This window comes from Myxocyprinus asiaticus, chromosome 2, assembly GCF_019703515.2.
Source record: "Myxocyprinus asiaticus isolate MX2 ecotype Aquarium Trade chromosome 2, UBuf_Myxa_2, whole genome shotgun sequence".
Lineage (NCBI taxonomy): Eukaryota > Metazoa > Chordata > Actinopteri > Cypriniformes > Catostomidae > Myxocyprinus > Myxocyprinus asiaticus.
Window position 1 is genome coordinate 58,255,137 of NC_059345.1, and position 72,089 is coordinate 58,327,225.

The 72,089-nt window shown below is 36.8% G+C and overlaps 1 protein-coding gene and 1 long non-coding RNA gene across 2 annotated transcripts in view; both read right to left on the bottom strand.

Moving 5' to 3' along the window:
• Nucleotides 1-4,983: 4,983 nt before the first annotated feature.
• On the bottom strand, nucleotides 4,984-30,858 carry LOC127455709 (uncharacterized). The gene is made up of 5 exons (XR_007899729.1): nucleotides 30,836-30,858; nucleotides 12,953-12,985; nucleotides 12,784-12,819; nucleotides 11,205-11,249; nucleotides 4,984-5,047 (listed from the first exon to the last, which is right to left on the bottom strand). It is a non-coding gene; the product is annotated as an uncharacterized LOC127455709 (long non-coding RNA).
• Nucleotides 30,859-36,218: 5,360 nt separating this feature from the next.
• The window catches only part of LOC127449921 (collagen alpha-1(XXV) chain-like), a 40,609-nt gene continuing 4,738 nt past the window's right edge, over nucleotides 36,219-72,089 (bottom strand). The window contains exons 3-8 of the mRNA XM_051713551.1: nucleotides 71,460-71,486; nucleotides 60,407-60,466; nucleotides 56,691-56,807; nucleotides 55,654-55,689; nucleotides 39,054-39,080; nucleotides 36,219-36,272 (exon numbers count right to left, since the gene is read on the bottom strand). Of these exons, the coding sequence (XP_051569511.1) occupies nucleotides 36,219-36,272; nucleotides 39,054-39,080; nucleotides 55,654-55,689; nucleotides 56,691-56,807; nucleotides 60,407-60,466; nucleotides 71,460-71,486 (321 nt within the window). The remainder of the gene's footprint in view (nucleotides 36,273-39,053; nucleotides 39,081-55,653; nucleotides 55,690-56,690; nucleotides 56,808-60,406; nucleotides 60,467-71,459; nucleotides 71,487-72,089) is intronic.

Genomic DNA, 72,089 nt, shown 5'->3' on the forward strand with positions numbered 1-72,089 from the left:
TGTTCTCACCCAAAACCAACTGGATCACTTCAGAAGACATTGATAAAACTACTGGAGTCAAACTGATTATTTTTATGTTGACTTTATCACATTTTTGGAGCTTCAAAGGCCTGGTCACCATTCACTTGCATTGTATGGACCTACAGGGCAGAGATATTCTTCTAAAAATCTTTGTTTGTGCTCAGCAGAAGAAAGTTATACACATCTGGGATGGCATGAGTGTGAGTAAAAGATAATTTTCATTTTTGGATGAACTATCCCTATATCCACTCTCTTGTTGTTCCAAACAGAAATGACTGTCTATATTCAGTGGAACACAAAAGGAGATGGCAGGATATGGCCTCAGTCACTATTCACTTTCACTGCATCTTTTTTCCACACACTAAAAAATTACTGGTGAATGAGGCTAGCATTGTTACCTTACCATACATCTCCTTTTGAGTTACATTGAATAAAATAAAATAAAATAATGCCAGTTTGGATCAACCTGAGAGTGATAAAATGACGACAGAATTTTCATTTTGGGGGGAAATGTCCTTTTGAGATCACAAGTCCATTAATTTCCACAGCAGCTAATTTTACAAATGGAAATAAAAAACTACTTATAACTGAACAATATAGTCTGGAAATTTTTGCTCATTGTGACTGCCTGCTCATTGTTGAATGCAAGTTCACAAGTCTCGCCAAAAGGGTGAATCTTCCCATGTCCTCAGTTGACCACAGCAAATTCACCCATTGTCAGCTCATCTTACCTTCTGCCCTGCTGGGCCTGTTTCTCCACGTTCACCCTTGCCTGGCAGCCCTGATTCTCCTCTCTCTCCCTGCAAAGATGAAATTTGACAACTGTTTATATAAGTCTAACAAAGTAAATATTTTATGTCTGTCTCTTGCTCCTTTTTTGTCAAACTTGCATTCTTTATCATAAATTCTTACAACAGGCATAAAATGGCTGTATGAGTTGGTGACACACTTTGATAAGATAAGATTTTATTTAGGACCCCCCCCCCCCCCCATGTGTATTGATCTCTTTGAAATGACCTGTAGAGGGCAGTATGGTAGCACTTGACATTTCTTGAGATGGCACTTGAGTCTGGTGCTTATTTAATGACATAGGTGCCTCAGTACACTCTCATCAAACACCTATTTAAGATGTACATTTTCTTAATAAACTTATTTATCAGAAAAAAAATATTTACCTGCCTCACTTTTTACAACTGGTTGAAAAATTATTTTCTATTCATTATAAAAAAAAAATAATAATAATTAAAAAATAATTAAAAAAAGCAGATGTTAGGCAGAATGTTAGTCTCAGTTACCATTCACCTTCATGGCATCTTTATTCTATTCAATGAAAGTGAATAGTGACTGAGGCTGTGTTTCTGCTTAACATCTCTTTTGTTTTCCACAGAAATTCATATAGGATTGGAACAACATGAGGGTGAGTACAGAAGTTTAATTTTTGGGTGAATTATACCATTAAATAACATTCGTATTGTTTAAGGGGTATATCAGAGTAGTATTTTGTCTAATAAACTCAGCAAAAAAGAAACCTCCCTTTTTCAGGGATTTTAAAGATAATTTTGTAAAAATCCAAATAACTTTACAGATCTTTATTGTAAAGGGTTTAAACAAAGTTTTCCATACTTGTTCAATGAACCATAAACAATTATTGAACATGCACCTGTGGAACAGTTGTTAAGACACTAACAGCTTACAGACAGTAGGCAATTAAGGTCACAGTTATAAAAACTTAAGACACTAAAGAGACCTTTCTACTGACTCTGAAAAACACCAAAAGAAAGATGCCCAGGGTCCCTGCTCATCTGCGTGAACGTGCCTTCGGCATGCTGCATGGAGGCATGAGGACTGCAGATGTGGCTAGGGCAATAAATTGCAATGTCCGTACTGTGAGATGCACTACAGGGAGACATGAAGGACAGCTGATCGTCCTTGCAGTGGCAGACCACGTGTAAGTGTAAAAACACCTGCACAGGATCGGTACATCCGAATATCACACCTGCGGGACAGGTAAAGGATGGCAACAACAACTGCCCGAGTTACACCAGGAACGCGCAATCCCTCCATCAGTGCTCAGACTGTCCGCAATAGGCTGAGAGAGGCTGGACTGAGGGCTTGTAGGCCTGTTGTACGGCAGGTCCTTACCAGACATCACCGGCAACAACATCGCCTATGGGCACAAACCCACATTCGCTGGACCAGACAGGACTGGCAAAAAGTGCTCTTCACTGATGAGTCACGGTTTTGTCTCACCAGGGATGATGGTCGGACTCACGTTTATCGTCGAAGGAATGATAAACGTGAGTAAAATTTACTCTCGGTTACACCGAGGCCTGTACTCTGGAGCGGGATCGATTTGGAAGTGGAGGGTCCGTCATGGTCTGGGGCGGTGTGTCACAGCATCATCGGCTTGAGCTTGTTGTCATTGCAGGCAATCTCAATGCTGTGTGTTACAGGGAAGACATCCTCCTCCCTCATGTGGTACTCATCCTGACATGACCCTCCAGCATGACAATACCACCAGCCATACTGCTCGTTCTGTGTGTGATTTCCTGCAAGACAGGAATGTCAGTGTTCTGCCATGGCCAGTGAAGAGCCCAAATCTCAATCCCATTGAGCACGTCTGAGACCTGCTGGATCGGAGGGTGAGAGCTAGTGCCATTCCCCCCAGAAATGTCCGGGAACTTGCAAGTGCCAAATCTGGCAAATCTGGTGCAGTCCATGAGGAGGAGATGCACTGCAGTACTTAATGCAGCTGGTGGCCACACCAGATACTGACTGTTATTTTGACCCCCCCCCTTTGTTCAGGGACTCATTATTCCATTTCTGTTTGTCACATGTCTGTGAAACTTGTTCAGTTTATGTCTTAGTTGTTGAATCTTTTTATGTTCATTCAAATATTTACACATGTTAAGTTTGCTGAAAATAAAAGCAGTTGTTGAGTTTATGTTGTTTTGGTGGTTTCTATCTTGTCAGTTCACTTTAATTCATTGAACCATTTAAGCTTGGAGAGAAAAATTATCAAATAATTATCAAAATATTAATAACTACAGTCTTGACCAACACAAAATAGGTATCATTTTAAAGTTTAGAAGCTTAACTGTACAATGCATGTAGGCATTATGACCAAAACTGAACAAGTGCTTTGAAATTTACAGAGAGATCAGAAGTGTTCCGTTTTGATCTTTTATTAATGATTTTGCACTGTACATATTATTGTAATCTTTAAAAACATCAAACTGATCAAATATCCATGTGTCATTTCTCATTGGAAAGCTCTCAAAGAGTAGAATACAAACAGTCTATTTGTTTTAGAAACAGACAAAAATATAGCGAGCAATAGCTAAGTACAGTGCATGTCTTTGACATACCTGTTACATGTAAACAGGTGTTGCTTATAAGCTGCGTTTTCACTTGTAACTTCACGAAAAAAAAAAAAAAACTATGCTAAACCAATCGTCTTAGGATTCAGATCGCAGTAACCAGAGGTGGAAGTCATCCAAATATGGGCAGAGAGGATCGTTCATTCTATTTACATATGGCCACCAGGAGGTGGCGCCAAGTACATGACACAGACTCAGTGATGGCACAAATGACACAGAATGGAACTGAATGAGATCTCAATACTCAAGCCACCATGCTTTAGTGAGAGAGCATACCTTTAGTAATTGTTGTATTTGCATGTGTAATTAGTTCTTATGTACAATTATTATGCTTTCTTTTTTTGGAGAGGCTTTTGGACACTTGGGCTGTGTCCAAAATCGTTCACTCATTAACTATTTCCTATATAGTGAATGGCAGTGAGTGCACTATATCTCAGCAGTGAGTGAACGAAATGAGTGAGTGAATTCAGATGCTGATGTATACACTGGACGCAGGAGCTCTGGGGCTGTCGCAGCAACAATTTCACATATGAACTTTTAAAATACTTGGGCCTTACTTGTTATTCTTATTAAATAATATATTAATACAATACATCTTCATTCTGTTTGTCATTTTTAATATATATATTAATATTGTATTTATTTGTTATACTTTCGTATCTTTAAACTCCAATACAAGCTGGGTAGTGTTTCTGGGCACATAGCGCCCTCATCTGACCATAAACAGCACCAAAGTTATCGAAATTAGAGTGCATTGTGGGTAAGAATGAGTGAACAAAAGTAGGGAAGGAGAGGCTCACTCAGAATTCAGACACTCCTACAAAATTGCAGACACCCGAAATAGTGCACTATATAGTGGATAGGGGGTGGTTTCAGACACAGCGTTGAAGACATTTTTGGACACAAGAATAAATTATGTTTGTAATGCTATCATTTTTTTTTTTTTTTTTGTCATATCAACACAACATTTTACTCAGAGGTGACATGATTGGGTACAAAAGTCAAGCAGTTTTTGGAGCTATCTTTTATATACATGGCAGATATATAATGTTCAATCAGAAAAATAAGAAAAAAAGCAAATTGTTGTCTCAAGTTTTTTTTATGTGATTTGTCAGCAGTTTCTTAGACTGAGAGTCTCATAATTTATCATAATCTAGATCATTAAAAAACATGAAAAGTTTTCTTTACAATGATACTAACAATTGATCCTTTTTTAATTTTTTATATAGAGTTATTAGCCTTTAATTTTGGGCATGCCACTGAAACAGGAAATCTTTAAAAACATCTTCAGAGCTTAAAGGTTTAATTTGTTTAATCTAATCAATCTCCAGTGATTGAAACTGAAACTGCACATATCCCAACATATACATGGCAAAAGCAACAAGGTATGGCCAGTGAATACAACTGCAAGGGTTCTTGATTAATTAACCCACCCAACTGATTCCTTGATCTATCCAAAATATTGATCATTGCGGCTCTTGATCAAAGGAATAGGTGAATAAAGAATTTTTGTAAGACATCCGGATGAATCCATAAAATACAATTAGAAAAGCTCACTGGCTGTGTGTTACATAAAAACTCACCTTTGTTCCTGGCAGGCCTGGTAGCCCAGGCTCACCTTGAGGGCCAAAAAAACCAGGTTCACCCTGCATAAAAACATTGAAGAAAAACACTGAGGCAAGACTTTCCAACTGAACATGCATCTCTGAGTAGAAGCAACACATGGAACTGTCAATCAATGTGATTCAAGCAAAGAATTCACATTCTAAATCAGCATGTACATCAAAAATACAGAGCAATCCACACAGTAGACATGACAGCCTTCCAAAACTTCACTTTGAAGTCCTATACATTATTAAGCCTACTTACACCGATAAGTAGGTCCTGATCATTTTACAAATTTTCCGCAGACAATTTCTGATGGATTATTTGTTCAAAAGCAGAAGCTTTAAAGTCTCATTGTTTTCCCCGCTGAAAAGACCAGCTATGTTGGTCATCAACGTATGTTGTGTTTTGTATGCTGGTGTCCAGTGTTGGGGAAGCTACTTCGAATCTGTAGTTTGACAAGCTACAAGCTACTCATAATTTTAAGTAGTTAAGCTACAGTCAAGCTACTCTTTAGAAAAAGTAGTTAGCTACACTACAAGTTACTATCAAAAAGTAGCTAGCTACATTGAAGCAACTTAATGAGGCAATATATTTTTTTATGTTACTATCAAACCAATAATATTAATAACAAAATGTACACTAATGACAGTTATTGATTAATGTATTAATTAAATACATTTAATGTGTTTCATTAAATATATTAAATGTATTTAATACATTTAATGAATAGTAACATTAATACAGTTAATAATGGCCAGAAAATAAAATCAGATGACATAAAAAAATAATTTTTATACTATACTTCACATTTTTCAGTCCTGCTGTGGCCATGTGTAGCCTACTTCCCTAAAGATCACATTTTTATGACAAACTCTCCTTGGGCTGGCATTTTTTGTTCATGTCACATAATATTTAATGTGGATAAAATGTGAATAAAGACTCAGGGCTTGTTTCTCCCCTCACCTGAGTTCATGCTCATTGTATTTTCTTACTTTTTTGCCATTGACATGCAAGTGCCAGCTTTACAGGTCACATACAGAGGTTACTCTACAACTATTTGTTCGCTTTGTTCAGGTCCAAAAAAAAGTGGACGGATGGTCATCCTAGATCAGGGGTCGGAACCTATGGGTCGCGAGCCAGACGAAAGAAAAGCTGCCGATACGCGTCTGATTTTATATGTGTGTGCGGTGAGCTCTGCTATTCACGAGTGCAATGAAAGTGCTTCTCCTAAACACGCACATGCATAGAGTTCTGGGCCTCATTTGCCAACAACTACTGATCTTAGTTGTTAAGAGCATTTTCTACAAGCGATTTAATGAACGTTCGTTATTTTTATGTGCACCCAGGGTGTGAAACTAGCACCGGCAAATGCGACGAGGCTCAATCCAGTTTGCATGCTCCTTGTCCAAATATATTTCATGCGCGAGAATTTTGCTCATCTACCCGCAACAGGGGAGTGACCTGTAAGACATCTCGGAGTGACACATGACAAGAAATGCTGTTAGTCAAAAAGACGCGCTTGAAGAAACACACTTTATTATATTTTTAAGAACAGACAAAAGAAAAGAAGTCATTGCTCGTGTCTGATTCTGTTTGTTCAGAGGCGTGCAACGGGACCCTGTCTCGTGGAACAAGCGCATGTCAAGAGTTATCACTCCTTTTGCTCTGTTTCATTCGACTGAAAACTGTTTGGAAGAATAATGTAATCTATGAGAATGCTGCAAATGATCTCCGATCATCTTGTAAGGTACTGTGAGTTTCGCTTTATTTCGGAGCAGTTCGCTCTTACACATTGTGAACGCAACTCTGCAGATTCAGTAATATATACAGGTGTCTTTGTATTAAAGAAACAAAGATGAAAGTGATTCAGTAATAAAGTAATACAAGACATTTATAATTGTCTTTAGTTCTTAATTTGCACCTGTTGCCGCATACTGATACTTGCGTGATGGCAAATGTGGTCGCTGGATTTGGGGAGGTGGTTATATATAATATTTTTTTAATCACTTAATTATTTTAATAGCTTTTTTCGTTTCGTTTAAAGTGCAATTTGAATTTAGAAATGTCTTTTAAGTTTTTCGTGTTTCAATAAATTAATGTCATTTTTAAAGCAAAATCAATTAAGCAAAAAATATTCACCGACCTTGGGGGTTGACCATATAATCGGATATCGCGATATTTTAAATGCGATTATTATTAAAACATTTTTACATGTCACTCAGCCCAAAAGCGAAGTTACATTTTTCATGAACAATTGTAAAATGAAGTAATTTTATGGAGACCCGCACAAACGCGTGTACTCAGTTCCATATTGCAACATGTTACCTATTAATTTTTGCATATTTGTTTGTTTTTGAGTAGTCTATGAACAATATAAAAATGTTATTTGATTGAAAAACTTTGTTTTTGAAAATAGTAAATTATTCGTTTGTGGTATGGCTCTTTCGAAAAAATGCATCAACCAAAAATAAAAAAAATGGCTCCTTTGAAAAATTGTTGCATAATAATACATAGCCTAACATAAATGATTTCTTTTGCCAATCATTTTATTTATTTTACATGAAAATAATAGTTAATTAAATGCTAAGCAATTGAGAAATCAAATAGTTCTACATGATAGTAATTATTATAATAATATATACTGTATATTTATAAATAATAAAATAATAATTCACTCGCTGCTCCCAATAACGCACTGATGATGAGAAGTGAAATAAACATATTTAGAACAGAAACAAAATCCCTCAAAAGGCAATAATAACTTTTTGAATTATTTTATTTAAAATAGTAAAGGTAAATATGCTGCTGTGTGATCTATTAAGAACAAAGTGTCTGAAACATTTTGTTACATAGAAGAATAAAATGGTGTTCTTTTATAATTTTCAGATTTACCTGCCCCTGTATGTCTTGTAAATGTAAACAAACTGTGGTTGCTCACTTTACATAACCATCAGACAATCTCTTCTTATCCAAGTGAGCTGTAATAAGCTCTCAGTAGATGATGGTAGTTCACTATTTTTGTTTGTGATCTGCCATTACAAAAGAAGAAGAGAGGCTGCCTGATTCTGATCAGCAGACAGAAATATGCTGCCAGATCGTCGGACGTTTTGCCAGTAAAAATTTGGCTTCTATGCAGTAAGGAAGGCTATTAGTTATAATCTGACCAACATGAAGTAGCGTTTCGTCAGGCTACACCGTTACTTGCTGGAAAAAGTAGTTCGCTACTGGAAAAGCTACTCTGTTTTAAAAGCAGCTGAGCTACTGTCAAGCTACTGAAAAATGTAGTTAAGTTAGTAGCGTTGCTACATGTAGTTAGCTACTCTCCAACACTGCTGGTGTCACCATAAGGCTCCTTAACTAGCTTAACAAACAACCTTGGTCAACCAGCTTTACCAGCAAAGTTTTGCTCGAGAACAACATGGCTATTGCTGGTCCACCACCAGCTAGACCAGAACCTAACCAACACAAACCAACCTAGAACAGCATGGAAATTCAAGCTGATCAAAGCTGGTCTTTGCTGCAATGTCTTTGCTGCAATGCTAATCAAATCATAAAAGATCTGTTTTCTGTACTGGTCAAGTATTTTCTGTTCAGCTAATATGCTCTAATCTCTCTTATTAGGACTGAATGAGTATTGTGAGCACATGTGAGGGTCAAAATCTCAGAATCCTTTAAAAGTACTTGAGAGCATCACATTAGTACAATGTTAGCATCCAAAGCATTCAGCCTCTAAGTAAAACCAGGGTTATAGAAAGGGAGGGATTTTAACAAGGCCAACAGGTTGCAAGCAAACAAAAGAATACAGGCAAACATACCAAAACAGCAATAAGTATTAGCTCATGCCTGTTTGAACATTCTTTGCATTGCAAACTATGCAACTTTTGGACAGAGGACAGAAGGATTACTGCTCCAAAGATTTACCACTCATTTTCTTTTATATTAGAAAAATGTATTTTGCCCGTTTAGAACACATGTACATTTGCAATCAACCATTTCATTTTTCAGTTTTCATAGGAAAAAAGTTCCAAACACAAAACCAAGTGGTCGAATAACCTTTGATTACTCTGGAAAAGTATGATCTGTATGGCTGCTTAATCATAATCCAAGTCCAGTGACACCATCAATTTTTATACAAAGAATTCAGTTGAAGTATGAAAATATCATGTATAACCATCAATAACAGTCAAACACCTCATTTCTAAAGTAAAGTAAAGCCATACTCTGAAGTGTTATAATGAGCTGATTTATGGGCCAAGTAATAGTCTTACAACATCATTAAAAAACTATTAAATGGTCCACTATTGAACATGAATACATTATGCATTAATGAATCAATCTTGATTGAATAGCCCTATACAGCACAGTCCATCCAAAATCAGTATCTAATTGAAGCCATGTCAAACGAGGGATGCACTGATACCACTTTTTCTTCCCCAATTCGATTCCAAAACGATACCATCACTTTATCTATACCTCACTGTGTGGAACTAATTGGGGAACTCTTTTATTTTAAAAGAAGGACAAACCTCTAACTACACATTATTTATAAAGAAAAACTTTATTGTTAACCATGCTACAGGATAATGCAGCAACAAAATTAACAGCAATTCCAGTGAAAGTCTTCAGTAGAAAAGAAGCCAGTTCTATTTGCACTTTTTTTCAACTTGTATCTTGATTTAAAAGGATTCAGGGCCCAGTTGCAAGAAACCCCTTAAGCTAAGAAAACCCTTAGTTAGGGCCCAAGCACTGAAAGTGTGAGGCAGAAGGAAGTGTGTCACTTTTAACAGACTTTTAAATATCCCTATTATGTTAACCTGAATTGCTTCAAAATTTTTAAGAATAATGTCAAGACAGTGCAGATTTAAAATTCTGAAGGGATTTGTGATATCTTAAATAGTGTTGCCATGGCTTAACGTATTAAATGTCATTATTCCTTTTTATGTATATTCACGCTTTTGAGGAACTTGGCATGCTTGAATTTTCATTATATTTTGCACACACATCAGAGCTGTCAGCCATTAGGCCTGGGAAAAAGTTAACACATGGGCGTGGCTGGGGAGCTCTGTAGCACCACCTTTTGACAAAAGTTGTGTGGGTCAGTTTCTTCTACGATCACCAGACTTGCTACATGTATTGTTCTCATCAAGCCGGACAACTTTCAAAATTACAGTCATTTGCTCCGCCCAACAGAAAGTCGGCCATTTTGGATTGAATGTGCATTTTCTTTTTAAATTGTAGGCCCTGAACTTTTGAATACTCCTCCTAGGGGCATCATGTGACTGTCACCAAATTTAGGCAATATTATGCCAAGACATTGAAGATGCTAAATTGCGAACGGAGTTTTGATATATCGAACAGTTTTGCCATGGTGATGCAATTAATTAAGGGTAAAAATGTGAAATAGGAATTTCCTTATATCTTCTGTGTCCATTGTATGATTTTGATGAAAATTCAGCTGTATGTTTGGTAATGGGGGCTGATCACATTTATATGGCTATTATGGGTCACGGCCATAGCACCACCAACTGACAACAGGAAGTGTGACACTTTGTGTGACTTTGAAAAAGTCCTCTTATATTTACCCTCTCAAATGCATGCGGCCACCATGCTTTGTTTTCCTAGAGCCACCAGGTGGTGATGGCGGCGTAGTGCTTGGATCCGTCATCGCTGCTTGCAGCTATATGTATAATTGTAAGTGTATGGTCACTAAGGGGTTTCTTGCAACTGGGCGCAGACCTCTTTTTTGTTCAGAGAGCTAAAAACAGCAGCGCATCATAATAGCCACTGCAACGCACTGCGCATGCAGACTATATATTTTCTTATTAAATGCAGCCTTTTGCAATTCACAAAGCTATTGTTTGTCTTAAAGAGACTTTAAATAAAATGCACGAGTCATATGGACTACTTTAATGGTCCTTATTTGTTCTTTTATGTCATTTTTGGAGCTTGACAGTAACGGCCATGACTAACACACAGTATCAGATTTGGATGGGGCTCGTCAGACCGATACCTGATCTGGTTAAAAACATCGGTATTGGAGCCAAAACCATTCAAAGTATTGGATCGGTGCATCCCTATGTTAAACTGGTTAATGCAAAATATACATGGACAGAATACAGTTGCATGTCAGCAACTGTTGACACATGTTTTTGGCTGGATAATGGGTATGGGTGGGACTTGGGATTGAACATTTACCTTAATCCCGGGAAGTCCAGGCAGCCCTGGAAGTCCTGGCTCTCCCTACATAGGAAAAGTGCAACAAATTACAGCCAAACCAAGCCACCACCACTGGCCATGAGCCTGGAAACCCAGCTCAACCACAATAGGTTTCCCCTTAGCCCACTATATCAAAAGATTGGCCCTGTTTCACCAAGTAAAGTGAAAATCGTCAAGATTCTGTCAAGCAAAGAAGTACTGGCCATCTAATGGTGTTGAAGTTGGATGGTTTCCAACAAACTTGTATTATGTTCTTGTTGCATTGTAATAAAAATGGTATTGCCATGTTTGATAGGCTATTTTTCAGCATTCAAGTTTAAGCATAGTAAAATTGGTAGCTGGATTACAACTGTAGCTCTCTCATGCTATAAGTGAGTATGGATCCCTTTAGAACTTAATGGGACAGTTCCCACAATAAAGAACAGTTTGTCATAATTTACTCAGGCAGCATGACAGCCTGTCATCCTTCTTTTTGGTTGTATGGAAAAAGATGGAATAAAAGTGAATGGTGACTGAGAGTAACATCTTTCCTTTTGTGTTCCCTGTTATAAAGAAAGTCATATGGGTTTGAAACAACATGAGGGTGAAAATAATTACAGAATTTTCATTTTTGGTTGTACTACTGTATGACTTTAAGATGTATGATTATTGTACTGTGGGCTCAGTAAATCTTGAGAAAAGTGGAAGAAAAGCCAAAACCTCAGAAGCACTAACATACCATGTCACAGATAAAATTTGATTGTTAGTGAGTCATTCATGCTCTGTTAAAATCAATACACATGTGGAATGTGAGTAGGAACATTGCTCAAAATGACTGCATTAAATAGATCCCGGAGAGCAGTTTGAGCATTTTCACAACACTTCTGATGAACAATTCTGTAAGAGTAGAACTAGCTGTTCTCTTGGGTTTCGCACTGAATTCTGAGCAGATTAATTATTCAGTGAAGCCTAACAGTATTTTAATGGGAAACCTGCAGTTATGGAGCACAATGTAAAAATGGATAAAGCAAAAAGTTAAAGTAGGCAAAGCTATAATGCCATGGTGTAAAATTATCCCTTTGTATCAGGTGGAGATAAAGTTTTTTTTTTTTTTTTTTTATTTTTTTTTTGCGTGGTCAGGAAAGGAGTAAATTAATGGATTCTGAGGCACAAACTGAATGGAAACTTGACAACATCAAGCCAAAATTTTATTATTCATAGGTTGTCTTGTGAAAAGATAAGAAGTTTTTATCGAATGAAAACGGGCAGGAAATTAAGTAGACTGCTCACAAAAGCATTTAATTTTTTGGGGGTGGAGCTCCACTGTGGCAGATATGTGCCCTATTTTTACATGCTTATTAGAGTTGCAAGCAAATATTTTCAAGCTTTATTTAGTCACACATACATGAACGTTAGTACAATATCAATGACTTTTTGCTTTAAGATTAATCAGTAATGACTATATGTTTTGTTAAAATAAGTTGTTCTGTTTAGATAAACAGATGTAATTTGGGCTCATGTGCAGTAAATATATATTTGTATATCTTTCCAAACTGTTCCAAACCATATTGAGCTTTACCTTTTGTCCACCACGTCCTGGCTGGCCTGGCTCACCCTATGATAAGAAGAATTTTTATAATTATGATGAACACAACCAGATGATGAAAAAACAAACAAAAAAAACAAAACAATGAAAATTCACTAAAAACATGTCCATGAAGAAAAATTATTCTGAGATCATGTCTTACCTTGATGCCAGCGGCAGAGGACCCTGAATCACCCTGTGAGAGATAACAAAACAACAGTCACAGTAAAAATATTTTTCTGTTCTATGTATTTGTTAAAACTACTGTGCTATCAGGAAATATCCATTTCTGAAGGATGAGCCCATTCTGAGTGTAATGTTGACAGTGTAGTACCTCAAATATTCAACTATGGGGTGTTTTTGGAAATAGTCTAAGCACAATGCCGCGGAGCATGCCAAAGCCTCTGGTTAAACTGGCAAACATAGAAGCTTTGCGAGATAGATCCACCAGATTTTGTGAGTGCAAAACAAAGCAGATTAACTTGAGTGAAAGAAATTATTAGAGCTGAGCATCAATTGGCTTAAGCTTCACCCTCTGTTTACCAAAAGGAAAGTAACAGAAAAGGTGGAAAAACTCAAAGATTTATGAACTAGAGTTGGTTGGATATAATCCACAATAGTTGTGTATGTCTTGTAATTCACTTCAGTTTGTCACTACATTGTGCTAATTTGACAGTTTTATTATGATCTAACTTTACATTTTCCACATTCACTTGCAATAAGGAGATTAAATCAAAGTAAGTCAACATAAAAACTAATTGCAACCCATTTTATTTACATAATCTCACATAAAAGGAAAGGAAAAGTTCACCTACAAATGAAAGTTCTCTCATCATTTTCTCACCCTCATGCCATCCAAGAAGTGTGACATTCTTTCTTCTGCTGAACACTGACTCTGATTTTTAGAATACCATTTCAGTTCTGTGGCTCCTCACAATGCAAGTGAATGGTGACCAGACCTTTCAATCTCCAAAAATCACATAAAGGCAGCACAGAAGTAACCCATAAGCCTCCAGTGGTTTAATCTGTCTTCTGAAGCGATGTAATCAATTTGGGTGGGAAACAAATCAAGTTTTCAATCTTTTTTACTATAAATCTCAACTTTCATTTTCAGAATGTGAAAGTGAAAGTGGAGATTTATGGTAAAAAAAAAGGACTTAAATATTGAACTGCTTCTCACCCACACCTACTATATCGCTTCAGAAGACCACTGGAGTCATATGGATTACTTTTATGCTGTATTTATGTGATTTTTGAAGCTTGAAAGGTGTGGTCACCATTCACTTGCTTTGAAAGAACCTACAGAGGTGAATTATTCTTCTAAACATCTTCGTTTGTGTTCTGCAGAAAAAAGAAAGTCATACACATCTGGAATGGCATGAGGGTGAGGGTTTTTGGGTAAACTCGCTTTAAACAGGTTGAATTCAATGAGAGAGTTAATTCAATGAGAAACACTGTAGGGTGGGACTTAGTTTTATCCATAGAGAATTGACTGGATCAAGAAAAGTAGTCATTATTACATTCTAGAATGGAGTCGTGTGGTGGGAGAGGAGGGGCTGAAACTTAAGAGGGATCGATGATTGGTCAACCAAAAAGGAAAGTCCTTTCAGAGGCAGAGCAAATGGTTATATTTTGATTAAAGATATAAATGACTGCAAATTACTTTTTAACTGTTATGACCCTATAATCATTAACCCATTGTATATTATACAACAGCCTTAAAAGAAACTTGTAAAAAAAAAAAAAAATATGAATATCAGTGCATCAGATAACAAAATACCAAACCAATTAACATGTAGTATTTGAAAGAAATATAGCACATTTCACAAACAGAAGTTTGTTTGGTTTCAACTTATAAATAGATGCAGAGATATTCTGTTTGGGTGAAATGTCCACAGAGGGTGCAGTTTTTAAAGCGAGATGTTTTTTAGCTATACAGGATGTTATACAGTAAAAAAGGAATGCATATTTTATAAACAATAAAGTATAGTAAAAATTTTATGTTAGAGGGGAAAACGCAACCTCCGGATAGCCCTGATCACTGATTATGCGAACGTGATTACTTCCTGGTTTTTATTGCAGGATTGAAACCGGGTCTCCTAAGCTGCTGAATCAACGTGCTTCCAGTCACACCACAAGGGAAGATAAACATACCTGAGCTGATGCAAAAATGTCAGTAAAACTTTATATTAAGTTTACATGAATAATCATGAATTAATACCTGAATTAATACTTACTTCAGCATGAATTAATGATGAGTTAAGGGATGGACTAATCAAGAACTACTGTAATGAAGCGCTAACCTTAACTACAACTGGAGTCATATGGATTTATGCATGAATAACGGCCACCTTAATTACATGTTAGTACATGTTTGATAGTAAATGTATTAATTAACATTTAAGGAAAAGACTAAATCATACAGGCTTTATAAGAAAGAACGTGAAGTACTTTAACCTTAAATTAAACAATTTAATATTGTCATAATTGAAGTATTTTATACATTTTGCAGTCTGCAGTTTCACAACAAACATCATTTGGTGACGCAGGATTATTCCGCCATCATGGACGTAACAATTTTTGAATAACACACTAATAATTACCACCAATAATTTAATCTCAACCCGTTTTGCATGATTCTCCATCCCTTTTCCTTCATACTCACCATACCACTCTAACTCATCACCCAGACCATAGAAATAGTAAAGAGTGTCCTTGTGTTGCTGGATCAATATTTTATTTTATTTTATAAATATTTCTCATTATTTCTTATGGCTACTTTGGGAGCTTCATCAAAATCAAAATTTTCATCATCATTATCATTGTTAATAATAATTATTTTTTTTGTTAATTTTTTTTTAATGAAATGACTGAAGTCAGAGTGTGCATAATATTAATTTTTTTGACGATGTTATCTGAAGTATTTAAATTAATTTAGTTATTTGAACATATTAAATGCTAACATTAGCCTATTAGCATTTCTGATTTGACATCAAGAGAGATAGGGAAAGACGAAACGAATCATATTATCATCTAAAAGTATCTTATATATCTTTACAGGTATGTTTGGTGGGGGGGGGGGGGGTGGTTGTATATGTTTCAAAAGAGATATCATGCAATTAACCTTACATAGATTTCATATTTGTTTTAAAAGAACATCTTGATGGATGATGGACACTTGTCTTTCAGTACTGTTTTGTCACAGCAAAGGTGTTTTTTCCCTTTGAATTTTGTATTTTTAAATGTCATATATGCAGGTGGTTTTGTATTTTCAAATCAGCATATCTTAAAAGAATCTTTGTATTTGGTTACTTTACTGGTGCAAAAGGATAAGGATCACCTTCTTAGTGCATGTGTATTAAATTATTTGTTAATGCAGCATCATGTCATGACTACTTGGAGGGGCACATTATTAACTCAATGTTAACTACTCATAAACTATCATCAACTGATGATATGTTAATGCATCAATTTGCCATGACTATACTTGAAGGGGCACATCATTATAAACATACTATAAACTACACGTTGTACAATTTGTATTCATCCCTTTTAAATCACATGTCGTTTAGCGTCATTTGGTGGTTTGTCCAAAAGAGCAGTGATGCGGACACAGCCTGCACTGGATGACGAGTTAATTAGATGGTAGGACCTACAGTGGTAGAGTGAATATGAAGGGAAAGTTATGGAGAATCACACAAAATGGGTTGAGATAAAATTACTGGTGGCAATTATTAATGTGTTTTTCTACGTCTGATAAGGAAGATTCATGTAAATAATGTGGCATAATCCTGCATCATCTAATGATGTTTGTGGCAAAACTGCAGATAGCAAAAGTAGAGTTTTAAAAAAAAAAAAAAATGACAACATTAAAATATGTACATTTAATTCAAGGTTAAAGTACTTAATATTATTTCTTATAGCGCCTGTTTGATTTAGTTTACGCCCAAATGTTAATTAATGCATTAACTATCAAACATGAACTAGCATGTAATTAAGGTGGCCGTTATTCATGCATGAATCATGTGACTCCAGTCGTAGTTAAAAGAATATTCCAGGTTCAACACAAGTTAAGCACAGTTGACAACATTAGTGGCATAATGCTGATTACTACAAAAATTAATTTAGACTTGTACCTTCTTTTCTCTGAAAATTGTCAAACACAAGGTTATAGTAAGGCACTTAAAATGGAACAGGGAATTTATTTTAAAAGGGTTTAAAGGGTATAAATGTAAAACTTGTAATTTTATAAAAGCGCTTCCATAAATTCTTCTGTTAAAACTTGTGTATTATTTGAGCAGTAAAATTGTTTAAAATGTAATTTTTGCTGGATTACAAGGTTGCGGCATTACGTCGGCATGGCAACAAAGTTGTAAAATTGGATTTAACTTTTCACAAGGTTAGTAAGTGATTTTATCACACTTAAATCATGTTAATATGCATATTGTTTACGTCTTGTGGCTTTACTTTTGAAACAGTGAGTATTTTATTGTTTACTGATTGGCCCCATTCACTTCCATTATATTTGCCTCACTGTAACCCAGATTTTTGCTTCTTTTAAAGAAAAGGAGGGAATTCTAAATTATTTTTTTAGTAATCAACATTATGCCAGAGATGGTGTCAGTTGAGTCTAACTTCTGAATATTCCTTTAAGGTTAGCCCTTCATTAGTTCTTGATTAGTCCATTCCTTAACTCATCATTAATTCATGCTAAAGTAAGTATTAATTCAGGAATTAATTCATGATTATTCATGTACCCTTATTATAAAGTGTTACTAAAATGTCTGATGAGAGATGGGGCATGTCAGTAAGTCTGCATAATGTGGCTGATAGGGTACTGGAACTCTCAGAAACAACATGCTGACTTCCTGTGTGTCTTTGTGATGGAATGGAAGATTGGGGCCCTTTTCACATGGCAGCCATCAGAAAACAGCCACTAATGACCATTGCTTTTGCTACATTTATGTCTTTAAGCCCCTTTAATGCCTTTGTTCTACTATTTAGCACCAAAGAATGAAACAAATTGGTTTTTTTCTGCAACAACAGAAATAAAATGCAAGCCAAATTCCATAAATTTTTAGAGTAGCTGAACGTCTTGGGGACGTGATGTGCAGCGAGGACCAGAGGGCAGAGGATCATTAGAGCTTGTGGGAAATGATGGCTGGGCCCTCTGCCTGCTGCTGAATCTGCGGTTCCACTTCACATGCGTCTTGTACTCTGAGGTTGCTGAGGAATGCATGCCCTGGCTTTTATGGGCGTCATTATGATGCGCAGCACACAAGGCGCGCTTAATTGCTGCATTTTTCTGTTGGCCATAAACTACATTTACAGTTACAGCAGGATATCAGTAAACCGCCTCTCCTCTACCCCAATCATCACCTTCATGCACTGTCTTTTGCCTTTTACATGGATGTTCTTTGTTCATGAATGCTGGATGAATAAACTATTCCAAGAAAAGGCATAAAATTGTTCCCCCTCATTTGTCACTGTACTTCTGTAAGTTTTAGTTATGTGTGGTTCAAAATGACAATATTAAACTGTCGGGCTCGAAGACAAGTTTTGTTCAAATTTATAGAGCAATATAAAGTTGAGAACACAATACATCAAAGTGCATTCTGTTGTGCACCTGTCGAGTATTTGCAAAGATTTGGATTGGTAACAATTCATCACATGTGGTTTTGACTGAGTTGTGTCTCAGGGCCTTATGTAAATCCATTATAGAAGCCATCAGTTTGCGAGCGTGAAATGCCATGCAGACTAATGACTTGAAAATGTATTACAGTCACTACCACATCTGTCTTGTCAGCAAAAACATAGATTTTTATTTTTTTTTTACTGTTTTTTTTTTTGCAGTGCAAACTGTTCTCTCGCATGTCAACATACTGTAACACAAACACAGAAGGTTTTGATCATGTTATTAATGCTCATAATAAACTAAAAGTATTAAAAGTGAATATAAAAAAAGGTGAACAAGCAACAGCACATTGGCTACTGCCAGATAACATAATCTGCTGTAACGGAGTGTGATTATTTTGTAGCTTACATGATAAACCATTAACAAGGAGTCCCTGATAGACTTCTTGACGTACAAAGCCTAGAGACTGTGTGAACATCATAAACTGAAAAATGACTCTGCGGAGTGTTACATGGATGAGATAATATGGCGTGAAGTATTCAACACTGGTGGTGATAATTACCACATGATACATCAAAAGGTTATGCACTAGTGATGTTGTCAGCATGACAAACAGCATTTGATTATGAAGGAAAGTGCTGATATGGTTTATTGACCAATTAAATGGCATTGTATTCCTGGCAAATAAAACAACTGGTACATTGGAGTGTCTTAGTCACCAGACCACATTTAACTTAAGGGAATGAAGTGACTAAGTTTGGCCATAAAAGCTCGCCTTTAGCTCTATAATGAGTGCAAGCCTAAATCAACAATATGACTGAAAAAAAAAAAAAAAACTGCTTAAGGTGGTTTGCTGGTTTTAATTGGTTTAAGCTGGTTTTAGCAGGTCTCCCAGCCTGGCCAAGCTGGTGTTTTTCTGGTCAGCTAGCTGGTTTTCCAGTCTGACCAGATAACAAGTGCCCAATACCCTTCTAAAACCACAAAAACACACCAGTAAACTACTTTAGTCTGGTTCAAGTTATTTCAGCAGGGTAGTCACCATACCACATTTAACTGAGTGGCTAATTTTGCTATAAAATCTCACCTACAGTAGGTCTATGATGAGTGCAAACCACGACCATGTCATGACTAAACTAAGAAAAAAACAAAACATTGTAGACCAGCCTAAGGTGGTTTGTTGGTCTTAGCTGGTTTAGCTGGTATCCAAGCCTGGCCTAACTGGTCTTCAGCTAATTTTAGCTAGTCTACCAGCCTAACCAAGCAGGTGTTTAGCTGGTGAGCTAGCTGGTTTTCCCAGCTCTTATGACTTTCTTTTGCAGAACAAAAATAAAGATTTTTAGAAGAATATCTTAGCTCTGTAGGTCTACACAATGCAAGTGAATGGCGACCAAATTTTTGAAGTTCCAAAAAGTAATCCATAAGACTCCAGTGGTTAAATACATGTTTCTGAAGTAATCCATTTGGTTTTGGGTGGGAACAGACAAAAACTCCTTTTTCACTATAAATCTTGACATCAGCAGTCTCCTTGGCGATCATGATTCCAAGCTCGACTACACTTACTAGTGCCATCTAGCACTCTACGCATGTGTCAAGCATTAGGAAGTGTAATCGAGCTTGAAATCATGATTGTGCCTAGAGACAGCAAGATTTATAGTGAATAAGGATTTATTTTATAGTTTATCCTGATCCAAAACCGATTGGATCACTTTAGAAGATATGGGTATCCACTGGATTTATATGGATTACTTTTATTCTGCCTTTATGTGTTTTTTGGAGCTTCAAAGTTTTGGTCACTATTCAGTTATATTGTATGGGCCTACTGAGCTGAGGTATTCTTCTCAAAATCTTTGTTTGTGGTCTGCAGAAGAAAGAAAGTCATACACATCTGGGATGGCACGAGGGTGAGTAAATGATGAGAGAATTTTCATTTTTGGTGAACTATTCCTTTAAGCAGCAGTGGTGCCTCTCCGGTTCCTTCGTTTTAAAAGAGTGCAACTATCTAACGAGTCTTCTGTACAGAACAAGAGAAGTAGTTCTTGGCAGCTTAGAAACTAGCATGGCACTGCCAGCTGATGATATGCTGCCAGACTTCTTTGGTAGGCTGCAACCTCAAGATTGCGGGGAACTGCCGAGAGACCATGCCACTGGCTAAACCTCCAAAACCCCCAAAACTTTTTGCTATCCAGTTATGGAGTTATTTGTGTTATGTTCTGACCTAAAGAGGATTTTTTCCACCTCTGACATCTGAGTGTTTTTTGTGGGAAATGCGCTACATGGCAAGTCACAGCTAATTTCACACCCAGTTAAATATTTATACACATAACACCAAAAAGTCATTGTTTTAAGTACCAAAGCCATGCATCCCCACTGGGACGAAACCCCTGATATGTCTGTATGCCATCCAGAGACAGGCACACAAATCTTGAATAAGCAAAATGTTTGGCACTCGAACTTAAACCAACATGTGAAAAAAGGAGAAAAATTAACATGTAATGAGCATGGCAATGTGAACATATTTGTAAATGTTATAAAGATACAGATTTTCCTTGACTGGAAATCTGTACACACAGGCCAAAATCATTGCTGGCATGGAATTCTATTGCCGATTTCACTCCTTGTAAATAAGACAGACTTTATGATATTTTGGCCTTACTGCTTGCTCTATGGCTGTTAAAGGGTTAGATCACCCATAAATGAAATTTCTGCCATCATTTACTGCCCTAAAGTCATTCCAAACTCATATGACTTTCTTTCTTCCAAGGAACACAAAAGGAGGTAGAATGATAGGGATGCACAGCCTCGGTGACCATTCACTTTCATTTTCTGGGGAAAAAATGAGGCTGTTGGGCACTATAAATCTCCATTTGTGTTTCATGAGAGAAAGTGATACGAGTTTGAAACAACAAGAGGGTGAGTAAATGATGAATGCATAATATAATTTATATAGGTAACATTAAAGGGATAGTTTACCCAAAAATGAAAATTCTCTCATCATTTACTCATCCTTATGCCATCTCAGATGTGTAGAAATATCTTTCTTCTGCAGAACACATATGAAGACTTTTAGAAGAATATTTCAACTCTGTAGGTCCTCATAAACAAGTGAATGAGTACAAAAATTTTGAAGCTCCAAAAAGCTAATAAAGGAAGCATAAAAAAAACCCCATAAGACTCCAGTTGTTAAATCTACATCTTCAAAAGCAATATTTTAGGTGTGGATGAGAAAGAGATCAATGTTTTTTTTTTTTTTTTTTACTATAAATTCTCCTCCCTGCCCACTAGGTGCCGATATGCACGATGAATGCAAATCACCAAAAACAAAGGAAGAAGAATGTGAAAGTGAAAGTGGAGATTGATAGTAAAAAAAAGGACTTAAATATTGATCTGTTTCTCACCCACACTTATCATACTGCTTCCAAAGACATGGATTTAACCACAGGAGATTTATGAATTATTTTTATGCTGCCTTTATGTGCTTTTGGAGCTTCAAAGTTTTGGTAACCATTCACTTGCATTGTATGGACTAACAGAGAAATTATTTTAAAAATCTTTATTTGTGTTCAGCAGAAGACAGAAAGTCATACACATCTCCAGTGATATGAGAGTGAGTAAATGATGAGAGAATTTTCATTTTGGGTGAAGTATTCCTTTAAGCAATCTCACATTTAGGAAAGATCTTTTCACTCAGTCATCCATCCTCACTCACACAACAGAGGGCCACTGCCAAAGCACTTGGCCATATTTTCACAAGGTCTGGATCTTTGCCTGCCTCTGCCATCATTATTTTTCTCTCTGCGTTATCCTGTATAGATCTTAGTTCAGCAGTCTGCATTACTATGTTTTTCCCTTGGTCTGTGAGTCCAGGCCCTGGCATCCCCAGAAAGCATGTGCCAGAAGGTCTGTATCCTCTCTGAGCCACTCACAATGAACTATTGACAAAATCTTTGTGGAAAAGCTCTAGACACTGATTCCAGATCATGACTGAGAGTGTTTTAATTGTGCAGACATGGTTGAGACATTACACATCAGTGCTCTTAGTCAGTGGTGAATCACACATGGGTTGCCTAGTCTAATCAATGGCAAGCTGTCCAAGCACATATGGACAAGACTATTAAGCACTGAAAAAGGTGGGCAACAGGAAACTGCAATTATGTTAACAAAGACTAATTGTGCTATTATTTGCAGTAACTGTCTAAATGTTATAGTATGTTTAAAATACATCACTGGCCAAACTAGATTTATACCCATTTAGAGGGGCACTACAAATGTACCTGGGTAAGTTGCCCACTATTGCTCCTGAAAAGCCTTTATTATGCTGTAGTTCATGTGTACATGGTCCTAAACTATGCCTTCCAAATATTTTATGATCACTGAAGGTTGAAGGCTTTGCATACTTTTCCCTTTTATACAAAGACCAGAGTAGGCACTTTGTCAAATGTCTGTTGAGAAAAGCTTTAAGGCTTTAAATTCCTTTGATGCTAAACTTCCTGAAACATATTTTACTCCCTTGTACAAGTTTATTACGGCTACATAGAAAATCAATGGCCTCCCCGAAAAGCAAATTTTTATCATGCACCCATTTTCTTTATTTGGCAAGATTCAATGTATGGAAGCCTTGCATGTGTTTTCTACTCTCTGGCAATGTAAAATATCCATTATGTAAATATTTTAGCAAACATGACAGGTACGGTATGTCATATTGACAGATATGTAAAGTTACATGTCTTTTTAAAGTGAGAAAAGTATTAACTGAAATTTTTATTTAAAACCTCCATATACATTTTGGACTGTAAATGTTAATCTTAAAAAAAAAAATAAAAAAAAAAAAATTGTAATACAAAAATAAAATAAAATAAATAAATGTTACAACAGCTTGCCTCTAGGGCAGTACCCTTAAAGGTACACCCAGACAGATAAGGTACAGAGCACTGTTAAGGTACTGTTGTGAAAGATCCTGTTGATGCTTTCCATTTTTCATCTAAAGTGGCCTATTAAGGTACCAACTGTGTTTTTTAAGCACTTGTTCATGAACCTGAAGCTTTTGTGTCTTTTGAATCTTTAACCACAACCCTTTGTGTGTTTTCACAATTTCAAAACTAATTTCTTACACTAAGGACAAGCATTAGAACACCTTCTTCAATGTATTCAATTTAGAACTTTCAAAATTAATGCTTTTACATATGCGATTAAAAAGTTTAACGCGTAAATATTTGTTTAATCGCGATTAACACATTTACCATTAATACAGCATAAACCAGCATAAACACTGACTGGAAGGGCGGAACCAATGCGATGTGTCTACCTGGAGTCATTACACTGACATGCACAACCACACACAGTAGTGATTCAGTGTCTAGTGGTGCTTCTCATTCAGAAGGCTGCAGCCTCGTAAGGCTGGATATCTCGGCTGCCACATCAAGCACCATCGAAGGCCGTCTCAATTGTGAGAACACTTCGAAGGCAGCCTTGTTTCGCAACCTTCGTTTACCACATTTTGGAGGATGCATCTGGTGTAGCTTTCGCAGAGGTGGGTAGTAACGTGCTACATGTACTCTGTTACATTTACTTGAGTAACATTTGGAAAAAAATGTACTTATAGAGTAGGTTTGAAAGTGGGTACTTTTTACTCTCACTCAAGTAAATTTCTAATGACATTTTTTAACTTTTATTTCTTTACAATGGGCTGCGTTCCTGTCGTTACATTACTGGGTTTAATTTTAGTTAATGTGTAATTTATTGAGAGATTATTTAATGGGACATTTACGAGCACGGGAGTTCCCACAGCTGCGCATGCTGCTGACACAGACTGTCACTCAAGTCATCAATGCTGCAACATCAAACTCTTCAAAGTGAAACACTTTCTTCGCTCCGCACACTGAAAAAAGAATAGTTTCGTCATGCAATGCCTTCATTTAACACAAAGACAAGCTGATATTTCAAGATTCAAATCTCAGCTTCAATTTAAAGCAGCACGCTGAGGTAAGTTTTAGCTCTAATGCTAACACGGGCTTTTCTGTGTAATGTGATGGTCATTTTCAGGGTGATAATGTAACTGGGCTCTTAAGACATCAGTTTTTAAGTGTACACTTTTAAATCAGTGCAGCAATATATCAGTGCACTTTGTCCCGTGTCCCGCATGTCATGAGCAGTATTTATGCATTTACTGGAAACTATTGCAGCTACTTCGGGCAGATTAACTGTATAAATCCATGTAAACATCCAAGATAAGTGTAAATGCCTTTTGCTCTGCCGTTCACGTGATTGACAACTGGAGTGCGAACAGACAGTATTTCTGTGCGTGCACAGCAAGGGGCGTGAGGCACACGCGTGTGAGATGTGCGGGCGTGAGGCAATTGTATGGCGAAGAGAGTGGCTGTGTCCGAAATCGTTCACTCATTCACTATTTCCTATATAGTGAATGGCAGTTAGTGCGCTATATCTCAGCAGTGAGTGAACGAAATGAGTAGGTGAATTCGGATGCTGACAGGTACACCGAGTTTCAGAGCTCTGGGGCTGTCGCATAAACAATGTCACATATGCACTTTTAAAATACTTGGGCCTTACTTGTTATTCTTATTAAATAATATATTAATACAATAAATCTCCATTCTATTTGTCATTTTTAATATATACTGTATGTTAATATAAAGAGTAAACACATTTTATCAAATAAAGAGTACATTTTAAAATGTATCTGTATGTTTTGCCTCTCTATATGTTATTATGTTATTTTAATCAAGAAATGATTTGTCAAAAAGTAATTGAATACATTCAGCATGAAATAAAACTTTGTAGGAGTGAAGGAAGCAGTAAACTCCCAGCTGGCATGTCTTCCACGTGGTGGACTGTGGGCAATTAACCGTTGTCGAGTGTACATCAAATGTACAATCAAAATTAGAGTGCACTGTGGGTAAGAATGAGTGAACAAAAGTAGGGAACGAGTGACTCACTCAGAATTCAGACACTCGGCGGACACTCGAAATAGTGCACTATATAGTGTATAGAGGATGGTTTCAGACACAGTAAGTGTTCCATGACCGGGGTTGGTGCCATACTCACTAGGCTGCGTACTCTGCATTTAGAGAGTGGCGGTACTGCTGTACAGAACTAATGATCTAAATTCTTTTGACACTGAAAACTGTAACTACACTGAAATAAGAATCCACGCAGGACTTTAAAAGCTATGAAATAGCGAAAGTAGGCATTAATAATGCATGATCTTGCTTTGGTTTATATTTCAGCATTATATATAATGTCCTTGTGGGACATTTTCACGTTTTCACCGTAATAATTACTAGAAATGTTTCCAAACCTCTCTTCTTATTGACAAATCCATCCAGATCTGACAAGAGCCCTTAAAGGGATAGTTCACCCAAAAATTTAAATTCTCATTATTTATTCACCCTCATGCCACCCCAGATGTGTATGACTATCTTTCATCTGCTGAACTTAAATGAAGATTTTTAGAAGAATTTCTCAGCTCTGTAGGTCCATACAATGCAAGTGAATGGGTGGCAACATTTTAAAGCTAAACAAAATCACAGAAGTCAGCATAAAATTAATCCATTAGACTCCAGTGGTTAAATCAGTATCTTCAGAAGCAATGTGATATGAGAATGTGTGGATGAGAAACGGAGAAACATATTACTTTCACATTCTTCTTCTTGTGTTTTTGGTGATTCTTCTCTGCATATCGCCCCTGCTGGGCAGGGAGAAGAATGTCTAGCAAAAAATGACAAATATTGATCTGTTACTCACCAACACCTATCATATCACTTCTGAAGATATGGCTTTAACTACTGGAGTCTTATAGATTACTTTTATGCTGCCTTTATGTGCTTTTTGGAGCATCAAAAATTTCAGCCTACAGAGCTAAAATATTCTTCTAAAAATCTTAATTTGTCTTCTGCAGAAGAAAGGAAGACATACATATCTGGGATGGCATGAGGGTGAGTAATTGATGAGAAAATTTTCAGTTTTGGGTTAACTATCCCTTTAAAGTGCTAGCTCAGCAATAATTTAATATTCTGCTATCATTTCCCTACCCTCAAGTTGTTCCAAACCTGTGTGACCCTTTGTATTATGTGGAACACAAAATATGTTAGACAGAATGTAAGGGACTGGCAGTCTTGGTCACCATTCACTTTTAAAATATGGAGAAAAAAAAATATTCACTGAAAGTAAATAGTGACTCAGGCAAACATTCTGTCTAATATCTCCTTATTGTGTTGCATGGAAGAAATGAAGTCATACGGGTTTGGAACAACATGATTATTCCATTAATAATAATAATAATTCTGTAATATATGTTAAATGTGTATTATGTAATGGAATATAGGGGAGTTAATGTCCAATATGTCATTTGTGAAAGTAATGAGTTACTACTTGAGTACTCTTTTAATTGGATATTTTCTTACACTTAGTCAAGTAATTATTTATGTTAGTACTTGTACTTCTACTTGAGCAATTATTTTTTTAAAGTAATTATACTTTTACTTGAGTACAGTTTTTGGCTACTCTACCCACCTCTGATCCTTCGTGGCCTTCAATCACCCACAATCCTTTGCACATGCCCCAAATTATTTTTAAAAAGGGCGGAAAACAAGTCGTGTGACCACGCAGGCAGAAACCTTTATGACGGAGCTTACTTTTTTCTCTCTCTTCTTTTAATTTGCTTTTGCAGCAATGACAATATGTAGAGAAAAAAAAAAAATCCAAGTAGTTTAAACAATACAACAAATTAGATGATCCAAAGCACAAAAATAAATAAATAAATAAAATGAATAAAAGGGCAATTACATGAATTTGAAAAACTTTAAAAGTTTTATCGTTTTACAAGTCTAGGGTTCCGTTCTTTCATATTTGAAAGGGTTTAAATGTAAATTCTAAGATCAGTGTTGCAAAATGTATTATATAAAAGGCTTTTTTTTTGAGTGACTATAGCTTTGTGAATAAAATATTTTGCTAAAACAATTAAGGGATTAAGGACATATTTCTCATTTTCTGAAGTACAGTATATGGGTGTTCTAAACAAAGTAAAATATCACATGGTTCTAAGCTCATGGTTCGCCATGCACACTTACTAGACTGTCTCATTCTAGCGTTGAATGCTGAGGAGGAGTCTAGCCTACAGCCTCCGAAGGACCTTACTTGGCTGCAGCCTTCTGTTTGAGAAGCACCCAGTGATAAAATGATGGAGAAAGGAGCTCACACCGCTATTCGTTGTACAAAACAAGCCTAGATGGAACTTGTGACAGAAATCAAGTACTTTTTAGCCTATGTCAGGTGCATTTGGATTACCACAGGAGCAGGCGAAGTCTTAACGATCACCAAAATGCAGAAAGCGCTTTTCATGTGGAGTTCAAAGTGGTGCTTAACGTAGATGCTGACACCCTGTAGTGAATCATGAATGCGGCTTCACAATTGCTGTAACAAACCGGATAACCACAGTCTGCTGGCTGATAAATATTGTGAAGGATGAGAGTTTAAGAGATTTAATACCCATTGCAATGAATATTCAACCTATGTGAGAACTAGTTCTTTCAATTAGTCAACCCCCTCCTTTGGGAAACATTTAATGTTACTTGAATTGGTGCTATTTTAGTGCATTTGGAAACACTTTATAATAACTACACAATATAAAGTATTTGTAAAGCATTAGTTTATAGTCAATTGATAATTTATAAACTATTGTTCCTACATTAATAAGCTACATACAAATAGTTTGTTATTTGTTTATATTCACTGTAGCAAATTATTTATTATTGTTTAATAAGATCATTTATAGGGCAGTTTGATAATGTTTTTTTAACATGAACAAGGCATGAATTCATAGTAAATAAAGAAATTCTATATGTAATTAAATGGATTTACATTTAAACAGAATTAATGTATTTGTTACTGTTTTAGTAACATTAAAGCAATTATTACTTAATATATAGGTCATAATAAAGCATTGACTAATTGATAACTAAGCATTTGTGACCTAATCTAAAGTGAGAACTGTATATTCCTAATTAAACATTTATTAATGATCCATTACTCTGAAAACTTGGCCCTGAAATAACCATCTCCACAGCATCTCAATCACAAAGGCTCAAAACAGACACTAAAGCTTGACAAAAAAAGAAACACCAGACACAACACAAAAAGTACAGGAATAATAGTGATAGAGGAAAATCCACAGTTTATTAAAAGAGATCCTCTAATTGCTCAAATGCCACTTTAGCATGTTCCATCCTAATAAGCTTTATGAGCAGATTTGTTATCATTATTGCCAATTAAAATGACTGTTTATTTCAGTTTCACCAGTGGACCAACAGAAAATAACAGAAATAGGAAAGAGCATACAACATTATATTTTTGACCTTAAATGATACTTAGCCAATTCAGTGCCTATTAAACTTTATTAGTGAAAATGTCTTTACTATGCTGCTGAAGTGTACAAGCGACGTTGTCATGCCGTACGTTACGTTTCTCAGAAAAGAAAATGTAAATGTTTAAGTTTGCAAGACATAAAAAATAGGACCAAATAAAAAAATGTTTTTCCCTAATTCTGTTTTGTTTTCCCAAATTCTGTTTACCATTTTATTTTTTCTGAATTCCATGTTTAAAAGATTAATAATTTGTTTAATCAAAAAAATATGACTAGTCAAGTGAATTCATAGAGTTCATCAAATGAAACTATTTTATCATATAAAGTGCTTCAATAACATCACAGCTGAATCTAAAACATTTTCTTTTGTAAAATAACGTGAGCACAACAGAGAATCACTGTATAAATTAAAAACTTAAAGTGCATTCATTACAACAGCACACTTGCTTGTGAAATTTGCTCAAATATAATTATTCCTGATATCATTAATAATAATATTTATAATAATACTAATAATGATTATTATTATTATTATTATTATTATTATTAAAAATGAATATAAAATTTTTACTGTGCAATAGTAATATCAATTTTGTCATAATTTCTTCAATTTCACGTGTTCTTTTAAACCTAACTTTTATTTTGATGGATCACTGTGTCAGTTTCTGTGTCTGTTTGACGGAAACTTCACACTTCTGGATAAGCAGTTTGCTTCACGGTTGGTTGATTGTTACACCGTAGAAGGCTGCAATTTAATGAAATAAATAGTCTGGAATGTGCTGCACGCTTCTCATTAAATGAACGTTTCAATTTCTGTAATCTAATACACAGATTACAGAAGTCATAATGTGATGTCTTTAGCTGGTCAACGCCTTCAGACATCACACTGAAGCGTGCAACACAAAAGAACTGGATATTTCTTAAATGAAATCGCAGGCTGCTAGGACACATGTACAACACATTTACAAGATCAACGGAAGATTTAGTGACAATGCAGTACTGGCCTGAAAGGGCAAAACTGTCACACTGGCCCCAGGCCAGCTGGCCATACTTACTGTTGAACCATGTGAATAAATGTTTAATTAGGCATATATAGTTCTCACCTTAGATTAGTAAGTGTTCCTAAAATATTAATATATGCATTAAGCAGAAATGCATATCAAATTCATTACATATTTAATATCTTTATTAACTATGAATTTATGCTTTCTTAATGTTCTCATAAACAATTCTTTACCAGTGGTTTGCATCAACTAAAATACATCAGTTAGGTATTATTAACAAGTTGTTTACTAAGGATAAAAAAAATAAAAATAATAAGAAAATAATAATAATAAAAAAAAACATTATCAAACTGCCAATTTATGAGCTTATTAAACAATAATAAATAATTTGCTAAAGTGGATAGAAACAAATAACATACTATTTAAATGTAGCTTATTAATGTATTAATAATGTAGGAACAATCAATTTATAAATGATCAATTAACTATAAACTAACGCTTTACAAATACTTTATACAGGGTAGTTATTATAAAGTGTTACCATGCATTTCTATCTTTATACTGTGGAAGGCTTTGCTTGGAAAATGTTAATAAAACATTATATTGTTACATATGGTTTTGTTTTCTTTACTAAGAAGAAAATAAATGTGTTTCAATAAGAAAAGAAGTATATTTATAGTCAAATTTCAGTACTTTCAAAATCTGTGATTAATCGCAATTAACTATGGAAAATTATGCAATTAATTGTGATTAAAGAATCTCATCGACTGACAGCACTAATTAAAATACATTAAGACTAAAAGTACATTCTAATTACACTATTTAGCAAAAAATAAAAATAATATATATATATATATATATATATATAACTGAATTAATTTAATAATAAAATTCAGATTTCAGTCTTGGGAGTTTACAGTTTAGTAATGCTATCCTAGGTATAGCAATGTCACAGTATAACAGTCCATCCCTGCAAACAGTTAATCATGTTATAACCATTCTGTTGTATGTAGGACTTAATTATGGACTTACCTTCTCTCCAGGGTCACCTTTCGGCCCATCCTCTCCCATGTCTCCCTGTAAGAGAAAGAAAAGCACATAGAATTTACATGTAATCATGTAATGCTATTAAACACTGTTGTTTCATGTTACAATGTTAAAATATAACCTCTCAGCCATTAGTTTGTTAGATGAATCAGCAACTTATATATTAAAAGAGATAAATTAAACAATCAAAATCAGTTACAAAGCAAAGATAGTTCTCAAGGTTAGTAAAAACATGTCACTCTTTGTCCCTACTATAGACTCGATTACAGCCATTTTTAACACCACAGGAATGTCTGGACATGGTGCAGATCTGAGGCGCGATGGAATCTGTTTAATTATGTTTGAGCTATTCCAAACTTTGACTCTATCAGATGAAATACAGTAATCCAGAATTGATCTAAATGAGCAATTCAGAAGGAAAGGGTGGTGGTAGCCTGTGGTTAAGGATATGTTTGCCAACGGCTGCAAGTATGATCCAAGAACTAAAGAGAACCAGATCATAACTTTACTCTAACAGCACTGTCCCCTTGAGTAGTATCACAATTAATGGACTGTGTGTCCCTATAGTTTCTAATTCTGTGCCTTCTTATGATACACCATGTACTGTACAATTGGGTGTCTCAGTGAAAGACAACTTGGACACACATGGCGGTGCATACAATTGGAGAACATTTATAATTGCCATATACTAATGCCCTTTCTATGTGTCCAATTTTGCATTTTCTTTTCTCTTCTCTTTTTACTTATATTGAGCCAATATGTCAGATGACAAGGGCTTGAGTGCTTTTTATTTGTTCAGAATTCACATAAACCATATAATCCCAGCATGATTACATTTGCCACCAACATGCTGGAAACAGATTTGGATTCAGATTTCATCTCAAAGCACTTCACAGAGTCTCCTGATTATAAGCAAAATTAAAGGAAACGACAATGGTCCCTTGTATACAGTTGTCTAAAGTTTTCAAAGTTTGACTCTTCCAGCCCTTTACTCATCACAGTATTACTGAAATGAGAGCTTTAAATGTAATATTACTTTTATGTTGGTCTAACAACAGATAGCTATGGATATCCTACAGTATACTGAAGCAATAGAATTTTGTTAAGTAAGGGATAATGTACAGTCAACTGGTCATTATCACATAATAAACCTAGACAGGGTGATAGAGGAGCAGGATTTGTATCATCCTGTCAGTGATTATTTTGCAATAATGACCGAATGACTTATTACACGACTACTTACTAGAGATGTCATAAAATATCAGTATATAGATTATTGATTGGCACATTATTTTATCGATACATTTTTGAGGCATCGATATATTAACATCAGCCCACATTTAAATTATAAGCCTAATTTGTTAAATTCACTGCCAGTTGCATTTCATTCAATGTAGTCTGACGTAATAGCTTTAGGAGAGACCACAAGGGGGCGACATAACATTTACTGAAGCCTGTTGCGGCATGGAAGAGGCACAGGTATCACACACACATTACGAGCTGATGGCAGCCCAAATTTCCAAAGGTTTCTGAACTTCAAGGATTAACAAAGGGACGTTGATGGGTTTGCAGGTTAGTGTATGAATAATCATCAGGAAAATCTTTCATTTATCGATTTGTGAAAACCACATTGATCTCAGGCCTACTACATACCGCATAAGTAAATAAATGGTTATGAAATATTGATTTGAGTTTAAATTATTTTAGACAGTTTAGCAGACATTATACAAAATAATTTGACCACAGAATTCTGCGTTTGACCAATGAGAATCAAGTATTTCTGAGAGACGTGTAATAATTCCAAATAATCAATGATTCAATTCATGCAATTATTTTTATTTTGCATCTACAGATTTAGTTGCCCTGCAAATCAAAACACCAAGTTGGGAAAGTATCAGCTAACTGTGAGTGTGAAAACATGGTTTTACCTTTTCACCCCGTTCACCTCTTTCACCCTGTTGGAAAAGACATTAGGGATTGTTAAACATACAAATGTTAGAGACTCCCAGATCAGGGTGTATTAAAGCCTCAAGTTAAGTCAGATCACATCTGGGGTTAAAATTCACATTCACTTAAGATATGAAGCTCATGTTACTGATGCCCATTCTACATGACCTCTGGAGTAATGTACAAGGAATGCTATAGACGTCAGACCAAAAAAAAACCTTACTCACATTCAGACAAGCTCTAAGCCAACTCACTTTTTCTAGATCAAATAACATGGTTTGACAAATGATCTGCATTTCACGATATTGAATGATATGGTCATATTTAACATCCAGATCCAGATGCACTAATACTCTCAAATAATCTACTGATTTATGAATAATAATATTTTTTTAGCCACGATCTCCATGGAACTTGCAATGGGATATGAAATCGATCTAGTGATCTCATGAAATCTTGTACCCATATCTCCCTATGAATAACAGAACACACATTCAGTGGACCTACTGTATCTTACAGAAAGTCATATGAATTCTTACACAAGGTTGGAAAAGTTCCCCTAAACAATGGCTACAGGCATTAAAAATCCAGAAAAGTACATACTTGCATGTACTGTATCTTTCATAACAACTTCTCTCAACTACATCACCAAAACAATGCATTTAGGCAAGTGCCCTGTAAAAATGAATAGATACGTGAGGCACTTTGGGGTTATTCAGATCCCTCATTGGTGAAACCCTCTGGAGAACATCTAGACACCCTTTAAAGGAGCCTCAAATATCTTATTGATGTATTAAAATTTTTTTTTTTATATTTAATTCAAGCTCTTTGAAACCTTTCCCTTATGATGGGATTACCAAAGTAACCATTTACAGCCCTTACAGTTCTTTAGAGTTCTTTCAGGAACTAAAGGCCCCAATATACTAATGGAGAAGTTCTTCTTCGTTCAGTTGAGCAACACTGTTTGCGAACATTCAGACACCCACCACATCACTGTGGGAGCTGTTTAGAAAAGCATTTAATTTGACATTAAAATGTGTTATCAATGACTTTGTCTCATTCTGTGAGTAGAATTCATATGAGGTCAGTAAAAGAAGCTGTTTTAACCTCTCTATGATGATTTAAAGTAATATATATGCAGTAGAAAATGGGCAATTTGTCTTGTTTACATTCTGAATTCAGAATTTAATTCATAATATGGCCATAATATGTGCCGGTTAGACTCTGTTATTGTATTTTATGATGACACTGATACAACTGCTAAGATTAGTGTATAAAAGAGTGGTAAAGGAAAGAATACAGACAAAAGAATGATGATGACCTTACTATGGGAAGATGTGTGAATGGCTTTCACTGCAGAAGGCACATGAGTGAAACAGCATATTAGAGTGAATGGGCACTTGAGAGTGTTTGAGTAGATTCGATTCATTTTGTAGACTAATAAAAAAAAAAAATTAAATAAAAACAAAATGCATGACATGTTCTTGGAAAATGTCTCTACGTGAACGATCATACACATGTAGGTAAATTTCCACCAGCTCAATAATAACTGCACACTGGTGTGTTCATGTTGACGGATCATGACTGACTGAACAACATAAACAAAATTAGTTGCTGTCCTTAAGGTAGGTGGAGCTGCAGGTCACACCTACTGATGATGTGAACCAATGGCAGTAAGAAGGTGTTTAGAAGCTGGTAAGAAGTTTTACTAAAGGTTTGCCCTTTCACCTTCTTTTTTTGGCCAGATTTTGTTCTAAATGATGTCACACCTGTTCGTTCTTCGATTTTTTATGAAATATATTGGGGCTTTAACAGTGAGTTTCTCAGGCCACGTCCACACTAATCCTTTAAGTTTGAAACCTCCGTTTTCAGTTTCCTAATGTCATTTTCCAAAGAATGCAGTTATGGAGAGCATTTGCAAAAGTATCCATTTTCGGTGGAGGAAAACACTGTGTGGTTGAGAGGCATAAACGTAACAAAATCAATGTGTTTTTAAATGAAAACGTATAAATGTGGACGTGACCTCAGAGAACTAAAAAAAGGATTCCAGGAAGATCTCCAGAGGGTTCCGTCAGTGTGGCATCTTAGCTACCCCAAATGGTATCTTGGATATCTTGTAATTTTTACAGTTGGTGTAATAATGGACTAAGTGTAATTTAAAAATATTAAAAAAATATCTAGTTTCTAGCCTTCTAAAACCTAAAAAAATGTCTGTTACAGGTCCTGATGCTGATCACTTTATGTCTTAAAAGTTCTTGTGCTTTAATGACAATTTGTGAATTACTTGTTTCTATGCTGAACTCTCTAAACACCATTTAAAGAAAAGGCCCTAGTCTGTTCTAAAATTTTAGCATACTGCATCTGACAACCATTTAATGAGACCTAGCAACCAACAGTTCAACCATTTAGGACCCCGAGCCCTTTGTTGTTTCAAAAGCGAGTATTGCTTCCACCAGAAAATGGTCTTTCTCTGTTTCCTATTAACGCATGCCCTGCCTCAGTTTTAATGCATTTCTAAATGCTTGTGAAGATTGCAAAGCTGGTGTTCATCTCTACTAGATGAGCAACAATGAAATATTTTTTACAACACAACCTTTTTCTAATTACAGTGTGTTTACGTTTGAATGAAGTTTTGGCCTCAGACCTGGCATCCTTGGTTGAATTTCAAAACATGCACTCTTAAACTTAAACTTAAAGGCATAAAAAAAATAAGGTTCAGACACCAAACCAAGGAAATTACTCATGAATTTGTGGTTAATCAATTCAAATCCACCTTGATGCCTCACATTACAGTGATACCAGTCTAATACTTCAGGTAAATTATGCATTTGGCTTTGTGCAGGTCCATTTCAGATGATTAAATAAAAAAAGGAAATTTTTATTATTTTTGACAGTATTCTTTCCCTGCCAGCCAAATATGGGGTGTTCCTAAAGCTTAAAGTCAACATGAAATAGAAACTGACCATATTTACTTTCTTAATGCTTGTTCTTAGTCTTGTGCAAGACTCATCGGTACACATTATCTATATATATATATATATATATATATATATATATATAAGTTTTAGTGATCTTTGATCAAAATGTAATAACTTGTTGTGCCTTTGAAATGACTTTCCATTTTGACTGATGTCACAAATTACTTTTCTGAACTCTCTCCAGCCGCCTGGCTCCATTCTGCTACGTAACGTTCCACTTTTTGCAATCCAATCAATTCCCGATGGATAAAATCAAGCCCCACCCGACAAATTATTTTAGAAACTTGTTTCACTCGAAAATATACATCAAATTACAGAAGTTAAATGGTTTCATATTGACTTTAAAGTAAAATATCAAATAAAATAAAAGTAAAATATAATATTTATTGCATATTCTAAAAAAATAAATAAATAAATAAAATAAAAAAATCTAAGGATATCTGTTATCTTACCTTTATTCCATCAATACCTGGAATACCAGATGGTCCAATGGAACCCTAAAAGTAAAAACAAAACAAAAAATCAAACATTCAACATGAAGTTAAACATCTCTGTGACCAGTCCAAATATCTGCTCAATATACAGTATACTTGAGATGCAGTTTTAGGAAGCTAATTTAAAACTGAAGCTTACCAAACTACTAATAATTTAAAGTTAATAAACTACAGATACTGTACTCTTTAATTTTTCATTAAAAAAATTAAATGAATGAATCGGTATATCGGTATATCAGTTTTTAAAACTAGTTATTTAAAACAAACTGTCTGAACAAACTAATTCACTATTTCTTATACAAAGCTATTTTATGACTTCAAAGAACTTGGAATATAGCACAAGCATCGAACTGATCACTTTTATGATTGCTTTTGAGTCCTTTGTGGAAGTTTGAAAACATCAGCCCCATTCACTGAGTTCCACAAAACAGAGAAAGTCATATACAGTGTTTGGAACAACATAAGGATGAATAATTGATGACAGAATCCTTAAAGCTAATAAGATAACAACGTTTAGTTACAGAAGGTACTCCCCATCTTTGTTGAATTGAAAATCCAAACTGTCTGGCACAGTAATTTAGCTGCGGTACAAGGAGCAAGTCCTCACCGAGGTGCAAAGCCTCTTTCCATTGCTACACTTTATAAGACACAGAAGTGTTAAATGATTTACCTTCTGCCAAAATTGTCAGCAGTGCCTGAATAAACAATTTTACCTTTCTAGAGCAGCAGGGCAGGTTTGGTATAGGATATGGGTGCTAAAGGCTTACAAAGACAATTAGTCAGCACTATGTAAACGCAAAACCCTGTTGTGTTTATACATCCTCAGTGTGCTTGTCTAGACATGAGGATATGCACCTTATTAGTGGTACTTAATTATCTTAAACTCTACACGTAATGACACCAGTGTCATGTAAAAGCTTGGCTGGTTTTTATCTCAAGACTTGATATTTTCATTGCATGATAAATGGGCCTGAGCTGAGCTGTGTTCATTGCATGATAAATGGGCCTGAGCTGAGTGTCCATTAAAGACTTTTTATTCAATTATAATTTTCAGCTAGGCATTTGGGGAACAGTGACATATTATTTTAATTTCTTTATAAATATCATGCAAAATATTTTGGCCAAAAAAAAATTGCCAAAGAAAATGTGATTTAAACTGACTTAAATCTACTGTAATAAAACTGCATGCATGAAACTGTTTACATTGGGTCCTAAGGATGTAGGTCAGCCTCAGCACACCTCAGGCCCTGAGGTGAGCCCAAATTGTGCCCCAGTGATCTGTGAGTCATTAACATATCAGTGTGTCATTGGTCCCAGTGTCCTGAGGGGTCTGTCTGCTGCTGTCAGTTCAAACAGAAAGCTTATAATGAGGTTACTTTGGAAAACACTGGCAACTACCTGATGGCATCACAAAGTTAATCTGCTATTTATATAAACCCTTGTGGGGCTCTGAGGTTTTGTGCTAATACTCTGCATTCTGCCTTTAAACTGTCTCAAGTTATTCAAGTGAGCTATTTATGTAGGGTGATTAGGGTGCTTGCAAGGCGATATTCCTCAAATGTTCTTGTTAGTGTTTTTTTTTTTTTTTTTTTAATCTCTTGAAAACTTCAATTAATTCAGTCCAAACTGCATAATGTACACTTCATTTGAACATTTTGTAGATAATTTCAGTCTTCAGGGTGCTATTTTTGGTTTTGCTTTATACTTACATATTAAATATTAAAGACCTCGTGAAATCAAAATGAGAGTTTTGTGGCTTTTAAGTCAATGTCTATAAGCTTTGAGGTCATCTATAGGCTAGTGTGCTTTTAAAAGTTGATAAAATGAACTTTTAGCAGGTATATGCTTTTAAAGATTTACAGTCTTTCTCTACTGGGAAAATGGACCAAAAATATTGATGATTAATTTTGCTCTCAGAGGTGTATATACATTTTTGTCCAATAAAACTCTCACTAGAATGAGAAACTGAAGCCTATTGGCTGATTAAGAAGAAAGGGAGTAACTCTTCTATAACACCAAGCCAATGGGGACCTTTGTGTACTAGTGCCCATCCCTTAACCAGACCATAACCATGCCTCACATAATTTATTGTACCTGGATAAAACCACACCTTCTTCAGCCCATGTCTTCAAACTAGCATTGATTTATTCTGACATCCATTTGTACCACTGGTTAAAATTCAATGAATGATTGTTTTTCCATTTCTATTTGTTGATTACTAAATGCCTGACTATGATTTGCAATCTATCCTAAATGTCTACAAGCTATGAGCCTGTTTAACTTATCAAAAAGGATAAACTTCCTGGATACCAGAGTTAACACTTCTAGCGACGAGTCCTTAAAGATATTACATGATTTTACTAGGACACATGAATTGAAGCCACAACATTGCATAACCAAAGTGATGTGTTTCATGAATATTTAGATTAACAAAAGGGATCTGTGTAATAAAGGCAGTGGCGGAGCTAGGGGGTGGCCAGGGACCCCATTGGCCACCCCGCTCGCAACTGCTGCTTTGATAATTTTCTGTCTTGGGCACAATTTAGTTTTTAGAGGTGGAACTGTCTCTGTACAACCGCAACACACAGGAGTCTTAACATGTGCGCACACCAAGGTTACCGCACCTCTCTGTCCCAGGTGTCATTATACCCTCCCCCCCCGACGATATGGAAATGCTGCCTGAAAATTTCTGTGCCACTACAGACTGATCGCTGGTCCCTGCCAGGCCACCCCTGTGAAAAACTCCTGGCTCCGCCCCTGAATAAAGGATGACTTTAACTGTACCTTTGCTCCTGGAGGGCCCTCAGGTCCCTGAAAAGAAAAAATGACAAAAAAGGAATTAAGACATGCACTCAAATGCCCTTAGCCCTTGGTATTTTGGATGAAAACCCCTGTTTCACTCATGGAGGAACAATCTTTCTCACTGTGTTTTGCTGTAACCTGACTTTTTTTTTTGTTTTGCTGAATAACCAATATAACTTTAATGAGGCCTGAATTAACAAAACTGTTTGTGATAATATTCTTAAATCCATTTTCTTTGGCAACCTTAGCACATTGTGATATCTAAATATATCAAGCTGAGCATGACCAAGAAAGGAGCAGGTTTTTGGAGCGCATCATTATACATAGGTCCAAAAAGAAAAGCCATTGCCTTGTCTGCTTGCTTCAAGCATCAACCAAAAATTCTTTGGTATCTGTGCATTGGCAGGCCGAGAAGCCTGTCTTATGTAAATTGCCGGTCACATCTCCCTCCTGATAAGCACAACCAAGCTTTCTAGATTTATTAAATTGTTATATAAAAAAGCATAACTTTAGGTTATAAAGCAGAGAACACTTTGAAGCCCTAGCTTTACCCAGTGGCCTCAGATATCTGGCCAGGTGACAAAGTTGGAACAAAGACACAAAGGCACATTACAAGGCTTGGCCTTGAGCTGTTGCAGAGCCAGACTTTTCATACAGTGAAATTGGAAACAGTAGGCTGGCTTTTCTTCAGTGAAAATCTGTGCTAACTGAAATTCGAAACACTGCCCCCAGTGGCCAAAGAGGTAAGTGTTGTTGGGCATATGGGCACATGCAAGCTCCATTTTCCAGGTCAAAAATGTCCACGGAGGGGTGCCAAAAGCTAGTTATTTTAAGCTGTTCAACTTCCATACCTAAACCTAACCATCAGTGGAATAAAAATGTAATGTTAAAGAGAAAAATAAAGAAAAAAATGCAAGCTCTGAATTGCACTCATCAATGATTACGCGAACCTGATTACTTCCAGGTTTCAACATGTGATCCGAACCTGGATATCCCACGCTGTTGATGCAACAGGCTCCTAGTCATGCCACAAAGGAAGTTTAACATGCTTGACCCGATTAAAAAATGTCTGATGGGAAATGCCGCTTGTCAGTGAGTCGGCATAATGTGTCCAATCCTCTAGGAAACAACAAGCCGAATTCCTGTGTGATCATGTTGGCAGTGCACCATGCTACCTCACTATACTGTCATAGCAGACACATAGTGCCAAAAACACATGCTCATCTGGCTTGGCTGGAAGTGCATTTGGCTCATCACAGCAGCATTCACAGCACAGGATCCAATAGCTCTTTGGATCATGCACCAACACAAGCCTATAGAAGCCTGCAGTTTGGGTTTGGGTGATTAGCTGAGCCCCTGCTGGTAGATGGTTTAATGACACCAGCTGGGGGCAAAAAGCATGTTTCTCTGTTGATGGCCATTCAAAAGTAGCTTTGTGCTCTGATTAAATAAATATATATATATTTTTTAGCAACATATATATTGCAAAAATGTCATTATATTATAATAGATGTTTTATTAGTGACAGTCACAGCTCATGCGCTGGCAAAATAGTCACAACTGAAGGGCTTGGGACTTTGCATGTCCTCATGGTGCCATCAGCCATTTAGCATTGTCAGGACCAGTGGCGTCTCTACATTAGGGGCAAGTGGAGCTGATCCCCACCAGATGTGGCACTGTTGTGCAAAATGTGTGGCATAATCATACATTTATTTTAAGAAATAATATATTTTCCGCATCTTAAACTTGTTTTATGTTCATTACACGAGAACAGTAGATATTCTTTTCAGAAATTTTTACATTATTATTAAAGCCATTTATCAAATCAAATCACGTTTATTTATATAAACAACCATGGTTGACCAAAGTTCTGTACAGTGGCATCACAGGCAAGACAGTATAACAGAAATAAAACATAGGTAAGAGGGTAATTTCACAGCTTAACCATGATTTAAGGTAAATTAAAAGCTAATGAAAATAAGAAAGTTTTAAGCAATGATTTAAAAACAGACAGAGAGGGGGCAGTCCTGAGGTAATCCGGTAAGCTGTTCCACAGTTTGGGGCCAGTGATACAAAAAGCACGATCACCTTTATGCTTCATCCTGGATCTAGGAACAGACAAAAGACCGCGATCCCCGGATCTGAGTGATCTGGTTGGGTTATGCGGACGAACCAAATCACAGAGATAATGGGGTGCCTGATTGTTTTAGGATTTATAGACAAATCTTAAAATCTTAAAATCAATTCGAAATCTGATAGGCAACCAGTGCAAGGAGATCAGGACGGGAGTGATGTGTTCATGTTTACGACTGCCCGTTAAAAGTCGTGCCGCAGCATTTTGGACCATCTGCAGGTGGGAAAGAGCTGATTGGTGCAAGCCAGAGTACAGAGAATTACAGTAATCCAAGTGTAAAGAAATAAAAGCATGGATCACATTTCAAAAGTTTTCCTGGATAGAAAAGGTTTTGATTTAGTTAGGCGATGTAGGTGGAAAAAACTCGATCTAACCACTTTGTTAATTTTTTTGTCGAACTTTAAGCTACTATCAAAGAAAAAGCCTAGGTTCTTAGCGTGAGAAGTGAGATGAAGAGTGAGAATACCTAAGTCAATGTTGTTCACTGTTTTAAGCTCATTTGGTCCAAACAGGATAATTTTTGTTTTACTCTCATTAAGGTGTAGAAAATGATCTGTCAGCCAGGTTTTGAGTTCCTGCAGACAAGCTAAGAGAGGGTCAAAAGCTTGTTTGTCATGACGTTTTATAGGAACATAGATCTGTATGTCGTCAGCATAACAATGAAAATACACCCCATATTTGTTAAAAATAGTGCCCATAGGAAGCATATATAAAGAAAATAATGTTGGAGCAAGGATCAAGCCCTGCGGAACACCACAGGTAAGCTGTGCAACAGAGGAGATGTGCTGGCCCACTGCAACAGAGAAGCTTCTGTCTGATAGATATGACCGGAACCAATTCAGAGCCGTACCTTGAATACCAACACAATGCTCAAGCCGTGAAATAAGGATATTGTGGTCAACTAGGTCAAATGCTGAGCTAAGGTCTAAGAGGACCAGGGCCATGACATTCCCAAAGTCTGCAGTCATTAGGATGTCATTGAGTACTTTTAGTAGAGCAGATTCTGTACTATGCAAAGCCTTGAAACCCGACTGAAGAGGTTCAAGGATAGAGTTCATATTTAAAAATGATTGCAACTGGGTTAAAACTGCCTTCTCCATAATCTTCACAATAAAAAGCAAGTTAGAGATTGGCCTAAAAATTGGTACAGATAGCGGGATCCAAAGTGGGTTTTTTGAGGAAAGGTGTCACCGTTGCAAGTTTAAAGCAAGTCGTGACAGTCCCAGTGCAGAGACAGTTGTTAATAACAGACAGTAAATTTGGACCAATAGTGTCAAATATTTGCTTGAAAAAGCATGGTGGTACTACATCATTTGGAGATAAGGTAGGCTTTAGATGTTCAGTGATATCTCTGCATAATTGGAGAGAAACAGGCTCAAATTCACTCCAAACAGCTGAACAAGATGGAGTCTCAACCAGCTCATGAACATCTGGCAGCAGCTGAGATCGAATACTGGTAACCTTTTCAGTAAAAAAAAAATTAAGAAAATGTTCACATAGATCCACTGATGTCTCAGGAAAAATAGTTGTAGTAGGATTTAAAACTGCGTTGATGGTGGAGAAAAGAGTTCTGGGTCTATGGGAGTTTTTAGTTATAATCTCAAATAGATATTTCGACAGATTTTACAGCTTTTTGGAAGGTGGACAGTGCATTCTTCATTGTTTCATAAGACACTTGTAGATGGTCCTTTTTCCATTTACGTTCCGCCTGCTGGCAGATCTGTCTGAGTGATCACGTAGTGTCATTAAACCATGGCTCTGATTTCGGTTTTTGGTGACATGCCTTTAGTGGAGCTATAGAGTTTAAGGTATTTGAACAGATGGAACTGAATAAGTTGAGATGTTCCTCAGCATCCCAATTATTTGATGAAGATGCAAAATCCAGAGGTTTACGGACCTCGTTATATACGTTTGAGAAGTCTATAGAGGAGCGTGGAGAAAATATACGTGACAAACATATCTGAGATGGGACTTTCACCACAGAGTCAGAAAGAGAGGTTGAAAATAGGATCAGATTGTGATCAGAAAAGGTGTTGTCACAGATTTAAATGCTGTCAACAGATATTCCATGCCTTAATACCAAGTCTAGGATATGACCATGTGAATGAGAGGGGCCATTTACCCACTAAACAAAATCCATGGTGTCAATAAGGGTTGAAAACTCCTTAGGTAGTGGATTAGAAGCACAGCATAAGTGAATGTTAAAATCACCCAAAAGTATAATGCTATCAAAATTTGTCACAATCCCCCCCAGAAAATCAGCGAATTCACTGATAAACTCCTTGTTTGGTTGTGGGGGTCGGTAGATCAATATGAACAACACAGGATTACCAAGTTCCATATGGAGCAACAAAACTTCAAAGCTATGATATATAGCAGTAAGTACGGAGCTGCAGTGAAGTTTTTTTTTTTTTTATAACAGAAGCCAGACCAGTGGTCCGAGGGGAATTTAAAAATTAACAGTCCGGAGGGATTAGTTCAGAAAATGGATTTAAGTCTCCCATTTTAATCCAAGTCTCTGTGACAAAGCGAATATCCAAGCTTAGTGAAATAAAAAAGTAATGTAATATAAATTTTTGTTTACCAAAGACCACACGTTGGTAAGTGCAATCCTAAGCAGTAATGGTTCACTAGCGGTAGCTATTACACAGCTGATTAAGGTGGTTCACTCCTCCTCAGTGTGTCCTGGGTGAAATGCACCGAGTGGTCCCAGCAGGCGAGTCAGGGGAAAGTGAGCGAATCCACTGATGAGGTATCTCCAGTGAGCCCCACATGACACGCCGTCGGCAGTAGAAATTCAGTGTCGGAAAGGCCGAACCGGATCCGCGAGCAAGATCCGAAGCCAGGCCGTACTTCCACCTAACCACGACACCTGCTCACTTGCCACTTCTCCTGTGGCGCTTCCTCTGTGGAAGATCAAAAGCCCTCCAGCGCAGGTAATCAGGGATGTTTGGTGAGCGGTGAGGCAAGCAGAAGCGAGGTCCACTCAGATTAAGCGTGGAAATCTTAGCAACTGAGTTGCGTATATCAAGCAGAGTTTGGCGATCATAAACCAGCGAACTATACATAAATAAAATAAAAAGTAAAATAAACGAAGACAGAGAAGGGAGCAGATGGCAAGCCACACACACCGGAGCCATCTTTAGAGAACTTAATCATTCTCATCTGCTATGCGTGGGGCTAGCCTGTCATCCTCAATGTTAATCAAGGTGGATCTGGAGAACATTATGAGCACATGCAACGAGCATTCAATGTTAGCCTGAGGGGCAGAGGTGTAAAGTAATTGAGTAAAAATACTTAAGTATTACACTTAAGTATTATTTTTTTGGATTTGTACTTTACTCGAGTGCAATTTAAACAGAATACTTGTATTTTTACTTAATTTCATTTCCAAAGAAAAAATAGTACTTTTTACTCCTTACCATTTTATTTAAACTTGAAAAGTACTCATTACAGTTTTGCAGATTATTTTCGTCTTACTGTACTGAAGCCAATTTTTCACTACATCTGGAGTGTTGCACGGCGGCTGTGTGGAGTTTTGACCATCTGCAGAAGCGGAATTTCTGATCTGATTTGAGCTTTGCATACATTGAAATATTTGTATGACTAGATCGTATGTGACCGTCCAGCTGATTGTGATGTATTCATTCAAAACTATGAGCACCGAGTGAGAAACACAGACGGTTTTTGTCCTAAACTTTATTCTTAACGCCTGCTACTTCTACAGATTGGACAGTTATGAAGTAAAATATGATCATTCACGTTGTAAATATATATATGTATACATATATATATATATATATATATATATATATATATATATATATATATATATATATATATAAACAAAAGGCATTTGTAATTAAATGAGTACATGTCATTTATTTCTACACTTGCCTTCATATTTAAATCACATCTATGAATTTCTTCTCCCTATTTGCTGAATTTATAATGTTGTGGTTGTTGTTGTAAGGCAACTATTAATTATGATAATAACAACTATAAAACCAGCAATGATAATGACAATAATAATGATAATCAAAATAATGGAATCTGAGGAAATTTGAATTATGAATTTTATTGAATTCATCCACCTGCTCAACAGCAAGGTTTGGTAGCAAACCTCAGAAAACAATTCACAAAACCAACAACATTACTAACTTTCTTCAAAGCTTATTTTGAATTTTTTTTATCTTTCTTGATGTCTCAAGGGGCTGGGTGCTCCGACATCGCAATTCGTAAGTCCCTTCTCCCATGCAACGAACACTGCGTGATTGTGGCAACGTTTTTTCAAAATAAAATTATGTGGTTCATTACATGTCTCAGGGCAGTTTCGAAGTGAAATGTCCACTGTGTGGCGCTAAAAGCAAGTGAAATGTTCTCCCGAACAGACAAGGTTTTTAAGGTTAATGTTCTATTGAGATTTACATCAACAAAAACGACCTCACTACCCTAAACTTAAACCTAAACCAAACCGATAATGTCATAAAAAGCAAATGTGAGATGAAAAACACAATTTCTAAAGCAACCACAACATTTTGTGGTGGTTCTATGACACTTTAGGCTTACGTGTTGACTCCCGTCATGGTTCTGGTGGGTATTTCAGTTTTTTCTGTGTGTCTGCGTGTTTTTGTATTCCCTGTGTGTTGCCCTTTAACTCGTGAACAGGTGATCAGCGTTGCTATGGTGACGCTGATTTGCGCCACTCATGAGTTAATTCATGTCAGCTGTTCCTCGCTGACGTTGCCCTATATTTTCCTGCACTCCTCTCGTCTTCAGTGCTGGTTTGTTTTTCATGGTAGTCAGTTATACTATCTTCCTGCCAACCTGTTGGTCTCTCTGTTATGCCATGATCTGTGTGTTCTCTTCCCAGTTTTTGTTCCCGCTGCAGATACCGGCAAGTGGAATTTTCCTGTGGATTACATGATCGACTCTGTACCCTACTTGTGGACTGACTACCTGTTACCACTCGCCATTGTTCCTGCCTCCTGGGATTTTTGCCTTTTTGGTTTTCTTTGAAATTGAAACTGTGATATTTGCTGCCACATCCTTAGAGTGGATTATCCTTGTTTGTTTTTTTTATCTCCGCTGTTTGCCAGCTTGTTTTGGACTTTATTTTTTTCCACCATCTGGACTACGTTTTTTGCCTTGTGGATTCTAATTTGTTTTTACATTTAATAAACAAACTTTTTCTCTCTGCATCCCTGGGTACTTCTGAATCCATTCTGACATAACAAACCAGCCAACAATGGACCCAGCAGAGTGTTTTCCAGGAAGCCATTATCCAGCAAGGAGCAGTCTTGGGTCATCAGCAGACCCAATTAAATCAGACCAGCCATGCTCTCGAGGAAATGACAAAGCAGATAAACAAGATCACATCACGCCTTCAACATCTGTGCATCTCTCTCAATGCCGGTCCCCCACCTATAGCTTCTACCACCACCGCCGTCCCAGCTTCTGTACCACCCGCCTTCACAGCTCCAATTAGGCTGCACGAGCCCCGCCTCAACCCACCTGCACCATATTGTGGTGAGCTCAAGACCTGTCGCTCATTTCTCTCCCATTGTTCACTCTTGTTTTCTATCATCCTTTCCCATTGAAGAGTCTAAGGTCGCGTTCATGGTTTCTCTGCTCACCAGACAGGCTCGTGAATGAGGTAAGGCAGTCTGGGACATGAAACTACCATGCTGCTCCTCCTTCCAGGCCTTCTTTGAAGAATTATGCAAGGTGTTCGACTGGGCTGCCACAGGTATGGATACGGCCAGAGAACTACGCCAAGATAAGATGTCCATCTCTGATTACTCCATAGAGTTTCGTACCTTGGCAGCTTCCTGTGAGTGGAATGAGCAGGCGCAATGGGACCGGTTCCTGTGTGGGCTCCCAGACTCCATCAAAGATGAGATCTACGCCAACGAATTACCCAAGAGTCTTTACGGATTGGTGAATCTGGTGATTCTGGTGGATAATTGTCTGAAATTGAAGCACAGACATCGTGCACAGTTTACCACCAGAGTTTCTACCGTTCTACCTTCATGGCTGCCTCCACCGACCAGTTTCCCTGAACCCGGTTCCACGGAAGAGCCCATGCAGGTTGGGAGAGCTCGGCTATCCACTCAGGAGTGAAGGAGGAGGCTGGTAAACAGGCTCTGCTTGTACTGTAGGGAGGCAGGACAGTAATTAACTGCCCGTTAAAAGACTGTACTCACCATTAGACAAGGGGTTACTGGTGAGCGAAGTCAACCCCGGCAAAATCCCCTGGAAGCAAGACATTATTACCTGTGAGTCTCAAGATCAATGACCTGAGGGCGGTGTTCAGTAAGTCACGGGCTGCTTCTCTACTGCCACACTGCCCATACGACAGTGCCATTGACCTGCTACCCGATACTTCTCCACCTTGAGGCCATCTCTATTCACTCTCTATGCCGGAGGGGTAGGCCATGGAGAAGTACATCAGTGATTTTCTAGCAGCAGGTATCATTCGTCCCTCTTCTTCTCCGGCTTGGGCGGGGTTCTTCTTCATGGGGAAGAAGGATGGCTCCTTAAGACCTTGCATAGATTATTGGGGGCTGAATGACTTCACTGTAAAGAACCATTATCCTTTGCCGTTGATGTCTTCAGCTTTCGAACTCTTGCAGGGGGCCACCTGGTTCACGAAGTTGGATCTACGCAATGCTTATCACCTGGCCCAGATAAGAGAGGGGGACGAATGGAAGATGGCATTTAATACACCCACTGGGCACTTTGAATACCTGGTTATGTCTTTTGGGTTGTCCAACGCCCCAGCCATCTTCCAAGCACTTGTTAATGAAGTGCTCTGGCACATAGTCAACCAATTCATGTTTGTATACCTAGATGACATTCTGATTTTCTCATGTAACATTAATGACCATGTCCAGCACATCAGGCGAGTGCTTCAGAGGCTGCTGGAGAATCGACTGTTCGTCAAGGCAGAGAAGTGCGAGTTCCATGCACAGTTGGTTTCGTTCCTGGGGTTCATCCTCTCACCTGATGGTATCCGAATGGACCCCGATAAGGTCAGGGCTGTTGAGAGTTGGCCAACCCCAGACTCTTGCATGGTGGTCCAGCGGTTTCTGGGGTTTGCACATTTATATTGCTGTTTCATTCGGAACTTCAGCCACTGACGAATCTAACCTTCACCAAGACATGATTTGATTGCAAAAGTTTGCGGAGGTTGATGCGTTGGAGATTTTGTCCCAAAAGACTCCCTCGGACAGGAGGTTGCACCCCTGTGCCTATTTTTCTCATCATCTCTCTCCATCATAACGAAATGATGATATTGGTAATCGTGAGTTTCTGGTAGTCAGGCTGGCTTTGGATGAGTGGCGACACTGGTTGGAGGGCTTGGAGGTCCCTTTCGTTGTTTGGACCGACCACAAGAAACTTGAATACATCAAGACCATGAAGAGAATAAATTCCAGACAGGCTCGCTGGGCACTCTTCTTTTGCAGATTCGACTTCATATTATCGTATTGCCCCGGTTTGAAGAACGGTAAACCTGATGCTCTTTCTCACTCTTTTGAAACCGAGAGCACCTCTGCTTCACAGGACACCATTCTTCCACCCTCTGTGGTGGTTGCAGTGGTGGCTTGGGAAGTTGAGGCCAAAGTCCACTTGGCTTTACATGACGTTAATACTCCCACGGAATGTTATTTGTTCCTGGGGCAGTCCGAACTCATGTCCTTCAATGGGGCCACTCCTCCAATCTCGCCTGTCATTTGGGGGCAATTCACACTCAGGCATTTATTAAGCAGTGGTTCTGGTGGCCCACGATGGTGCAGGATGTCCATGAGTTTGTATGAGCTTGTCCTGTTTATGCTAGTAACAATTCTTCCAGTCGGCCCCCTACAGTTTTCCTTCAACCATTGTTGGTCCCTTCAAGACCCTGGTCCTATATTGCCTTGGCTTACTCGGTTAGATGCCTATTGAGGCGCAGAGGTTATCAAAATCTGGTAGACTGGGAGGGTTACGGTCCGGAGGAAAGAAGTTGGGTTCTGGCCCGTGACATTCTGGATTCCGCCCTAATTGACGAGTTCCATCAGTGTTGTGGTGAACCTTCTGGGGACGCCAGGAGACGTATATTTTTGGCTACATACTTGGACTTTTAATTGAGTGCAATTTTCATTCAGTATCCATTCTTTCACTTAAGTATAATTTCTGAGTACTTTTTACACCCCTGTTGAGGGGATTGTTTGCCTTTGCCACTTAGCCAATCAAAACACATGGATGTCAAGCTGACATGATCCTCGTAATTAATCGCTATTGATTGCAGACCTGCATAGTGAACTTCATTGGTAAGTTTTAAAAGCTAATTTTATTCTAAGTGTTGCTGGTTGGATTAGTTAAAGAGAACCCTCATCATTTCAGTGAATTGTATGATATTGCTTTGAGGTGTTGTTGATGCATTAGTTTGTATTAAATTACTATAACTGCAAAATATTGATAGTCTTTCATTTTTATTAATTTTGTAATGCTGTTCATGCGAGTTAGTGACATAAAATGCACAGTCTTTGAAGAACTGCCTATATCTGGTTTGCTTTCATGGTCACTTGAGCTTTTTGACATGGATGTATACATTTTAGTGGTGTTTTGAACTGAGATTAAATTTTTAGAGATGTTTGTGCATGGCATCATGTTCTACGATATATGATAGATTTTTTTTGACTCCCTATGTTTGAGGCTGATAAAACCAAAGAGTTCAAGGTTGAAAGTTCTACCCGTCAATGTACCGCTGCACAAAAAAAAGTTTTTTTTATTTATTTTTTTATTGGTTAAAGCACAAAATATACAGTGTGCACAAGTTCACAGAACTTTTTCAGTGTCCCTGGGACCTAATTAGATGAAAAGCACACACATCTCTGAAGCTACAAGTTAATACAAGTTAAAACATTTACTCCACTTAAATAACTGAGAATTCTGCTCTAAATTTAATGTTTGCGCTTATATTATATGCAAATACAATTGGCAGAATCGATGCACTTTCGCGCTCTCTTTTTATTATACTTTGTGCTTTATTATCATGCATTAACACACTGACGTAATGATTGATGTATGCAGTTATGAAATAAGACACTCTCCATGAAATCCAAACACAGTTGGTCAAAAGAGACACATATTACCAGGTGTAAATGGCGATGGTGCCTGTTAATACGCATTTTAACACATCTTAATACCAGTGAATACACAGGGCACACACACAGCAGGAGTGTGTGTGAGAAAGAGAGTGAAGTCAAAACTGATGCACTAAGTTAAAATAATTTTTAAGTTTTTTTTTTCTGTCAAAATAATGGACAGCATTTGGAATTATCCGTCAATGTGCCACTGGTCAGGACGTAACTTTCCTGCAGTTCCGGAATGATCAGTCACACTGCAATCATGGCTCAGGTGACTGGCTGAGATATAATTTTGGTTTGTTGGAACTGAGTGTCCATGAAGCAAAGAAGGCAGCATCCAGATTATGTACTACCAGGGCTTCATGCGCCAGTCAGGCAACTCGATGGCAGTTGCCAGGCTGGCTCATGAAGCCCTGGAAAAACATAATCTGAATGAATGGGAATGCTAACAGATATTTTTTCTCCAAGTATATTATAATTTTTTGTGCAGATGTAACACTGGTGTCTACAATAAAACAGTCAATAAATAAAAGTCAGCCCTCTTTACAACATTATATTACTGACTATATTCCAATCAATTAACTTTAACGAACTTGTCCCAGGCCTCTAAAAACATCTCTTTATTTTAGAGGCATTATAAAGGTAATCATGACCATTACAACTGACTGCAGCCAAATCATCCAGATACTAAAAAGATTTTAAGCAGAACTTCAAGTATCATAATATGTAGGCTACAGATATCATAATAGTACTATGTAACATTGGCCCCAGAATAAATTTTAAAGTAATAATTCAATTAAATGCTTATAATTTAACATAATCTGGGTGCCAGACAGGATTAAGCCCGTCAAAATATCAACCACTTAACCCAGGACAGCCAAAAAAAATAAATAATAAAAGCCACCGGTCACAGCGATGGAAGAGACATGTTTTAAATGCTGGTTAAATTATTGCCAAACAAAAGAATCTCTACAAGACAAAGAAATTGTCATGACCATGAAGGGCACCAGTGTTGGTAACTCAAATACCTTCAAACATTTATTTTAACAACAGCAAACAAAACCAAACAATTACATAAACATACCCCCCAACCCAAACAGTCTCATTTTTGCAGAGCACTTCAGCTGATCAATGGACTTCTTACTGTGTCCCATGTGTCTCGCCACTACATGTTAAGGAGACGTTTGATGGCTTTAAAATCCAGGTCAACACTTTCAAGTGAGATTTAATCCTTACAATGTTGGGTCTTACTCCTCAAATCATGTTCCTTATCACAACACATGTACATAAGGCAAATTCTCTCTTTCTACAGACTCAGACACAACTCCTGCTTTCCACACTGGTCACACGCAAAGGACTGGCATACCTGCTCCTACCACCACCAGGTGCACCACAACGAGCAGCCATTTTATTTGCTTTCTCTCTATATATAATTGAGGGGCAGATCCATAGGGTGGCAGGACTGATTTTCACTCTGCCACAACTGAATATTACTAACAGACTGAATATAAAGTGTTTTGGGGAGACCTTTTAAAGCATTTAATGTAGTTTACAGGTGCTATCAAGGTTGTATATAAGACGTTCTTTGAGTTCCACTGCAAACCCTTTATTTTTCAAATATCTCAATTTAGCCTTTGAAACAAATTTCAAACTGTTTACCTACTTGTCCCCATAAAAGCAAACTTTGTGCAGGGATGCAAGCCTCTGGAAAAAAAGAGAATCTTGTAATTTCCCCAGAGACATTGTGGCACTGATGATTCTAAATAGATTCCTTCAAATATTTCCTTCCTTCTGTACTCTGAGAGAGAGCCCAAATTTTTCCAACCACATGCCCTGTATGTCTTTGTAAAAGGCAGATTTTTGCATATCTTACATCAGAATCAACCACTGTAAAGACACTAAACTATTGTGGTTGATTTGATCTGGCAAGTGTGCATCTCTCACCCTTAAAGGCATTTTTCTAAAGCACTGAATTTGCCCCATAGTGTTTTCTTTTATCCAACAGTTAGATTGACATCTCCCAGACCAAATGTTCATTCAAGTCCCCTAAAGCCAACAGGAGACAAACGCAGTCAGGAAATATAAGCTACAGACAACCCTCAGTGAGAAGTCCCGTTGTTCTCCAGCTGTGATTCTATATATTCTATGACTGTAATAATGTCAACACATCTCACTGTTAACAAGACATATTCATCTAATGAGGACATTACTACTTGCTAAATATTCATTAGTGCCACATGTATATCTGAAAGATTTAATTTGCTCTCTTTAAATGTACTGAAAACACAATAAGTTTCCATTCGTTAACATTAGTTAATGCATTAGGTATCATGAACTAACAAAGAACAATGCATTTTTTTACAGCATTTATTAATCTTTCTTAATGCTAGTTAATTAAAATACAATTGTTCATTGTTAGTTGATGTTATTTCATAGTGCATTAACTAATGTAAGCATATACAACTTTTGATTTTAAAAATTTATTACTATATGTTGAAATTAACATTAACCAAGATGAATAATTGCTGTAGAAATATAATTCATTGTTAGTTCATGTTAACTAAAGTTAACAAATGGAACCTTATTGTTAAAGTATTACCAATGTATCTTTCTTATACTTGGAAAAAGGGGTTGATTATCCAAGGTGGCAAACTATTTACCTTAATTTCTAATAACCTGTTTTTCCCTCATTAGTGTAAGTTCATGTGCCCAGGCTAAAAGGGGTCATAAAATGGAGAATCAAATTTTCTAATGTGCTAATTTCTATTTTTTTTTCTAATGTGCTATTGGTTGGATTAGTTAAGCACCATTCATCATTTCATTGAACTGTATGCCATTGTGTTGAGTTTATGTGTTGTTGGTGCATTGGTTTGTATTAGATTACAATGACTGCTAAATACTGGGAGTCTTTCGCTTTGATTCATTTTGTTATGCAGTTCATTCGAGTTAGTGAGATAATATACACACCCTTTGACGATTTGCCTATTTGTGGTTTACTTTCACAGTCATTTTAGCTTTTTGACATGGATATGCATGTCTTAGTGGTGTTTTGTGCTGAGATTAAATTATTAGGGATATTTGTTTGGCATCATGTTCAGAGGTTGTGCTAGAAAAAAGTCTTTATTCATCACTCTCTGTAACATTTCTGTCTTTAGCTATTTTTATCAGTCATACTTGTTTTTAATTTATAAGTACTAGGGCATTGAGGGGCGTAGCATTTATAATGGCACATACATGACAGTAGACAGGCTTTTATGATAGATTTTTTGACTCCCCTTGTTTGAGTCTGGTGAAACAAATGAGTTCTAGTGTGAACCTTCTACCTGTCAATCAACTACTGTGCTAAAACTAGGCTTTTCAACTTTGCCGGTTAAAGTGCATACACACATGCGCAAATTCAAAGAACTTCATAGTCCTTGATGTAACATAAAGCACATTAATACCAAGGAATAAACACGGCACATGCACAGCAGGATTATGTGGGAAAAAGAGTGGTCAACACTGATGCACTAGGTTAAAATGTTCTTCTCGTTTCTTTTTATCTGTCAAAATGACAGACAGAATTTGAAATGATGTGTCAATGTTTCATAGATCGGTCAAATAATTGATTGTTAAGTGACTGTTTGTGCCCCACACTAAATAATGACCCTGAGATGCCACTGCTTAAAATAATAAAATGAAAGAGCTCTACTTGGTCTACTTGACATTAAACTTCACCATAATTTGACAGTTGCTAGTGTTAACTTTTCCACATATTCAAGGAACATATTTCTCCCTCTAGTTCGTTTACTCTGATCTCTGATCATCCGATTCCACTTTGTAGACTAGATTATAGCCCTGGATCACTTCATTAATGGCATCCCTACATTCTTGTGAAAATTAAAATGACCATAATTGTATTTGTCCCTTCCTTTTTGAGCCTTCTGGACCGACTTATTTTATTCACTTTTTATAAGGGGATTTTCATTAAATGCCTTATTTGTTAAACACCAAAAGTATCCATTTACTGTTTATTGGAATTATTTGGCCCTAAATCATCCAGCTATAAACTAGATGTCTGATTCAGAAGGAAACAAATAACACACTGCAAAAGAACAAATGACATGAATTTGGTATCTAATCTAGCATTGTCTGTAACTGTAAATGTATAGAAGTGGTTAATATGTTAGCAGTTGTATATACTGTATACTGTATTATACATCAGTTAGTTCTGGTCCTCGAATCTGATTGGACGAGAGGTGTTCCAAGAGTGCTGATAGCTCACACTAAGCTTTGGGACACTTTACTGTTTATATCACACAGCTTGTTTCTGTGGCGTTCCAAACTAACCTGTAAGAGCAGTGCAGATGTGTAAGAGCAGCTAGATGTGTGAATTTTCATTCATCCCTGTGACATTAAAGATTTGAGCCAAAAGGTAAAAGACCATCTTGTGTGTGCTATGAGCGAGTTGAGCTGACGTGGACAACCTGTGTGTTGTCAGTCAGAGGGTGAATTTCTTTGAAGTAATTTGGATTTGTCACTCACTCCATGATCGCTTGGATTACTGCTACACTTTACCAGAGAAATAGAGTTAAATTAATAGCAAACCAATCAAAGCTGAGAGACGCGATGGACGGAGTAATCAAACATGATTAGGGCACCTGACCTGATACACCATACGTTTTCATGTTGGGAGAAGACGTAAACTTTCAAAATGGCAGAGGGGAGATTGCTTTCTGTGTCGGTGTCAAAATAAGAGTTCCTCAAGAAATATGAAAGAGTGAAACTGGCATCCTCCATGTTTTCTCTCAGACAACAAAACACTTGAAAATGAGTTAAATACTTGTAGGATAATTCTGACGTTTAGCACGTATGGCAGAATTACTCCACGATCAGAGCGGATTACTATCACACTACTGCAGAGGAATAGAGTTAAATTAATAGACGCCGGTAATCACACACTCAGGCACTCACTCTCTCTCTCATACACACATACACACATGTCCACGTCCATGTTTCTCCAATTACTTGTTAGAAACATCCCAAGCTGTCGCTACTAGTTCTAAACTATGGTTTTTGAATTATAAACGGAGACTTGGGCACATCTTTTGAACTAGCAATGGCAGATCCTGAATCTGTGGCATAAGAAAGTAGTTCTACACACGAGAGTTTTTTTGGGGGGGGACAGTCCTTAGTTTTTTCTCAACTTATTTATTTAGTTGTTTGTTGAATTGTTGTATAAAAGCTAGATCACAGTCGCAATCGTGCTGTATTGTCCATCTACAGCATTCTTGCTCATGTGATATTGCTTTGATAAATCTTATAAAAAGACACTTACCATTTGACCAATCTCCCCTGGATTTCCAGGGTCTCCCTGTGAAGGAAAAATGTTTTACTTACTTTCAAGAATACAGTATATAATTAAGAAAATTTATATTTAAGACATAACTGTCAATTTAAAGACAATATTGATTTACAATGCCCAGTGAAACACAAATTATCTTAGTACCTCAAGATAGTAGTCTCAGGTGGAAAACCCATTTACATAAAAGGTTGTAGAGGTATACAGTATATCAAATACATATATGAGGCAAATATCATATACTTTGTTTACCATTTACATAAATAGCATATATACTATAATATTTTTATAAACAATTTCACACAAGATACTGCATATATTGTTGAAATAATAATACTATATTAGATAAGGAAAGGATAAGGAAAGGATCTGTGTCTTATACAGTCCACTGGGACAATAAGTGTCCCAGTTCTAATAATCTGCCACATTTACATTTATGTTCTTTGTAGATGTATTTTTAGAAAACTAAGAATAATGTGGGAAGCTTAGAATAAAGGAATTTTACAATTTACATATTCAATTCAGAGGGACTCATAAAAGGAGATCTATTAAAGAGAGCCTTTAAGAGGTCATCTTCTTCCATCACAAACATAGAACAAACTCGTGGAATATTAAAACCTTGTTAAACTTTCTGAGTAATGAATAACGGGACGGTTCAAAAACAACATAATGATCTTGCCTGGAATGAAAAAGATAAACAACACTTAATATTTTACACTCTTGCCTTGGTCTGAACGAGTAGTTGAAGGCCCTGCTGGGGTTTTATGATTGTGGATAATTGACAAGTTTTCTGTTATTCTTTTGTCTTTTTTATCTTTCTGTCAAAATGTACATGTATTAAAACATCAGTCCACGGATAGCATTTCACAAACGGGAATGGTTACATTTAGTGATGGATATCAGTTGGTACAGAAAAGACAAATTTTTGAAAGCATGGTCTTTCAAAAGAAACCACTGGTTGATATTGTGCAATTGAGATTTTGTGGATGGGGATTGAATTTGGAGATACTTACTTGGAGCCCTGGGACTCCCCGAGGACCATCTTTGCCTGTGTCTCCTGGGGGTCCCCTCGGGCCAGGAGGGCCTGGAGGCCCAGGAGGTCCTGGGGGCCCCGCTTGACCCTGGTCACCCTGTGGAAGTGATAATGTACATACGTCAACATTCATACAGTAAGTAATTGAATGACGCAAACAAAATTCTTTTTTTTTTTTATGAAGTCAAAGGGAGTGACAGAAAGAACAATAAAGAACTTTCATAGAGAACAAGGGACCTCTCTTATCTCAGTCGAGTTTCAATTAAACAACATTAGCAGAAGGCTACAGCTGTAATGTTTGCTGTCTGTATTAATCCAATAATTTATGATGATAGAGTTCAGTTCTACTTATAGAATTCCACATCACAATTTTGCAGCATAATTGCTTTTAATTCTTTCCAGATTCTCTCCAGATTCTTTCCAGCGCTGCCCAAGATCAAGCATGAAACATTAATCATATTTATCAACATTTAGATTTCATTCATGCTAAGCACTGATGGGGAACAGAAGGAGCAGTCTCTCAGTATTTAGCGGAACAATAACACCTTTGATTTATATCTCTTTTTGTCTTCAGTTTACTTCTGTACCTTGTCTTCAGTTTATTTCTATATTGTCTCTTTTGACAGGCAACCTATACTTTGTAATTTGTTGTTTAATCATGTGTAAGAGGTCACTAACGACATTTCCACAAAGACGGAGAGTAGTAGTAGTTAGAGTAGTAGGCCTATAGAACTCAGAACCTCCTGTTTTATTGCCGTTTTAGAAATGTGCAAATGTATGCTTTGTAAATAGCAATTACCATACATTGTCCTATATACATTGGCTCTAAAAAGTGTTTAGACAGTAGAGCTACACTTAATATGATTTAAATGTAGCTAGCCTATATGAATGTCATTGCATTAGATAACATATAAAACCAAGCGACATCGGAAGAAAATTATGCTAGATGTTTTCTCAGAGCTAGCTTCACTTTCTGGATTTCTGTTTATCTTATCAAGGTTGATTTTTGATTAATATTAGCACCATAATAAACATCGGAAAGTGTATTAGGGGCCGTTCACACCGAGCTCATTTTTGCATCCGTTGGCGCTTCTTTTCAATTGTTTTTCCAGGTAAACATGCACTAGAGAGATGTCTTTGACTGTTACACTGTGTTTTGCTTATTTTGTAAGTCTTAGTCTTTCCCGGGAGCGCTGGGTTTTCTAGACGTCGTTTCAAATTAAAAATAACTTAAACTGTTAAAACGCATCTCAAGACATCCTCGTTTTTTCCATTCGTTTTCCATCTGCATCTAGCTTTTTTCTTTTTCTTTTTTTTTTTTTTTGCCCAATAACGTGTTCGGAATGTGAACACATTAACACTACTTGGTCTAATGCTCAGGTCCAATATTTTGACACATATCTGATTTTCTCCCTCCTGTTTACATTCTCTCAAGAGAAACCGACTGTGTTTACCTTAATACTTTGCAAGACATATATTTTGACCAAGAATTACATCGATACGTCTCAGGCATGTGCTGCCTGACTGACAGGTGGCTGCTTTAATGCATCTATGTACGAGTGCTCATGCCGCCTGCCAGTCAGGCAGTGCGTGTGTAACATTATAGAGCTGTTGAAGTTATAGTTAAAAAAACCCCGAAGAGAATTCTCCATGGGTTCCCTCTGGATTTTCCTAGGGGCTTTTATAATGGGGTTTTCAACTTATGGGTGAAATAAGGTCTGTGGTAAACATTACTTGACAATGTGTTTTGTTCTACAACATAAATTACACACTTTCATACATCAAAACATGTATGAAAATATGTAGTATGAAAGTGTGTACTATTCATGTATCATCAAGTAATGTTTACCACAGACCTTATTTTACTCATAAATTGAAAAGCCTATTAAATAAACCCATTGGAAATTCCAGAGGGAACCCATGGCAAATCAGCCTTTCCGGATTCGCCTACAAATTGACATCACGGCAGAACAGCTCTGCTGACATTATTCATAATAGCGCCATACTTGATTTCTGATGTGAATGAAAACGAGGCTGTGAGAGACAGACTTACAGTCTCTTAGGGGGATATACTATATAAAGCTGCATAAAGCTCTTTGATCACACTAATTTTCCTGAACTCATGTTTTTTTTGTTTTTTGTTTTTTGTCTACTGAAATTTTTGGAAATATTTTTCTTTTTTTTTTTGTCAGAGGAACCATCCAAAACATTTTTTAAAACAGTATTACACATTGAAGAGACTGTGAGTCTATCCCTCACAGCCTTGTTGTCATTCCCATCAAAAATGAAAGATGGCGCTACTGTGGATAAGGTCAGTGATTCGGCACTCCGTACTGCCGATACTGTTAAATCACATTCATACATTTTAAATATTGCCTAAATGTCCAAATATTTTTGCGGCCACAGTATATTTAAAACTTTTATATCACAAATATATTCTTCTGTATTATTTTAACTATTTTTTTCACCTGAGGACTGAGATAAAAGCTGAAGAATGGAGAGCAAATGGTGGGCCAAAGAGGAGAAGCCCAGTCTGATGGAGTACTGGCAGAAAAAGAGCAGAATGTGGACAAGCACTACCTTAATGAGTCGCCGTTTAATGAGTTGCTGATCGGCAGAAAGAAAGCCATGATTGATCTTAGGGAAGACCATCTGAGCAGGTGTGTGAGGTCAAAAGAGGTCGGAGGTCAAAGGTGAGAGAGGTTGGAGAGGAAACAGTTGCATGAGGTCCCGGAAGAAGGAAGAGGAAAGGAAATAAAAAAGGTACAAAATTAGATTAGATCAAGCAATTGAGTCACACGACCCAATCCAGCGCCTTCATGCATTGGTAAAAATTGACATTTTCCATGGTGGCAGCAATGGAAGTCTGGAGTGTATTTGGCAGCAAAGCCTGTAATTACCACCTCATGGGTGTTAGGATACCTACTCTGAGAGCGCCAACCCAAGGAAGCATGTCAACTTCTACTCAATGAAAGCACTGTCATCACAGTGTTCTTTGAAGCCAAGGCACTCTCGAGGAACTGCACACACTGAAACCCACCATATCGATTTATTTATCTTTGTCTGTAGCCTCTCATTGAGATATTTGAATAGTCCTCCCATCTCAAAGAGGCACCTGTAATTATGAAGGCAAAAAAATAATTCTGTTGCCGTAGATTGAAATATCGCATGGTATGACCCACAAATTATATGAGTATAATTCTGAGCATTTAAGCAGGTGGTGAAAGAATCATATTTTTGGGGGGTGGGGTGGATATGTGGTGAACCAGAGGAATCAGCTCTGAATATATCTTGCCACTTTAGTTTACCCCTTAATGCGTCTCACTTGACATTTTCCATTTGTAGAATCCAAGCAGACACTGGCCAGACTGTTCGGTGGTTAGAAAATGTGAATCTTGATTGTAATTAATCACACATCACTGGTTTATTAGGGAAAAAACTGTTGCTCTACTATGAGTGCATGCATTCCTGTCACCACACTGCATAATGACACCCCTGGAATCGGGTGAGCTGGTGGCTTGGGGTCATGATGAGTGAAAGTACTTTTTGATTGGTTGGACTGGATTTATCAGACACAGTTGTGTTTGGGCCAAGACTGTCACTGCATGGGCAAAGAGGACAAATGCGTTGTTGATATATCTCAGTGTGTGTGCCATCCATAGAGTCTGCCTGAGCCGTTTGGCCATGCCAACAAACCTTCACAGTCAGGATTTGATTGCTGTGTAATGCAGCCAGGGTGGGTAGACCAGGAAGTCCCTGGGGACAAACAGCACAGAAATGGCACAATACAAACAAAAGCACACAGCATGACAATACAAGCCATTGACTCCAAACAAGCAGAGAGCACTTGGCTGTTTTTTGCATTAGTTTCACATTGGTTTGACTCAAAATGTCAAAAGTTTAAACAAACTGTTCTTCTAATTGACAAAGGGGCATTCACACACTGGCATTTTAAGATGCTGAAATAATTTTGATTTAATCTAAGTAATGCACTTAGCCAAACACAAATCATAGTTATTTTAACTTGTTTATGTGTACTCTTGTATTGTGTGCCAACAGAGGTGGGTAGTAATGCGCTACATTTACTCCGTTACATTTACTTGAGTAACTTTTTGAAAAAAAAAAACAAACAAAAAAAATTACTTTTACAGTAGGTTTAAAAGTGGGTACTTTTTACTCTCACTGAAGTAAATTTCAAATGAATTTTATTTACTTTTACTTCTTTACAATTGGTGGCGTTCCTGTCGTTACATTACTGGGTTTAATTTTAGTTAATGTGTAATTTATTGAGAGATTATTGAATGGGACTTTTACGATCAAACTCTTCAAAGTGAAACACTTTCTTTGCTCCGCACAGTGAAAAAAAGAATAGTTTCGTCATGCAATGCCTTCATTAAGCACCAAGACAAGCGGATATTTCAAGATTAAAATCATAGCTCCAACTCAAAGCAGCACGCTGAGGTCAGTTTTGGCTCTAATCCTACCGTGGGCTTTTCTGTGTAATGAGAAGGTCATTTTCAGGGTGATAATGTATCTGGGCTCTTATAACATCAGTTTTTAAATATACATTTTTAAATCAGTGCAGCAATATATCAGTGCGCTTTGTCCCGTGTCCATTTACCCTGCGCCCTTGTGGGGGAAACTATCGCAGCTACTTCAGGCGGATTAACTGTATAAATCCATGTAAACATCCAAGTTGAGAGTAAATAAATTCATTTTGCTCTGCCATTCACATGATCGACAACTGGAGTGAGAACAGACAGCATTTCTGCATGTGCACAGCGAGGTGTGCGGGCTGCGCGCATGTGAGAGTGGCTGTGTCTGAAATCGTTCACTCATTCACTATTTCCTATATAGTGAATGGCAGTTAGTGCACTATATCTCAGCAGTGAGTGAACGAAATGAGTGAGTGAATTCGGACGCTGACGGATACACCGAGTGTCGGAGCTCTGGGGCTCTTGCAGAAACGTCACATATGAAATTTTAAAATACTTGGGCCTTACTTGTTATTCTTATTAAATAATATATTAATACAATAAATCTTCATTCTGACTGACATTTTTAATAAATACTGTGTGTTAAACCTCTGGGGTCGACGGACGCGCAGGCACGTCCTGCTGGATTTTTTCTGCATAACAGCGGAAACAACTTAAAATACTCCATCATATTTGGGCATACAGATAAGTGTAAGACATCATTAGAAACTATAAAGGGTCTACTTTTATTTGTGTACACTCACAATAACAACAAAACCTTGTGCTTTTGTAAAATAAAGAAAATAAACAGGGTGCGCTTTCAGCCGTCTCTGTCTCCGCGAGCATCTTTCTGAAACACGTCACAAAAATGAAGTGAAACTCCGCGAATACTTATCACACAAACTTGAAATATATGTCTAAAGAAAGCTTAAAATGTCTACTTTTAAATAAAACAATTCAAATTTAAAACAAATATTCTCCTGCAATGTAATCTGTATGAAACCATGCGATGTACAGTTTCTCCTGGCTCAGCTAATTATCACTAATGTGATCCCACCAACCAACAGAGCGCGCTATTCATACGGTAATGTGCTGATGCGATCAATGCAAATGGTAAACGCCCTCAACAATGCCTCAAAAAACATCAAGTTCATCATCAGATTCATTCACTTTCCTGCGCCTTTGGAAGATGGCATGCTACACAGGTGAGGAAACTCTACAGATGGTACTGGATAGTGACGAAGAGATCACATTTTCCTCAGAAGAAGAGCGGGACTCCAACAATGAATGTTTACATTTTGAAGAGCAATTTGATCCAGCCGAGGATACAATTCCGGATGAGTAAGTCATTGAGTTTTACTTACATTAGTTGACATGCTATTTTATGTAAACATGTACATATTTTACTAGCTGGACTATTTCCAGACTTGCCAGCCAGTATTCAGAGTACTGAAATTTGAAATATGTCCTAATAGGCAAGTTTTAGTTGCATTTAAATGATGTTTCGGCTAAAGCAGGTATTTAAATTGTATGCTGTATGATTTAAATATGACATGTAATGTGATATAAAAATAATATGAATGTTTAGATTATATTTTAACTAGTGTTTATGCTGCCTCATTATCATCAATGAAGCTTGTGCTTGCAAATATCTGTTCGGGTGTAAATGTGTAAAATGTGCTGTAAATATGCCCATATTAGAAAAACAGCATATTAGAATGATTTCTGAAGGATCATGTGACACTGAAGACTGCAGTAATGATGCTGAAAATTCAGCTTTGATCACAGGTATAAATTGCATTTACAATATATTCAAATAGAAAACAGTTATTTTAAATTGTAAAAATATTTCACAATATCACTGTTTTTGCTGTATTATGGATCAAATAAATGCAGCCTTGGTGAGCAGAAGATACTTCTTTTAAAAACATTTAAAAAATCTTACAGATCTAAAAACTTTTAAACGGTAGTGTAGGTCTAAAGTTTTTAAGTAAAGTCTTTATGTAAAGAAAATATATAGTCAGATAATACGTTCAATCATTAAGTCTCCTCACATTCATTCTCTCTCAGGGGAGGGGTCTTTGTCTCCTCAGGTGTGAATCACATCAATATTCATGATTATCCACACCTCATCGCATATGACCTTTCTAACACTAAAAGTGTCTTACAAAAGTTAAACTATATTGTTTTGTATGAATGAGTGATCAGGATGGTTCACATCATTTTGTAGCAAAAACTCTTGGCTACAAGATCCAGTTCTCAAAAGTCTTGTGAACAAATGTTTAGTATGTGATATATGGCCTTATTTCAGTGACTTACAATTTTTGTTTTTTCAAAAACCACTTATAAACGTTATTTTCTCAAAAATACAAACATGTACATACATGTTGTTCACATATTATTGTAGCCCAGTTTGTGCTGAATACAGTGTTATCAGACTTTAGCCATTAATATGTTTGTAAGCAACTGAAAAAAGCACAAATGTCAAGGTATGTCAAAACTTCTCCAGGGCCCAAAACAACCTCAGGCCGCAGAGGGTTAATATAAAGAGTAAACACATTGTATCAAATAAAGAGTACATTTTAAAATGTATCTGTATGTTTTGCCTCTCTGTATGTTATTATGTTATTTTAATCAAGTAATGAATTGTCATTTACAACATTCAGCATGAAATAAAACATTGCAGAAGTGAAGGAAGCAGTAAACTCCCAGCTGGTATGTCTTCCCCATGGTGGATTATGGGCAATTAACCATTGTCGAGTATACATCAAACGTACACTTGAAATTAGAGTTCATTGTGGGTAATAATGAGTGAACAAAAGTAGGGAACGAGTGGCTCACTCAGAATTCAGACACTCCTACAAAATGGCAGACACCTGAAATATTGCAGTGGATTGAGGCAGTTTCAGACACAGTGAGTGTTCCACGACCAGGGCTGGTGCCATACCCAGGCTGCATACTCTGCATTTAGAGAGCAGCGGTACTGTTGTACAGAACTAATGATCTAAATTCTTTCAACAATGAAAACTGTAACTACACTGAAATAATAATCCACACAGGACTTTAAAAGCTATGAAATAGCTTGAGTAGGCATTAATAAAACATGATCTTGCTTTGGTTTATATTTCAGCATTATTTATAATGTCCTTGTGGGACATTTTCACGTTTTCACTGTAATAATTACTTGAAATGCTTCCAAACCTCTCTTGTTGACAAATTCATCCAGATCTGACAAGAGCCCTTAAAGGGATAGTTCACCCAAAAATTATAATTATCATTATTTACTCACCCTCATGCCACCCCAGATGTGTATGACTTTCATCTGCTGAACTCAAATGAAGATTTTTAGAAGAATTTCTCAGCTCTGTAGGTCCATACAATGCAACTGAATGGGTGGCAACATTTTAAAGCTAAACAAACAAATATAAGTCAGCATAAAAGTAATCCATAAGACTCCAGTGGTTAAATCAGTATCTTCAGAAGCGAGGTGATAGGTGTGGATGAAAAACTTTCACATTCTTGCGTTTTTGGTGATTCACATTCTTCTCTGCATATCGACCCCTGCTGTCTAGCAAAACAATGACAAATATTGATCTGTTTCTCACCCACACCTATCGTATCACTTCTGAAGACATGGATTTAACCACTGGAGTCTTATGGATTACTTTTATACTGCCTTTATGTGCTTTTTGGAGCATATAAATGTTGGCCTACAGAGCTAAAATATTCTTTTAAAAATCTTAATTTGTGTTCTGCAGAAGAAAGGAAGTCATACACATCTGGGATGGCATGAGGGTGAGTAAATCAGGAGAGAATTTTCATTTTTGGGTAAACTAACTCTTTAAAGTGATAGCTCAGCCATAATTTAATATTCTGTCATAAGTTCCCTACCCTCATGTTGTTCCAAACCAGAGTGACGCTTTGTATTATGTGGAACACAAAATATGTTAGACAGAATGTTAGGGACTGACAGTCTCGGTCACAATTCACTTTCAAAATATGGAGAAAAAAACATTCACTGAAAATAATTAGTGACACACGCAAACATTCTGTCTAATATCTCCTTATTGTGTTGCATGGAAGAAAGAAAGTCATACGGGTTTGGAACAACATGATGGTGAATGATGACAGAATTTCAATTAATAATAATAATAATAAAAATAATAATAATAATAATAATTCTGTAATACATGTTCAATGTGTATTGTATATGTGGAATATAGGGAAGTAAATGTCTATTATGTAATTTATGAAAGTAATGTGTTACTCACTACTTGAGTACTCTTTTAATTGGATACTTTCTTACTCTTACTCAAGTAATTATTTATGTTAGTACTTTTACTTCTACTTGAGTAATTATTTTTTTAAAGTAATTGTACTTTTACTTGAGTACAGTTTTTGGCTACTCTACCCACCTCTGTGTGCCAATACCCTTAAAGCTAAAATGTCTTTCTTTGTGGTGAGGGATTATATATTTGTTTAAAAAATGCTGGTAATGTTTGGTAAACTTGTATGTGTTTTTGCCCTAATGAAAATAAATGATGATCTACTTAATGGAGGATTCTATTCTTAGAATGTAACAAAAGAACAATATATTGGTTAAAAATACAGGAAAATACCATGCTTATGGGATATTCTGTCCCACAATGTTATGGGAAGTAATTCAAATTGCATGGCTCATTTAGGAGATGGAAGCAAAAGAAACCACACCATCTTCTGTTTTGGTGCTCAAGCAAAAAGTGCTTGCAAACAAAATACACTCACAAAATAAAATAGTGATAACTTGGAGTAAATGGGTCCTTTGGAAAAGATATAAGGCAGCAAAGTTCATCACAACCACAAAACTTCTTACAACAAAAATAAGAACAGGGAAAGATAATGATAACTCTATAAAAGGTTCTTGTATTACACATTTCTTCTTTCAGACTGCTGCCTCTGTTGTCCTTGTTTGTTTAACGATAGGTTTGATCAGTTTGTATGGAGACAGCAAGACTTAGCACTGATCCACACCACCTTATACAAGATGCCTGCGGTTAATATAATCCAGCTTTATGCGCCACTAGCCAGGATACCATTTTAAACCCGCCAGTTCTACTGTAATCATGCATGTGTTCTTACTGTTATGTTCTCTTGCTGTGGGAAAGAAATAAATGTCTTGACAGAGGAGCCAGCCTAAGAATATTTTATGATTTTTTGCTCAAAGCAAGCAAAGAAGGCATTCAACTTGCCCCCCAGACCCATTTACTATGTGTGGGTTTGTGAATTGCTTACAATTTATAGATAGTTTACAAGGACAAGGGTGAGAATGGTAGTGTCATATTGGTTCACTTAAAATCCTAACAAATTGCAAATTGTTCTGTTTTGCTGCATCAGATGTTTTGTTTTGCTGTGGGTTTGCATGTAAAGTGTGTGCCTGAAGCCAAATAAATGTAATAGTAGTAAACTAAATTGGCTTTGAGACTAAAAACCAAACTGGTGATATTGAACTAGCGCACATGCTGCTCCAAGCCAATAGAATTTCCACTTATGAATATTCTAATGTGATGGTATTCAAAAAAGTTTCCATATTTATAATATTTTGACTGGTCCAATAAAAAGTCAGAGAGGGCAAACTTTTTTCTGTGTGCTTTTCACAGTGTTTGTGTGGAAATGCATGTGCTGTGTGTGTTGTTTTAGCACCCGATTTACTAAAGCAATTATGATCAGATAACAGCGTAAAATATGCCCCAAAATAACCCCAAAATGCCCCAAAATTTAAAATTCATCATTTGATAAACTACTACAGACATATTCAATAGAAATTGTAGGCAAATGTCTCTTTAAAATAAAATTACTTTTACAGCCTACTCTGGGTGGTAATTGCTTAATGTTAAGAGTAGTGGTGGCGTAGTGGGCTAAAGCACATAACTGGTAATCAGACTGGTTCGATCCCCACAGCCACCACCACTGTGTCCTTGAGCAAGACACTTAACTCCAGGTTGCTCCGGGGGGATTGTCCCTGTAATAAATGCACTGTAAGTTGCTTTGGATAAAAGCATCTGCCAAACGTGCCACGTTTTTTTGAAAAAAGCTACATTTATAATAAGCCAAATTTACATATTAATGAGACATTTAACACTGAAAAGAATGACAACTTAATTTAAATACCTATTTCAGCACATTTAGCATCTGGTTAAACTGGAATGCAGGCGGTTAGTGAATAAGACTTCAACCCGCGGTTTTTGTGCTGAAAGCGTGCAGAGAACACAACTGTTTGGTGAATTCAACCCTTTGTCTTGAGCTGGACATCTTCAAAACTTCAAACACACTGAGCAGGACTAACACTAATGAATTATTAAGACCACACTCTAGTAAACTTTTAAGCGTCAATGAATCCAGCTGAAGTAACAGGCAACCATTTGTAGTCCAGACACAAACCTGTGACAGTACAGACAGTTTTGCCTGTCCATTAAGATTTTTAAAAATGTGAGTAAAACAGGAGGGAAAGAGGACCACACATCTCTTTCAATGGCAGAACTACGGCACTAATTCAAGTTAATGATGACACAAAGCTTGGGTGGCAACACTTGTAATTGTGTAAGCAGTGAATGTTTTATTTGCTATGTATTCACACTTTGACCTTGTGACCCGTCACCATGGTAAATTTGCCTTTTAACAGCCATGATCATGTCATATGTGTTACCTTTAGTGGTTTAGTGGCTGCTACCACACTGTTCCAGGGCTTTAACCCCTTAAACTCTGGTGTATTTTTTGACTGCCGTTTGCAATTTTTCACTCCCAAAATGTAAAAGCTCACCGTACACACATACAGTGGACTAATTGTAAAAATTAATCATCAACAGTTGCTAACAAGTTTCAGATGATTTGTGTATCATGCTTTTTCTGCTGGATTACTATTTGTTTTTTTCTTGACATCTGAGTTATAACATTGGATTATTTAACCAAGCAAGTTGACAGAAAAGTATCCCATTTTAAAGAAAACAGCCTAAGGTAAGTGTTTGTGGCTATTTGGGGCTTACAGAAGCAGTAATAAGGTCAGACATGTTTGTCTTTGTTGTCTTATAGGACCATATTTCACTTTGTGATTCTTTTGATAATCATTCGAACTGTGGTGTTAGGACAAATAACTATAGTCACATTTCTGAGAATGAGAGCTTTCATTTGGTATATGACTTGCCTATTCAGCTGCCATGTGTATAACTTTTATATTTATATTCATATTTCTAAATCATCACCTCTAGGTGGCGCTCATTTGATACACAAAATTTTAAGGGCTTTATTTTGTAATTTTATGAAACACAAATGCAACAGTTATTCTATGAAAAGTTCAGATTCTAAGCTTTCAAATGATACCACATATGAGTAACTTTTCTGGGGACTTTTACAATATAAGCATAAACTTATCGCATGCTTCTGGCATGTGACTAACACATTATTTTTACAATGAGGATATGTTTGCTGCTTAAAGACAACAAGTTAAACATGACATTTTGGTTTGCCCAATAAGTCTAATATACTATGTGTGCACATTTGGTGGAGGTTATGGCATAAATCCAAGGGTTCACATTTCCTGCAACTGTATTTTTATAGGCATTACACCTTGTTGATGAAGTTGGATTAACTCCTTTAGCCACAGTGTCAAAAGGCAAATATAATTTTTGCTTATCAGTTTCATTGGATAGTTTCTCCTTATTTTCATCCTGAACATTTACATACTAATTTGAAGCGCAAAATCAATGTGACATCTTAGTGAATATTTTGGTTAGGACACAATGATATCTAGCCTCATTATCTCTCTACTTTTATGTGATCTTGTAAAGTTAATTAAACAAGCACACCCTGTCAACCAGTACAGACATTGGTATTGTTTATGTGTGCTATGTGATGGATTCAGTTGGTGAATCTTTCTTTTTCCAGCTGTTGCAGACATAAATTGAGTTCTTTCACATTGGATGCTTTGTTTCTCTGGTTAAAAGGTGCAGACCATAAACTGATCCTATAAATTTAATTTGAAAGTAAGATCAGCATTCTAATCTAACCTAGAAACATGCAAGATTTGTTGTAGCTGTTTCTAATCTTGGTTTGAGCAAATCAAATGTCTACACGGGTCCCAAAATATATTTGGACACTTAAAGTCACACTTAAAAATGTCTTAATGGCATTCCATTAGATACAACATATCAAATTAAGTGACATCTGCAAATGAATGAAGCTAAACCTTTTCTCAGTATTAAAGGGGTAGTTCACCCTAAATGATAATTCTCTCATCATTTACTCATCCTCATGCTGTCTCAAACTCGTATGGCTTTGTTTCTTCTGCGGAACACAAACAAAGATATTATGAAGGATGTATGAAGTGTTTTTGTCAATTCAATGTAAGTCAATGGGGACCAAAACTTCCAAGCTCCAAAAAGGACATAAAGGCAGCATAAAAGTAATCCATAGGACTCGATATAGAATACGATAATTTGGGTGAGAAACAGACTAAATTTAAGTCCTTATTCTCCTTAAATGTTGACATCTGGCCCGTCTGGAAAACAGTGCAGGCTTCAACAAAGTGATTCTTTGATGTTGCACATGGTTTCCAGGTACTCTGTTCATTTGTCAAGAATGAGGAAGTGTGTGAATGGGCTGCTCTTAAGGAGACTGCAAATGTCAAGATATAGAGAATAAGGACTTACATTTTGGGCTGTTTCTCACCCAAAGTGATCATATCGCTTCAGAAGACATGCATTAAACCTCTCGAGTAATATGGATTACTTTTATGCTGCCTTTATGTCATTTTTGGAGCTTGAAAGATTTGGCTTGACTTACATTGTATGGACAAAAGCATCATAAATCCTTCAAAATATCTTTGTGTGCTGTAGAAGAAAGAATGTCATATGAGTTTGAGACAGCATGACTGAGTAAATTATGAGAGAATTGTAATTTTTAGGCATACTATCCAATTACTTTTAACCAACTGGTCTCAAGATAAACTTTATTGGGTGTACGAAGTCAGTTCTCCTCAAGTTCATGCAGTATATAAATATATATGTATAATTTTATTATTTAAAAACCTAACAAACTTCTTTTTTTTATTTATTTATTTTTTATACATTTCACTTGAAAAGCGTGTTTATGATATATTTCTTAAAATTAAATCCCACTTGTGTTATATAATGCAAAGAAATCCATGAATTTTTTTGTGTCCAAATACTTTTTGGGGCCACTGTATATATTGCACCTCTAAAACAATAAAGCCACGCTTTTAAAGGGAAATAATTCAGGTACCACAGACCAGTGATCTCAAATTACAGTAGTGAATAATTACCCAAATATAGAGCCTTTTTGTGCAAAGATACTTAATAAAATGTACAAGTTGTAGGAAGCCCACAAACTCGCTGTGAAATGTTGTAAATCAAGGAACAGGGAGTTTTTATACGAAAACCAGTGTGGGCAACTATCAAATACGGCTGACAGCATCAGATTAACATGATTAAGATGACTTCTGGCAGGCCCACAGACTAAGCTACATTACATTTCAAAAAGTTAACCTTTGCTTGTTCTCAAGCCTGGTTGAAATCAATTAAAGGCAATTTAAGCTGTGACCCCTTCAGAGTCTGTCCAAGACGATGATGGATACAGATACAACACACCAGAAGAAAGATCAGGAGAGGAAAGGGCACTTAATGCAATGAACTTCAGACAAATAGCCTTGATTGGTTAGAGAGAACTTGCGTTTTGGAGAGTGATCATTTAAACACAGCACACATGCAACCATACTGGAATGAGATATGCAAGTGGTTTATCTCATAATCTGCCAACTGCAGCATAGTGCACTCTTCATAATCATCCTTTAAGAGGTGTGAATTTATCAAGCTGTCAAGCAACTGAGCTGGAAATAATTACGTTCTTTGAAGGAGCTGTTAGTCTAAAGTACTCATATGTCATTGTGAAGTCACAGAATGTTAGGACCTCAATTCTGGTAGAAAACCCTCAGCTATATTGAATTGCAACAGGCTCAGTTAACATTCGCTTGGACTTTTTCCACAACTGATACTGTATGTCCCCTTATTGTTGAAGCCAGTCCCTAAAGGATTGCCCTTTCAAAACAGCTCAGGTGTTTATAGTTTTGCCTTTTCAAGCCTTATTCACACACTCTGTTGTGCTTGGTAAGCCTGAGACAGCACTGTCCACAGAATCCCATGCATTTCAAACATGCTACCCACAAGTACATATGGGAGACATAACACACATTCACGAACAGGACATGCAAGAAAAAGACAACATACCCGCGGTCCCTGGTCACCTTGATCACCCTATACAAAAAGAGAAAAATAGAGTTAGAGAATATGATTTTGTAATACAGATACACAGAGTAAAAAAAGAGTACCATTGTAATTTAAAACACATTGATGATGAAAGTTAATACCCACGGCCACAAAAATTAATTGCGGTTGAGGGTAAAATCACTTACGATAACATAAACTCAGAGGACAGAGTTTGGGAGAAGAATAAGAGTGTTTGTGTGTGTGTGCATATGGGTCGAGAGATGTAAGGAACATCCTCTATGTAGTTGAGTTTTTTACGGTTCCTCGCATATCTGTTGGTGCATGGCTCGCCAAAGGATTCTCTTTAAACCAGGATGTATGACATAGCACCAGTGTGATTTGTCTTGACTCCAACTGCATTGTAATGCCATTGTTAGGGGGCAATGGTGGCTCAGTGGTTAAGGCTCTGGGTTACTGTCCAGAATGTTGGAGGTTCAAGCCCCAGCACTGCCAAAATAACACAGTTGGGCCCTTGAGCAAGGTTCTTGACCCTATCTGCTCCAGGGGTGCTGTATCATGACCCTGTGCTCTGACCCCAGCTTGGTTGGCTATGCAAAAAAAAAGAAATTCACTGTATATGTGTGTGACAAA